Source organism: Hylobates moloch, unplaced genomic scaffold (genome assembly GCF_009828535.3).
Source record: "Hylobates moloch isolate HMO894 unplaced genomic scaffold, HMol_V3 SCAFFOLD_1, whole genome shotgun sequence".
Taxonomy (NCBI): domain Eukaryota; kingdom Metazoa; phylum Chordata; class Mammalia; order Primates; family Hylobatidae; genus Hylobates; species Hylobates moloch.
Genome location: NW_026652276.1, coordinates 142,473,599 through 142,545,687, shown reverse-complemented (window position 1 = coordinate 142,545,687; position 72,089 = coordinate 142,473,599). Strand labels below are relative to the sequence as shown.

The window sequence follows — 72,089 nt, the reverse complement described above, 5'->3', positions numbered from 1 at the left end:
CGAATGGCGTGAACCCGGGAGACGGAGCTTGCAGTGAGCCGAGATTGAGCCACTGCACTCCAGCCTGGGCAACAGAGCAAGACTCCGTCTCAAAAAAAAAATAAAATAAAATAAAAAATAAAGCAGGTTGGACTTTATATCAGTCAAAGCAGAATATTCTGATGTCACCTTTCCCAATGTTTAGGATGTTAATGAGAATTGCTAATCCAAGAGAAGAAAATAATCTCATCTGATTTGGGTAAGTCAATTATTTGAAAGTAGAAGAACCACCCTTCCACCTCTCTTGTCCTAAGGAACCTCTAGGGGAAGTACTGGAAAAATAATGCTTTCTAATAAGCCCAATAGGGCTTTTGATTTGTAATAACTATTTTAATAAATATCAGTTCAATTTCTATAATTTTTAAGAAGTTCATTGAATGAATTAAAGAACAAATGAATGAGCAATGCTTTAGGCTGTAGGCTTTCAGAGGACATAATTCTATGAAACAAACTCAGTGGTATGCTGGCACCAGCTCCTACTTGCGTCTCTTTTCAACTTTGTGTTCAGTGACTTTGCCTTGGTAGCTTGACATCAGCCATGGTGGGAATAGTTAAACTAAATAACTCAGAAAATGATTCATATTAGAGAGCTTTTTTTTTTTTTCCTGGAACTACATGTTAAACATTTACCAGCACACCACTGCCTAGACTTGTTAGGAAATTCACAAGTGAGAAGAAATTCTGTGTTTCAGGAGATGAAAGAGGGAAGTGCAATGAGGATATCAACTTGAATCTTTTTATCCGTTGCTTTCTTTAATTGGGTCATTTCAGAGGGTGGGTAGATTTTGTTAAGACAGTTGAGCTATTTAGGTAGGCAGAAGGGTGAGTGCAGTTGAAGAGTAAAGGCTGTTTGGGGCAGACAAAAGAATGATAGCACTCTCTCAAGTGCTCTGCCACCAGCAGTAAAAGTCGGGAGAAGGACCTAGCACCAGGACACCTGATCTGTCCGGTGTAAGCGAGTGCTGAGTCAAAGGCCTGCAATTCAGGCCAGTGCTCAGGGGCACGGTCAGTTTCAGCCAGGCCCGACTCTCTTTCCCAGGTCCATGGCGTGGATGGCACCAAGAATCCAGGAGGGGAGTGCTGCTGGATACACCTGGGAGGGTCTGGTGGAGGACCATTTGCATGCAGAAATAAGGAAATAGACATGTTTGAGCTGGAAGAAAATCTTACATGTCTAATCCAATTCTCTCATTTCACAGATAAGGAAAAGGGGCCCCAAAGAGTGAAGAGGGGATGTCCTGAGGTCATGAGGCTGGTTTACAGCAAGGATCTGGACCGGACAGCAGGGTGTGACACTCAGCTCTCCCCATACTTGCTGCTTGACATTGAATAGGTTATTTAGGCTCTGTGTGTTTTCTTGTAAACACATAGAGGTTAGGTGAAAATGGTGGTGTGAGAATGAACTAATACATGTAAAGAGCTTGCATGTAGTAAGCTCTCAATAAATATTAATAATACTGGGCACAGTGGCTCACGCCTGTAATCCCAGCACTTTGAGAGGCCGTGGCAGGTGGATCCTTTGAGGTCAGGAGTTTGAGAACACCCAGACTAACATGGTGAAACCCCATCTCCACTAAAAATACAAAAAATTAGCCAGGCATGGTGGTGGGTGCCTGTAATCCCAGCTACTCGGGATGCTGAGGCCAGAGAATCACTTGAACCTGAGAGGCAGAGGTTGCAGTGAGCCCAGATCATGCCACTGCACTCCAGCCTGGGTGACAGAACCAGACTTCATCTCAAAAAAAAAAAAAAAAATTAATAATATAGAGCCCTTGTGTTGGTAGTGTTCTCTTTTATAGCCAGAAAGAGAGCAAGATTACAGAAAATAAAAAAATATTACTATATTAAAGGCATGATACTGTGAATTAATACTGATTAATTCAATAGACTATTATATCAAAAACCAGGACACTATTAATAAATAATATATGGAAAATCACCATACACATTGGTAACACATTAACATTTTCAAATCTCCAATTCAAGAATTTTCCCCAAATCCAGATTGTGCAGGTATTTTAGTGAATGATTCACCCTACAGAATTACTTACTACATTTTTCTTTAAACTTCAATGGATTTGTAGCTGAATGAGGGGTCAGGTAATCACCAGACATCTTGGAAGGGCACATGATCCCTCAGGCCTTTTCTTGGAGAATGTTTAAAGAAACCTCTTCCCTCCCGTTAGGGAGGCCGACCCTGAGTCCCTTTATGTTGACAGTGAAGGTGTCTGGGGCTACACCTCTTTCACATGCTCTGCCGCCAGCAGTAAAAGTCAGAAGGCCCTGGCACAGGGCACACCTGATCTGTTCGGCATGAGTGCTGAGTCAAAAGCCTGCAGTTAAGGCCAGTAGCTGGGAGGAGGCCTGGTCCCGGCCTCTCCTTGATTTGCCTCACCCCACCCAAACACAGGTCATGTTCATCATCTGCTAGCCAGCAAGGAAGATGTGTGGGGTACAGGGTTATGGGGACTGAGCCCGGAGCCTGACTCTCTGGGCTCTACCACTTGCTGTCTTCATTTCCAAAGGCAAAACACTTGACATCTCTGAGCCTCCATTTCTCATCCATAAAATGGGGATGATGATAAAAGTGACTGCTTCATAGGGTTGTTGAGAGGATCAACTCAAGTAATCTGTGAAAAGTGGCACATAATAAGTACTCTGTTTCATGTTTCTAATTTTATTTTAATTTTTTTTTAGTTTTTTTACTGTGGTAAAATATATGTACCATAAAATTTACTATTTTACTATTTTTAAGTGTAAGTGGCATTGAATACATTCACACTGTCATGCAACCATCAACACTATCCACCTCTAGGCTTATCCATCATCCCAAACTGAAACTCTACTCATTAAACAATAACTCCTCATTCCCGCTTCCCCTTAGCCTCTGGGAACCATTGTTCTTTGCCCATTTTTAAATGGAGGTTGTTGCTGGGTTGTGGGAATTCTTTATTCTGGATATTAATCCTTTACCAAATAGGTAATTTGAATTTTTTTTCTTATTCTGTGGGTTGCCTTGACTATGTCCTTTGATGCACAACATATTTTAATTTTGATGAAGTCTAATTCACCTACTTTTTATTGTATTGCCTGTGTTTTGGTGTTAATTCAAAGAAATCATTGCAAAATTCAATGTCATGAAATTTTGCCCCTGTTTTCTTCTAAGAGTTTTATAGTTTTAGCTCTTATATTTAGGTCTTTGATCCACTTTGAGTTAATTTTTGTTTATGATGTAAGGTAATGGTACAACTTCATCCTTTTGCATGTGGATATCCAGTTTTCCCAGAACTATTTATTGATAAAAAGACTGTCTTTTCTCCATTGAGTGGTCTTGGCATCTTTGTTGAAAACCATTTGACCCTATATATTAAGGTTTATTTCTGATTTCATTGGTCTATGAGTCTATCTTTATGCCAGGACCACTCTGTTTTGATTACTGTAGCTTTATAGCAAGTTTTGAAATCAGAAAGTGTGAGACCTTCAACTTTGTTCTTCATTTTTCTGGATTGTTTTGGCTATTCTGGGCCCCTTGAGATTCCATATGAATTCTAGGATGGGTTTATCTATTTCTATAAAAAACGTGGTTGGGATTTTGATAGGGGTTGCATTGAATCTATAGATCACTTTGGGTATTATTGACATCTTAACAATATTAAGTCTTCCAGTCCACAAACACAAGATGTCTTTTCATATATTTATGTCTTTAATTTTTTTAGCAACATTTTGTGTTTTCTGTATACAAGTTTTTTGCCTCCTTGGTTAAATTTATTCCTATTTAATTTATTTTCAACACTAAAATAATGCTCAATTTGTGTGTGGTTTTATACCAAAACTTTACAAATGTTAACTTTTCAATCCTTATAACACAACATTCTACAGATAGGAGTAACTGAGGCAAAAATATAAAAATAAAGGTGTAGCAATAAGGTAAATAAAATACTGTGATGAATAATACAATAGGAGAAATATGTTTGTCAACACATACAAATATTTATGTATATATACAATCTATGTTGACAAGATAAAGCAAGGTAAACAGATGTGTGTGTGTGTATGTATGTGTGTAATTTTTATGTCCTTGTTTTGGGAGTGGTTAAAGGTGTGGCACATACCAGGATAATGTGAATTGATTTATGCCTTTTCCTGTAATGTAAATGAATAACTTCCACACTTTGACATTTTCTTACCCTATTATTATTTCCTTTTTGTAACCTTCCCACTCCTATTTCACACCTCCTAAAAGTGCCACCAAGCATATATTTAATTTTTAATATAAAGTAAATTAAGACTCTCCATTGTGATCTTTTTGAGAGTTTTGAAAACCTTTGGAGGTACCCGGAAACACTCAAGTGTATGGGAAATCAGAGTTTGGGAATTTTTAGACCAAATACCTACCTGGTTGATATTCAAATTGATTATTTAAAGATATTTTCTTAATAAGACCTTCAGAGCAAGTCAAAGATAAATGTTTTGAGGGCATTTTCCTTTGGTTCCCATCTTTGTGCTATGATGTTAGGCTATAAAAGCCAGCTTGGGGTGTGGGGCCCTGAGTTTCACTATATTTCTGAAGCAGGCAGGGTGACAGGCTACAGCTGTCTGTGTGGGGAGGTAGCCATGGTTGCCGAGGCCTGGCATGGGTTGATGGTAAGACTCAGCCTGAACAGCAGACCCCTAGAGAGCCAAGCTCTAGAGGTCTCTAAGACACCAAATCCAGGGTCTCCCAACCATGGCCTTTCGGGGATTCTGGTCATTAATCAACTAAAAGGTGAGTTTCATTTGCCAGCCTGCCTCCTAATTAACTTCAAAGCAGTAGTAGAATTCATTCATTCCTGCATTTATGCCTGAGTAAATACCCTCAATACATATTTACTGAGCTTTAGCCAGGCTAAGTACAGCAATGATGCCTAAGTCCAGTCTCATGGAATAAGTAGCAGTGTGTCAGGTAGACAAGGGAGGTTTATCAAACTGGGTCCAATCAGGAGAGCAAAACTATACCATAGTTTGAACAGGAGAAGTTTAATATGAAGAATTGTCAACTATATCAGGAATTGGAGTAACAGGTTATTGGCTAGCAATAAGTAAAGAGAATTTTAAACAATACAGGCATATCGGACCCCAGGAGAAGCCACTGCCCCCAGGGGACATGGCTGTGGCTCGCTGATTGGCAGAGAAGATGCTATGTTGCTGTGCTGGTAGAACTTGCTGGAACCTGGAACTTGCCAGAAATCCCGCAGGGTATTGGGGAAAGCTGTTCATGAGAAGGTGTCTCACAGGAGGCACTCTGGTACAAAACTGCCCCAAGCTGAGGGATGCTAGGGGAAGCTACTGGTCACTGGGATGCAGGAGCTGGGCCCTGGCACTGGGAAGTGCTACAGAAGCCTGCTGAGCAAGCTCATGGGAAGCAGGAAGCAAACCACTTTTCCTCCTGCAGTGTCTATCCAGCACCCTCTACTGACAAAGCTGAATATCGTGTCAGCTGACAACGAAAAAAAATCATCAAAGGGCCCAGATCTATTTTCACAGAGAATGCAAAAAGGGTGAATTTGGAGCAGAGAGGCAATACATTGATAACCAGCACAAGAGGGCAGGGGATTCCAGGTGGAGGAAATACCATGTGCAAATGCAGGAAGGCATGAGAGGATGTGTCAGATTCTGGCAGTGGCAGGTTTTTATTTTGAACCTAGGTATAGTCAGAACAAGGTCACCCACATCTATCTACTCTGATCTCTTTAACCACAGTGTATGTTTTTAGAAGGGTCATAAATGGTGGTTTTATACCCCTGTATATAAAACCTTGACACAATCAGGCTCAATAACTATTGATTGATTAATTGTTGCAACACTTTGGATTATTCAGTTTGACAAGTTTAAAATGAGCTATCAAGGCATGCTGCTTGCACTTTTAGAAGTATAGGGTGCAGCTGCGGGAGCCGTTTCCTCTCTACTACATGTGGAATATTGTGTCCATTCAGTACGCCCTACCTAATAAAGGTTACTGAAAAACAAAAACAGCAACAAAAAAAGCACAAAGGATGAAGTGCCTAGGATGGTCAAGGGTTTGGAAACTTTATTTGCTACAGGTGCATCCTGTTTGTTCTCATGCCTCCTGGCCACACCCTATTTTTCCTGTTCTGTGCCCATCCCAAAAATGTTATTTACCAGGGTTTGGTTCTCAGTCCCCTTCTCTTATCAGCATCTGCTGGCTAACTTCACCCACATCCATGTCTTTTTTTTTTTCTTTTTTTGAGATGGAGTCTTGCTCTGTCACCAGGCTGGCGTGCAGTGGTGTGATCTCTGTTCACTGCAACCTCTGCCTCCCGGGTTCAAGTGATTCTCCTGCCTCAGCCTCCTAAGTAGCTGGGACTACAGGCATGCGCCACCACACCCAGCTAATTGTGTATTTTTAGTAGAGATGGGGTTTCACCATGTTGACCAGGAGGGTCTCGATCTCCTGACCTCGTGATCCACCCACCTCGGTCTCCTAAAGTGCTGGGATTACAGGCGTGAGACGCTGCAACTGGCCCACACCCATATCTTTAATGGCACTCACGGGCCTGTGACTCACACACCCATGTCTCCTGCCCAGATCTCTCCTCCGAGCCCTGATACCACCCACTCAATATCACCTGTGTCCCACAGACACTGCACACTTGACACATGCAAAGTGGCACTCCCCAGCTCCCTGTTCCACAACTGGTTTTCCTTGTCTGTCTTAGTCAGGATGTCACCATCCACTCAAGCCAGAAAAATGGGGTTGAATTTCCCTCTCCTGCGCGCCCACATTCAAGTTTTACTGATTCAATATTTTCAGCACATTTCCAGTGCATCCACTTCTTGCCATTCCTCCCAGCTGCTACTTTAGCTGAGGCCAGGGGCATCTCTCCCCCTGCTCTCAGGATGACCTCCTCACGGACAACCCTGTCATCAACTTGTCCCTCTCGAGTTGCTTCTGTTCCCAGCAGTCAAGAAAATCTTTCTCAAGCTGAGATATTATTATGTAATTTCCCTGCTTATAATTCTTTGGCATGACTTCCAAATGCCCTTGGCAATCTGGTTCTGGCTTTCCTCTCCAGCATTGTCTTTTATTATGCTACCACCCTGTGCCCCCTGTCCCCCCTCCACCAAACCTCTCCAGCAGTGCCACTGGGCTTTGCACATACTGTTCCCAGTGCTTGGAATAGCCTCTCACTCTCTCCTTCCCTATCCACTGCTGCTATCTCCTTTGAGTGTCCATCCCAGATCCATTAACTCTTCCCTTCCATCCTATAAGCTCTTTGAAGGCAGGAACCATGACTTACTCATCTTTGCATCCCAAGCATCCAGGATGCTGCCTAGAACGGTGGGAACTGAATTGAATTGAATTGAATTGACTTTTTCCTGGCCAGGAGAATAATGTGAGAAGGAGAGAGAGGACCATGTGGTTGCTGACTCTGAACAATGAGAGTGCTGTTATGTAAAAGAGAAAATTCTGTGTTCCTCACAGAAACACGGAAACCAAAATAGCAGATGGGTTTCCAAGGAGATAAAATTGAAGTCCATATAAAGGAGATTTTGGCAATCCCATCTGCCTAATAGTGGCAGTGTTGAAAATTAGTGAGTGTCCTCTACTGGAAATGTTCATGAGTAGGCACTCCGTGTCCACTCAGGAATTTCTGCTATGGCAGGGTGCTTTGAGCAGATGGGCTCTGAAACCCTTCTGGATCTAGAGTTCCATGATTCTAGATGCAACATAGAGAGAATTAATTTACAGTGACCTAGAATTTGCCCCCTAAGAACTTAATAATGGTGTCTCACCGAGACGTTTTCTGGTGAACAATGACTTGAAGAAATGTCTGTGAGAACCAGAGTATAGTTGATAATCAGACGGCATCCTTCAGGACGGATCTGGCATTCATGAATCTGAGAAAGCTTCAGGAGTTGGTGATAGGACTCAGGATGGACAGGTAGCATGCTGGGAATGTGGCAGAGCAGAGGTGGGCAAGGCCTGATTCCAGGAGTTCCTGCAGGAGGGCGTCCCAGGTGTGGTCCTGTAGGTGGGAAGAGTTCCATATGATGGGAACCTGGTGGCAGATGAATGGCAGTCCAGGCAGGCTAGGGTAGTACGGGGCCTCCGGGTTAGAACAACTGGCAAAAACAAGTCAGGACCCCACTCTCAGGCATCTGAGGCGGCAGTACCAGGACTATGGTAGAGATCCTGCTGTGGCTGGGCGATAGGAGGAAGCAATGTTTACAAGCGTCCTGAATAACGAACCGCCTCATCAGTAAGATCACGGTGGAACCACAGCTGGAAGCTTGGATACTGAAGCTCTGACAAGCTGGTCTGAAATCTTTCTTCTTCCCATCACTCAGAGGGAATAGAGCTGGTTTCTCAACTGGGATACTCTGAGCTCCTTCTACTTGGAGCTAAGTAGCTGCTCGTTTGGAGAGGGCACAGATGTGGACGCATTAGGAGTTCCATCTTCACAGCTTCGAGGTTAACCTAGGAGGTCATCGAGATGATGGAGCCTGAATTTGAGAAAGAGTTCCCTCTACTGGCAGATCTAAGACAGTCCGTTGACTCAGGTATCTGATAATTTTTGAAGATGCATTTAAGAAGTTAAGCTATTGAGAATAAAAAAATCTTAGCTAGGCTTTATTTTATTTTTCTGATTGGTTAGAGACTCTTGGAGCCTTCTCTTCTTTTTCAATCAACTTTACTGAGGTATAATTAAAAAAATAAAACACACTGATGTGGGTTGGCTGTGTCCCCACCCAAAATCTCATCTTGAATTATAATCCCCATAATCATCATAATCCTCAGGTGTCAAGAGAGACACTAGGTGGAAGTAATTGAATCATGGGGGCAGTTTCCCCGATGCTGTTCTCGTGATAGTGAGTGAGTTCTCACAAGATCTGATGGTTTATGTGTTTGCTAGTTCCTCCTGCGTTAATTCTCCTTCCTGCCACCGTGTGAAGAAGGGGTCTTGCTTCCCCTTCGCTTTCTTACACGATTGAAAGTTTCCTGAGGCCTCCCCAGTCCTGCGGAACTGTGAGTCAATTAAACCTCTTTCCTTTATAAATTACCCAGTCTCAGACAGTTCTTTACAGCAGTATGAAAACAGACTAATACATATACAGACACATACACCTAAGTAACCATCACTATTGCAATCAGGATATCAAATATTTCTATCAACCCAAAAAGTTCCTTTGTGGTTTTTGTAGTCAGTCCCTACTCTTGATTCCCCATGCCCTAGGCAACCACAGATCTACTTCCCGTCATAGAGACAAGTATTGTCTGTGTTCAAATTTCAAATACATGGAATTGCACAATATATGCTCTTATGTCTAAATTTTTTTCACTTAGCATAATGTTTTTGAAATTCATTCATGTTGTATTTATCAGTAGTTTTCAGCACTGTATCTCACTGCAGTATTTCACTGTATATATCATCATTTGTTTATCCATTGACCAGTTGAACATTTTTGGGCTATTTCCAGTTTGGGGCTATTTTGAATAAAGGTGCTAAGTTCAAGTCTTATTTGCAGACATATGTTTTCATTTCTCCTAAGTAAATACCTGCAAGTGGAATTTCTGGATCATATTGTAAGTGTATGTATAATTTTATAAGATATTGCCAAGCTGTTTTCCACAGTGGTTGTATATCTCACCAGCAGCATATGGGAGTTCCACTTCCTTCAAATCCTTGCCAACATTTGGTGTGGTCAGTCTTTTAAATTGTAGCCATTTTAGTGGTTGTGTTGAGTATATGAGAAATCATTGTTAGGTTTAGTTGTTCTTCTCACAGCAAGATCTTGAAGCCTTAAAAATATATTTTTAAAAATTTTAACTGTAATAAAAAACACAAGCATAAAATTGATCATCTCAGCCGTTTCTGAGTGTAGTTCAGCAGTGTTAAGTATATTCACATTATTGTACAACAGCTCTCCAGAATGTTTTCATCTTGCCAAATAGAAGTTCTGTACCCATTGAGAACAACAACACTTCATTTCACCTTCGCCAGGAGACTTTAAAATTACACTTTTTATTTTGAGGTACTTATAAATGTATATAGAGTTGTAAGAAATAATACAGAGATATCCTGTGTACTTTTTACCCATGTTCCTCCAGTGGTAACATCTCACAAACCTATAGTACAATATCACAACCTATTGGAGCCTTTTAAAAATACACACCTCTCAAAGTTGAGGAAGAAGTCACAGAAAACAGGCACCATTAGATCATGTCCTGTGCTCCATTGTCAATGAGACAGGCAGAATCTGAAGCATCAGAGGCTGTCCTAACCATAATGCCAATGAATACTCTGAGAATCACATTTCAGGGACCGCAAGAACCACTGATCCGTTAATATTGGCAACACCAATGCTTAGTGCTTCCAACCTGAAAATGCTGCATCTGGAATTTCAAATTAGGCATCCCTGATGAGAAAGCAAGATGCAGAGTGAGGGGCAAGGAGATGGTCAAAAGCAAGAGGTATATTCATTTAGACCTCTGCCAGTGGGACCAGCACTCGGCATGTCTTCTTTTCTCACCTAGACATTTCTATCTTTCTGACTTTAGGAGTAATCATGGGTGGTGGTTCCGTTCAGGGAGAATGAAATAACTGTGGACCTCCAATCTCATTTGAGCTAAAGCTTCAAAATACTTGGCTAGATGCCCAAATAAGTAATGAAATGGACTAGTTTTAGTTTTAGCTTTTTGTGTTTCCACTGCGCATCTCTGGTGGAGGGAAGGCTGAGCAGTGGAATGGCTAAGGTGCAGGGAGTCAGGGATAGGAAGAGAAAGACCCCGGTGATCTTCAGACTGGATAACCAGCCCCAGCGGGCTCTGGAGCTGATGGTAATGATAGGAAGCAAATCCTGAAGGTAAAGGTTATAAGACAGTCCTAAGGGCAGGAAGGGTGAGGAATGAAATCAACTGCAACGACAAATGTAATTTTTAAGATAACCAATGACAAAGAAAAAGACAAAAATTAGCTTGATGAAAAATGGATGTAGTGAATCTCTCCACATTTCCTTTAGCATCTTTCAGAAGACGATCATTTTAGGGCAGTCCCCACACGATGGTGACCGGACAATCACTCTTTTGGAGATCATTTTTGATACTATGGCAAAGTCAAGGGCACCCACTGTGAGTTCCTTCGCATCCTCTTCTCCATCTCCGGCTCTTTGCCTATTCTGAGCTCCTGTCTCTGAAGAATCTTTCCACTTCCATTGTGAGTTCATCCCCCTGTGCCCTTGGTCCCTCCTGCTGCCCTAGAGTCTCACTCTATCAGGAACGCATGCTCCCCTTGGATCTTCCAGCTCTCCTTTCCGGGACCTGCAAGCATGCTTGGATCGTCCCTTCCTTCAAAACACATGCCTTAGGCCTGCTCCCCAGTCACCTTACCGACCTCAACCCCTCCTTCCTTTCATTAGTAAACATTTTAAAAGAGTACTATCACCAGCTACCTGTCTCCTTGACCTTGGGCCGACTGCTGGTCGCCTTTTCCCAGCACTGTTGCCTGAGGGCTGTCAGCGCCCTCCCAGTGGCTGCGTCCCCGGCCTTTTCTCCTGGATCATCGTCTCTGTTGCTCTGGACACTATGGACATGTTTCTCTCCTGTGTCACCCTGTACTTCCTGGGATTTTGTGCTGTCACCCTTTTCCCTTTCTCCTTTTCTAGGACATCTTTGCCACTTCCTCTGCCCCACAGATTTAGGCCATTGCAGAAGTTCACTTCTGGGCGTTTTTCTCTTATTTCCTATTTTGTATAGTCTTTCTTCCAATAGCCTTGTCTGCTTCCTTTGTTTCAATTAAAGCCTCTAAGCAGATGTCTTTGAGTTTCATTGGTTAGACCTTTCTCAGGTGCCTAAATTGTGGGGTCGTGTCAGGATAAGGTTGTGCTTTTGATTGACCTTTGTACCCCCAGCATAATGTCCTAAATATAGTAGAAGCTCAGATGATATTTGCTGAATAGCGTTTGTATCCCCAACCTATTGGATGGTGGGATGGTGGGATCCCTCATTTTTTTTTGGTAGAGATAGTGATATAGAAGTTAAAAAGAAATTATTTAGGCAGATAGCAAGGGTAAGGAAGTCCTCAGTAAAGTTTTCCTTTTAATGACTAGCAGCCCTCAAATCATTTCTTTTCTAACAAAGAGCAGCCTGTAACCTCAAGCTGCAGACATAGATAAGCAAGCTGGAAGCTTGCACCAGTAAATGCTGGCAGCTGTGCCAATAGCAAAAGGCTACCTGGGGGCCAGGAATGTTCAACATGGTGGCTCTAGCTTCCCTTTTCTTTGTCAACCAAGTGTACAGTAAGGAGCAGGCAACATGGCACCAGCCAGGTAGAGACCCCCTCTGTATAATAAAAGATTAGGGTGGGTTGGCTGGCCTCTTCGTGCACTACGCAAACGTCACACGTGGTCTGACCAATCTCTTGAGCCCTGTGTAAATCAGACACTGCCTCCTCAAGCTCATCTATAAAACCCTGTGCATTTTACCACAAAACCGGAAGACCCACTCAGGTGCCCCCTCTCTCTGCAGGAGAGAGAGCTTTTCTCTTTTCTCTTTCTTTCGCCTATTAAACCTCCACTCTTAAACTCACTTCTTATGTGTCTGCATCCTCGATTCCCTTGGCGTGAGACAACAAACCTTGGGTATTTAACCTAGACAACCACGCTGCTTCAATAGGATCTTGCTATGTTGCCCAGGCTGGTCTTGAACTCCTGGCCTCAAATGATCTTCCTGCCTAGGCCTCCCAAAGTGTTGAGATTATAGGTATGAACTACTGTGCCCAGCCAGGATCCCTTGTTTTGATGGCCTCTTGGCATTGTGGTGAAGGGAAGCCAAGTAAATCTATAACCCTTCCCCTCCAAGACACTGTCCCAAGAAACAGCCCTGATTCAGGACAGTTGGTAGTCTGCCCTGTGCCAGTTCTCATAAATGACAGAGAAGCCTTCAGGATAGAAATCCTGGGAGTAATTGAGTTATGATTGGCACCCCCTGCAGTGTTCCAAACTGACAACAAGTGGGCATGGCAGCATACGCCTCTACCAAGTGGCATCTAATTTCTCGAAGGTGACTTTACATTGCTTTACAGAGGCTGGCACACTGATTCAGGAGAGCCTACTGGGAGTCGCACCTGAGCCTGGTGCCTGTCTGCAGCAGACAGCTGCCTAGTTAAGGCAAATTTTACAGTTAAATTGTGTTCTGCTTGGGAATTGGAAACTACTGCAGAAGGACAAATGCAAATGCAATTCCAGTGCAGGGCAGGAGCTTGTTAAGAGACAGCCCTGCTGCAAAACCTGAAATCTCCCTAGTTTCTGTTCAACTATTGCTTTGGGGAAACTCATGGGCCATTTTCCGAGGGGCTTTAGGGGAGGGAGGACAGAAGTAGCTTCAGTGCAATATGAATAACATGGGCTTTGGGGTGTGACCATGCCCGTGTTATTACAAGCACAAGCATCAACCTGCCTGGTTTTAAATGCTGGCTCTACCGCTTACAGGCTGGATAACCTTGGGCAAGTTACTTTAAATCTCTGAGCCTCAGTTTCCTCATCTGTAAGCTCTAAATAATAATACTTACCTTGTTAGAAGTTAAAATACATAGATATAACAGCCTTAGCCCAGTGCTTGACATATGATAAGCCTTCAATCAATGCTAGCAATTTCACCATTATTATTACTGAATAATAGTGAGACCTTGAGCAAGTCACTTAACCTCATGGGGTCCTTTTCTCCATTTCTCGGGGGTGGTTTTGTGAGCATTAAGTGAAAAAAAAAATCTATGAAGCATTTGGCACAGGATGGGCCCTTCATAGGTGCTAGCTATTACTGTTATTATTATAAATAGCTGGATATAAACAAACTTGCTTCACGTACATTAGGGCGGTGGGTACCTACTGGTTAGGGCTCCCTGGAGAGCCAAGTATGTCCAAAAGAGCAAGAAAAGACAAAGTCATCATAAAGTTTAAGAGAAAAGGCCAAATAAGGCAGACCTGGTTTTCCAGTAAATGATTTGACCTCCCTCCAACATGGCTTCCTTCTCTGTGAAATGGGGATCGCAATGACAACAGCCCTTCTGCAGAGTTGTGGTGAGGACCACTGCGCTAGTCAAGTGCCCAGACAGGGACTCTGACACACTGTCAGTGCCCACAAAATGTAGCTGTTGGTATTGAGAATGGTGGGCGGGGGGCAGGGTTAGTGCAGGATTCTTGGGAGAGGGCTGAAGAGAGTCGGGAGGGGGGAAGGGGTGGGAAGAACAGGAGGGGGCGAGAGTTTTGCTCAACACCACCTAATGGAGATCCTAACTTGGAGGAGACAACCCTGGGTTTTGGCTGAGACTGGCTTTACTCTTCATGTGTCCCCTGAGTGTATCTCTCACGGTGCCAAACATAATGTCTTTTACAGAGGAGGTCATCAACAGATATTGATGAAATTAGAGGTTACCTCAGAGTGAGTATATGTGTTTGATCACTTCTTCAAGGTTCTGGAACTCAAGACCGTGGTGTTCCAAAAAATGTTCATGTCTGGGATGGGTGTATGAGGTGGGGGGAGTCTTGGCAATGCCAGCCATTCTTTCTCACCCATTACTGTGAACCAGAAGGATCTAATACATCTCCATGGATAATGGTTTGAAACCCAGAAATGAGTCTTGCGAGAGCAACAGTTGAACTCATTCAAAGTTCATTTGCAGCATATGCAGGGTGTCCCCACGACCTGGCAAGTCACAATTTAAAAGGAGACAGCAACACAGAAAGAAAGGAGTGAGTCTTACTCAGCGTGGTGCTGGGCGAGCCTGCACACTCGCAGGCCTGCTGCAAGAAGAGCTCTGTGAGTCTGGGATAGAGCTGAGTTCTACATCATCTGCTCATTGGCCAAATTGCAATGGGAAGGAAGGGCTGTTTATTTTCCTCCCAGAACAGAAATTCTTAGGAAATCGATTCTCCCTCATTGACAATGCATACTAAGTGATTGAAAGGCCATTAAACCCATTAATGGGGTGCTCTTTAAATAAAATAAGTCCCTAAAAGGGATCTTAGACTTGGCAAAGTCAGTAGAGCTGACAGTGTGCTGTGCCTGCCCAGGGACTGTAAATATACCAGAACAAATATAGGAGAGCAGGAGGGGGACGTGCAGACAGAGGATAAGGGAGGCAGCGACAATGAATAGCGTGGTGCATAAAGGACAAATGTTGCCAGACAAGCTTAATGGCTTTTATTTTATTTTTGACAGGATGTACAAAATGAGTAGATGAAGGGAGGTTTGCATCTTGATTTCAGTTAAACATTTGGCATTGCATCCCACCAAATTTCATGCACAAAATTAATTCAAATTGTTTTGGATGGAAGTGTGGTCACATGGGTAAAACTTGGCTGGCACTTCTGCCCTGAGCAGCAGGGGGAAGCAGACGGCCCCTGCTGTGGTCAGCATGGTGGCAGAGCCTTGTTCTAATTCTCATCACAAACTGGGCTCCTCATTCTCTGGCTTCCTCTGTAATAATAATAATGATAATAATAATAATAACTTACATTAATTGATCACATACAAGTTCACGACATTTTATCTTATTAAGATAAAGTTAATCTTTCTCCTTAGTTCTTTTGGCCCCAGATATTTCTCTTTACTCTGTCTTCGTTTTTAAGCAGCTGTGTCGATCGCCTCTGGGGACAAATGGGATAGAGTGCAGAGGATGTGGGGTCATGCGCAAATGTTTGGGAGAAACAAGAAGAGGCTTCGCTCCTCAGATGAGAAAGAATTTTCGTGAGAGGCGATGTGAGCGGACAGGACGGAGGGCGAGGGTGGGGCTGTGCACCTGCTTTCCTAGGCGGAGGGACTGCCTGCACGTCCCACAGCCCACACAGGGAGTGGCCTGGGAAATCCCCACAGAGACTCCTGCCACCTGCATGGCTCAGAGCCAGAGCAGCCAGGTCCAGATGGACCATTTGGGCAAGAATGTAGACCCTCGGGCAGCGACATTGCAGACTGAGTGGGGTGAGCTGGCTGCCTGCTGTGCCGTCTTTTCACAGAAAGTGAGTTATGAGAATTTTTTTCTGGCACACCTAAGATTGTGGAGGCATTATTAGCTCAGTGAGTCTGCACCGAAATGCTGTAACGAACAGTCCGGAAAATGGAGGCAAAGGCAGGTAAAGCAGTGGAGCCAGACAGGAACTAACGCAGGAACGCAGGAGCCCCTCTGCTGAGATTCTGCCCACCCCCAAGGGCAGTGAGAGCTTCCTGGTTCTATCCAAGTTACTCTTTCATCAAAGGGAAGGACCACTTGGTAACTATGGTGAGTGCAAATATCTTTTTGGAAATAAACAGCCCCTCTGAAGAAGGCACTGATATTCCTGAAGCTCTGTTTCTTTTTCTGGTGCTGCCCCATAAAAAGCTGATCTCATTCCTTCATTCATTGATTCTTTTGTTTATTCAGTGACCTGTATTGAGAACCTATTATATATCAGGCGCTGGGCAGACAAGCCTAAGTCAGGCACAGCCTCAGCTCTCCGAGAGCTTGGGTCCTGGTAAGGGTGTACACACACATAGGCAGTTTTTTTTCGGGGTTATTTTTACTTTTTTAAATGTCCTGAACATACTCCCTTCGTTGATCCATCTCAAATAGCATTTAACTAAATTTTTTTTTTTTTAGACGGAGTCTCACTCTGTCGCCCAGGCCGGAGTGCAGTGGCGAGATCTCGACTCACTGCAAGCTCCGCCTACCAGGCTCACACCATTCTCCTGCCTCAGCCTCCCGAGTAGCTGGGACTACAGGCGCCCGCCACCACCCCCGGCTAATTATTTGTATTTTTAGTAGAGACGGGGTTTCACTGTGTTAGCTAGAATGGTCTCGATCTCCTGACCTCTTGATGCACCCGCCTCGGCCTCCCAAAGTGCTGGGATTACAGGCATGAGCCACCAGCCCTGGCCTAACTTAATTTTTAAAATGTATCAGATTCAAAGTTTAATATTTGATTTTTTAAAAACCAGTAAACTCAACATATATTTGGTCAATTGAGATTTGACAAAGGTTTCAAGGAAAACCAATTGGAAAAGGACAGTTTTATTAAATAAATGGTGCAGAAACAACTGGATATCTATTTTTTTAAAAAGAATCTTGACTCTTACCCCACACCATCACTTAAATGTAAAAGTTGGAATTACAAACTTATAGAAGAAAAGATAGGAGAAAATCTCCATGATCTTGTCTTACGTGAAGTTTTCTTAGGACACAAAAAGCTAATCATTTTTGTAAAAAGATAAATTTAACCTGATAAAATTAAAAATGTTGATTACTTGAAAGACTTTATAAGAAAATGAATAGGCGAATAAGATATTCACAAAACATATATATGACAAAAAACATGTATCCAGAATATATGAAGAACTCTTACAATTCAATAACAAGAAAAATAACTCAGTTTTTAAAATAGACAAAAATATGAACAGTAGCTGATATGGTTTGGATTTATGTTCCTGCCGAAATCTCATGTCGAATTATAATCCCCATGTTGGAGGAGGGTCCTGGTAGGAGGTGATTGGATCATGGGGGCGGATTTTGCCCTTGATGTTCTTGTGATGTGAGTGAGTTCTCGTGAGATCTGGTTATTTAAAAGTGTGTAGCACTCCCCCTTCTCTCTTTCTTCCTCCTCTGAAGTAGTAAAATGTGTCTACTTCCCCTTTGGCTTCGGCCATGATTGTAAGTTCCATGAGACCTCCCCAGCCATGCTTCCTGTACAGCCTGTGGAACTGTGAGTCACTTAAACCTCTTTTCTTTATAAATTACCCAGTCTCAGGTAGTTCTTTATAGCAATGCAAGAATGGACTAATGCAGTAACTTCACAAAAGAAAATATATAAATGGCCAAAAGCACATGAAAAGATGTTTAACATCACTAGTCATCAAGGAAATAGAAATTAAAACCACAACAAGGTATTGCTACATACCCTGAGAATGGTTAAATTTAAAAAGACTCACAATCCAAGGTGTTGGTGAGGATGTGGAACAATGAGAATGCTCATACATTGTTGGTGGAGATACAAAAATGGTCCAACTGCTTTGGAAAACAGTTTAGTAATTTCTTATAAAGTTAAATATACTGTTACTATATTACTCAGCAATTCCACTATAGTTCTTGTTAGTTAACTGCAAGAAACCAAAACATGTGTCCACACAAAAATTTATGCATGAATTTATTGATAATCATTACAAGCTGGATGTTTCCAGTTTGCCCAAATATGTATCAACCATTGAGTAGAGAAGCAAATTGTAGGATATCCATACAATGGATGTCCTTTTCCTACTCAGCAGTGAAAAGAAAAGGACTGCTGATGCCTGAAGCAAAACAGATGAATCTCAAATACATGATTCAGAGTGAAAGAAGCCAGATACCAAAGACCACATAATATTAATATGAGTTCATTTATATTAACTTATAGAAAAGGTAAAACTAATCTACGGTAGCAGAAAACAGAGCAGTGGTCGCTTGGGGTTAGGGATGGGGGAGACTGACTACAAAAGTACACAGGAAAGCTTTTTGGTGATAGTAGTCGGCTGTTTCTTGACTGGGATGATGGTTACATGACGGGTGTACACAGCTGTCAAGACTCATTGAACTGTCTACTTAAAGTGGAGGCATTTGTGTAGAGCTAGACCTCAAAAAATGGATTTAAAAATAAACAAGTAAAAAGTAATAAAAAACATTTGAATAAATAATCACATTTTATTTTTATCAAGGGTTCAAAATACATACACTAATTCCTTAACCAAATTTTCTCATAAAATAGAAAAGTGTTACATGTAAGAAAAGCTCCACATCTTGGCCATGTTCTCACTGCTATGTAAGGCTCTCAAAACAATGATACATTCACCATCAAAATCAGAAACAGCAGGGGAGGAAGAGCTCCCTTAAAATCCTTGAGGGAATCATTCAATTCCTATTTATTGCCTTTTTTTTTTCCTTCTGAAATGCCCAGGAGAGGTAGGACACTGGCCATTTATCTACATAGTACCATGAAACTCATAAATACTCAATCTGCTGCCTCTCCTCTCCTTCCAGATTTCCACAGTGGTATAGAGTGTGAGACTGACTGGCTTCCCATTAGAGCTAGGAGAAGGGAAAAGGAATTTCCACACTGGCTTAAGAAAAGTACTATCTGATGAAGAGTCAGCTTATTTTATTAACTGATGAAATGGCAAAAAGTTTATAAGTAAACATACTATGTTTTGCTTTGAACAGTATATTTCATTGACAAAAGTGTGCATTTTATAACGGGCTGCTGACATCTGTTATAAACAAGGTTCTAGAATGGCATCTGGGTGCATTCCCCCTTCCATAAAACGAGATTAAAGTGCCTTTGTGCTGTTGGAGGGATGCCTACGGTGTTCCATGGAACACGCCTAGAAAACAGAAGCTCTGTGGACACCAAGTGCTTCCTGGGAGGAGTCCTAAAGGTACTGAAGGAAGAAGGAAATAACTGCAAAACTAAGCTCTGTCCCTCTTTGGGAATTTGTTAAGTTGGCAGTTAAGTTGATTTTTTGTTCTGGTTTTCAAAGCTAAAGGCCTCTTGCATGACCCATGTTTTAGAGAACACAGAGGCAAATACCAAATTGTGTGTCCTTGTGTTATCTTAGATCATGAAACAATAGATTTGATTCCTTTGTAAGTTCCACAAAGAATCCCCCTTCACCTGGGCTCCTGTCTGGACCCTGGGGGGTTCTCATTGGCAATTTGCATGTAGTTCTGGGTGAGGTCCCCTATGGATCAATATTTGCCTTCACCCCTGCCATTTTGGGAGGTAGGAAATAGGCCCAGATGGTGCACAGACAGTGGAAATAAAAACACTGCCCTGTCTAACTGTTGTGAATATGTTGGGGGAGGTGTTGGGTGTGGTGGGGAGCAGGGACCTGTGCAGTTGAAGATCTGCTCCTGACCAAGTATCCCTGTGACAACAGAGGAGCTATTTTTCTCTGATGGAACAAGGAGTAAGAGAAGCCCCAGAGACATTCAAGGTCACCCTCTATGTCCACTGCGTAGGCAAGCAGGGCTTCTCCCTGGGATTGTTTTTCTTTGTACTATCTTCAAAATCTAGACAGTTTTCAAAGATCTGTTCTTGGGCCTTATCTCTTCTCTTGATACCTGGCAATCTCATTTTCCTCCATCCAGCGTCTGCTCTGCCCTGATACTGAGTCTGTGAAAGTGACTGTAACCCAGGCAGAGCCCTCTGTGTGCTCACAGTCAATACCGGAGGCCACACATGGCCCCTGATGTAGTGGCCAGTGTACTACAGAGGTGAGCTCAGTGTACCCACCACAGGGATGGCATGACGGAGGGCAAGATGCAGGGGTCAGGGGAATGTTTGTAGAGATGTGATGATCTGAAGTTGGGGAGGGGAAGGGCATTCCAGCAGAAGGACCATTATGAGGAAAGGCATCATATTGCTTGGGTAATTACAAGTATATTAGCTTGAATTATAATATTACTAACAGCCCCCATATAATTTACTATATTTACTATGTGCACAGGGTCTTGTCCAAGCTTTTTTTCTTTTTCTTTTTTTTGAGACAGAGTCTCGCTCTGTCACCCAGGCTGGAGTGCAGTGGTGCAATCTTGGCTCACTGCAACCTCTGCCTCCCGGGTTCAAGTGATTCTCCTGCCTCAGCCTCCCAAGTAGCTGGGACTACAGGCGCCCGCCACCATACCCGGCTAATTTTTGTATTTTTAGTAGAGATAGGGTTTCACCATGTTGGCCAGGATGGTCTTGATCTCTTGACCTCGTGATCCACCCACCTCGGCCTCTCAACGTGCTGGGATTACAGGTGTGAGCCACTGTGCCTGGCCCAAGCTTTTTAAAATGCTTTTACTATCCATCAAAATCCAGTACCAATGATACTCCCCCCAGTGGTATCACTGGGGTCATTCCTGACCTCTCTTTGTGGAAACAACCTCACCTTCCTCTGGACTTTCATAGCATATGGCCTAGGACATTGATTTTCTTACCTTGTAGCCTAGTTAATAAAGCATTCTTGATAACCTGTGTTTAGCTATAAGGTCTGAGGGTCTGGATACTGAAGAGTCATGTTTCAGCCCTCACAGCACTCAATAGAATATCTTGCACATATTTGCTACTAAAAAAAAAATTTGTTCTATGAATGAATGAATGAATGAATGAGTGAGTGAATGGTCTCTTCAGGTGCTATTGTGGGAACTCACTATCGCTTTTTGCTTCTCAAAGCCACTAGTTGAGATTTAGAATTCAAACCCCCTTTCTGCTGAGTATAAGTTTTGTAGAGGACAAGGCATCCCCACCGCTGTCCAAGGCCATTGCACATCTTCTAGCTCGGCCCAGGTTAACCCTGTGCAGCAGGCTGTTTTAATCTTCCTTCACTTCCCTCACTTCTTTTTTCTATAGCCTCATTCCTGGAAAAGTTCTTTCTCAGAGCTCCCTGTCCTTCTATCTAATGGCTAAAATCTAGGTGCCCTCTTGATTTCAGGGTGACAATGCCTTTCTTGAAATCACCTCACCCCAGATAATGAACTCCCTGAGTTTTGCCCAGAGAATGTTCTAGATATTCATACCTGGTACACAGTGTTTCTCTCCTCCCGCTTCATGTCTTGGAACTGAATTCCTTTAAATGCTTCAAGCTTCTCACACCTGCCCCTGCCTTCCCTCTTCCCTGGATCTTACCTCTCCCATGGCCTCTGAAAATAAACTTTTATAAAAACCTTACATTTTGAGTAATCTTGGTTTTTTTTTACATTCCATATATCATGAAAAGCACTTGGCTAATGTCTTATATGATAAGAAAGAGTTGCTTTTGCTTCATTCAGCTCCACGTTGCTCATATTCTCTCCTATTCCCTTATAGAAATGACTTTCCCCTTGAGCTCCTTCAGATAAACTAAAGCCCAGACTTTCATTTCATGGGCACTGATATTAATGAGTGCACATTATATGCCAAGCATTGTGATAGTTTGGTGGCAAAAGCAGACGTGTGGAGAAGAATTTATGTGTTAAGTGCCCAGGGAGCAGGAAAGAGTGTGTGCCGGGGGAGGTCAGATTTCAGGGAGGTTTCGTGCAGCAACTGACTCGGGAGCTCAGTCTTGCTGAAGAAGATGGAAGTCGCTAGGCAAGGTGGATGGGACAGGGGTGGGACGAGATGGAGAGCATTTCAGGCAGAGTGGGAAGATACAGGACTGGCCTTATTTATGAAGCCCTTTCTCTCTCTCTCAGGATTCCTGCTCTGCTGCCTTGGGAATTTCACTTATCAGACATCTGGTCTCCCCAACTCTAGTTTAAGTGTCTTAAGAATAAAGATGCTTGTCATTTCCTTGGGATTCCTTGGGAAATTACTAGAAAGTAGCAGGCACTATTAAGTATACACGTATTGAAAGATCACCTTATATCCTATAAATATGTCAATTATTATTTGTCAACTAAAATTAAAACTTTAAGAAAGAGAAAAAGGAGAGCAGATGCTGGGTAGGTGTTTGATGAGGGAGTGATGAGGGAGTCTGTAAGGGAGGGTTCCTTTAAATGGAGTGTTTCTCCTCCTGCATAAAGATAGCTCAACTCCTGCCTCGAAATGAAGAGTGAACAGACGATCAATAGCTTCTTGCATCTGGCCTGGGTGTGGTAATGTCTAGGCCATTAATATGCTGTTGGGCCCTTCTCACCGACATTTGTTTCCCGAAGCTGTGCTGCAGCATTTCTGAGTTGCTTGGCTTCGCTTCCTACCGTTGCACACCCTCCGGGAGGAAGGGCTCTCTCTCTCATTCTCTCCCTCTGTTTATGAACAAGGTAATGTGTGTCAAATTGCCTTGGCTTAACCAGGCAATTGTGCACCTTTAAAAGGTACCAGGAAATGTTTCTCTGCGGTCAGATTGGCCCGTAATGCACATCTGTTCTCTTGACCAAACTCCAGCAATCTGCCCTGGCTTAGCTGCAGGCTGCACAGCCTGCTCCTGGCTGGAGTCCTAGGCCCAGCAGGGGAGTCTCTGCGAGGTCAGCCACCTGGGTTTCTGGCTGTCTCAAGGCACCGACGGTGCCGGTCAAAGGACTCAAGATTTGTGGTTCCCACAGCTTCAGGTCGTTCCCGGAAAATCTATAAAAACTCTGTTGGGACTGGAGGAAACGGAGGGGAGAAGTGAAGAGGATTTGCCTGCAGAGAAAGGATGTTCACTGCTTTGGGGAAGTTTTGAGTGAAACTGAAACCAGTATCTGCGTGGGTTTTCCTTTTAGAATATGACCTACAAGAGGGATGAATTCAATTTATGTGTGAAAGTCCAGACACATTTTATATTTCCCCAAACTCTGGCTTCTGCACTTAAGTAAATCCCTGAGAATGAGGTGCAACGATGACCTGGATGGAACCGTGTGGAATTGTGCCCAGTTGTCTCCATGGAGAGTCTCATTTCCAAACACCTCCAAAGGATACCCAGCACCCCACAACCTCTCCCCAGCTCACACCACCAGCCCGTCGCTGTTCCTGGGATAGTCCCGGTGCCCCCTGCCTGGTGTCCTTGCATCTGCCCTTCCCCCTCCACAGTCTGTTCTCAACACCAGCACCAGGTTGCCTGTTAAAGTAGGCCAGATCATGTCGCGCCTTTGCTCAAGACTCCCCAAGGGCTGCCCACCTAAGGCAGAACGAGTCAAGATCCCCCTATGGGTATCAAAGCCCCCGACTCCTGCTCTTGTTACCTCTCCGACCTCGATGCATCCCCTCCCATCGCTCACTCTGCTCCAGCCACACTGACCTTCTTAGTGTTCCTCTAGTTGGAGCACTCTTCCCCCAGGCGTCTGGACTGCTGGTGTTCTCTGCGCAACTGCCACTTTAGGTGGCTCCAGCACTGTCTTCAGGTCTTTGCTCACACATTGCCTCATTCACGAGGCCTTCGTGTCAGCCCCGTGTGAGATGGCTCTGGTGGCCACCCAGCACTTCCAATTCCTCCTCCCTGTAGGAGCTTTTCCACAGGACTTGCCACCCTCTGACATATCATAGATTAACCTCTTTTTAAAAATTTTTATTTTTTGAGATAGAGTCTCACTCTGTTGCCCAGGTTGTAGTGCATTGGTGCCATCTCAGCTCACTGTAGCCTCAACCTCCTGGGCTCAAGTGATCCTCCCACCTCAGCTTGTAGCTGGGACTACAAGCGTGTGCCACCACGTCCAGATAATTTTTGTATTTTTTTGGTAGAGATGGGGTTTCGCCATGTTGCCCAGGCTGGTCTTGAACTCCCGGGCTCAAGTGATTCACCTGTCTTGGCCTCCCGAAGTGCTGGGATTACGAGTGTGAGCTATCATGCCTGGACAGATTTTACTTTTTTTTGTTTTTTGAGATGGAGTCTTGCTTTGTCACCCAGGCTAGAGTGCAGTGGTGTGAATCTCGGCTCACTGCACCCTCCGCCTCCCGGATTCAAGCGATTCTCCTGCCTCAGCCTCCCGAATAGCTGGGACTGCAGGTGCGTGCCACCACACCCAGCTAATTTTTTGTATTTTTAGTAGAGATGGGGTTTCACATTGTTAGCCAGGATGGTCTTGATCTCCTGACCTCGTGGTCCACCCGCCTCGGCCTCCCACAGGGCTGGGATTACAGGTGTGAGCCACTGCGCCCAGCCCATATTTTACTTTTTGTTCTTCTGTTTATCTCCCTGCAACTGGAGCTTATCTGTGGTTCCCTGTTGGATCCCCAATGCCAGGACCACAGCTGGCACTCAGTAAAAATGGGTGGAGCAAACGAAGAAGTTACAGAAAGTTGAATCTGCCTGAGAAGGAGGTATAAGACAAAAATCCTAAAAAGCTGAAAAGATACAAACAGTGACATCATCTGAAAACAGAAGGGTACCCTGGACTTGATCTCAGGTTGTGAACCATGACTAGCACAGGAAAGAACAGGAGAGAGGATGGGATGGAGGTGTCCCAGAACAAACTCAACATTCCGGGGAAGAGGTAATCCACTGCCCTTTGCTTCATTTAGAAAGCGGAACTGCTGTAAGATGCAGGCATTAGTTAGGAAAAGTAGAAAGAGAGAGTTAAACATGAATATTCATCCACTTTTCACTTAATACATACCTATTGATTGTCTGCTCTGTGCAAGCCACTCAGAAGAGGCTATGGAAGACCCCATTGCATTTTACTTCATTATTTTCTTTCATAACTTACATTATATGCATTATGTGTGTTCTTATGAATATAGCAACGTGGCATAATACTTTGAGTCTGGGTTTTGAAACAGACAGGCATGGGTGTGAATCCCATTCTCTGCACAACCTTGGGTGTGTTCTTTCACTTCTGAAACCTTCTGAAATGGTTATGGCTATTATTTTTCGAGAGTTCACTGGGTTCTACGCACTGTACTAAGTACTTTTCATCTATTATCTCATTTAATCCTTGCTAAAGCTCACAGATGTGGGTAGTGTCACCTCTGTTCTACAGGTGATGGAACTGAGGCAGAGTGGGGCCAGGCAAACTCACCTGGGGCCCCTCAGCTAGTGGGTGGTAGGGTCCAAGGCAGGTCTGCCTCTAAATTCCTGCCTTTAGCCAATTCATCATCAGTCTTCCTCGTCTGTGCAATGGGGATCATTTAACACGGTTCCACAGGGCTGGGCTGTCCTAAGTGCCAGTGTCTCTGTGAAGCATGTTATAAACCTGAAGGTCTGTAGGGCACTGGCTGCTGTCAGAAGCCCTCAGCCTGTCCCTCTTTCACAGCAGGTGCTGCCTGTGAACCAGTGTGGGTGACACTCCTGCAATGCCATCCCACTTCTTGTAGGCTCAGAGGGGCTGGAAGAGGGGCCTGCATGGGAGCTGATGGAGGGTACAGTGCTTGTGGCTGTTCACCTGGGCAGCTTCCCTGTAGGAGCTTTGGCTTCTGCAAGCCTCAGGCACAGAGGGGTAAGCAAATGAGGAATCTTCACTCCAGGTTGGATCCTGACCCCTCCCCACCCCACAAAGCTGGGAGCAGTGGCAGCGGTTCTGGAGGATGTGCCGGTCTTTGCTCCTCCACACTTGGGAGAAAGCTGTGCTTTTCTGCCTCTTCTTGCCACTGTGGCCTGGGTGGAATCAATGCCACGTGTGAAAACAGCTGTGTGCATCGGCGGGGGGGGGCACTGTGTGGGCCAGTAAGAGAACAGGCAAGTGGCCCGAGGACTGGCTACTGCAGGCACTTCGATCACCTTTAATTATAGCCGCTTAACTGGCTTCTCATTAGAAATGCCTCCACGGACCTCTTGTCTGATTGATAAAATCTTCCCATCTATCTCCAGCAACAGATCCCTCCAACTTCTTCTTAAAAGCTCAATCAGAGACTTTGCCTTAACTGGGGGAGGGCCGCAGTGCAGGTGGGTTAAATGCAGAAATTTCTGCTGGCTTCAGAGTGGTTGTTTCTGGAACTCAACGGCTTTGGGTTTTTAGTTAGTTTGTTTGTTTTTAAACAAACTGTCTCTGAGGTTAGTTTCTAGGGTATTAATCTCCTATGCTTGGCAATTACGTGCATTTAGAAAGTGAGTAGGATTTGGTTCTCCTGGACTAGAACTAATTTACCATTTGCGGTTAACAGCAAAGCTCAAGAGACTGTGGGGTGCAGAGCAAATGTGTTTCTCCTTTCTTGGATGTAGACCCTTGGCCCGTGATACTCACACCAATGGTAGCTAAATTAGAGCAACTGGCTTGTTTACTTTTGATACTTTATAGCCATTCTGTGTTTTTTCTTTCCTGTTGCCTTAGGGAAGAGAAACTCATGTGCTGTGCTGCGCTGCTTATGTGTGTCATTTAGTTTAATTCTTGTGACAGCTCATGAGGAAGGCGTCATAATCTCTACATTTCTCAGATGGGAAACTTGACTGAGAAAGTGTCTTGCTCAAGGTTACTGTTAGTGGAGGAGACGGGATTTGAACTTAGGTTGGGCTGGCCCCAAAGCCTTCCTCTATGCCCTGTGTTTCCCAGGCCTCCCTTGGACTAAACACGTCATCAACGGAGGGCTGGAGCAATTGCTCTCAAGCTCAGCATGGCGACAGCATGGCCCTGTATGCTGGGAGGTCGCATACAATTTTTTTTGTTACTACTTCATGTTGTGAATAATATGTTTTTTTACCATAGAGTGAATTTGTCTCTCTCTCACCCAGTTGTATTTTGATGTTTCTTTGGAAGGTGGTAATTACAAATAGACTGGATTGGATGGCCTGAGTTCCCATCCTAGCTCTGCCACGAACTCTCCCACATCACAAGCTCCTCGTTGATAAAACTGGGGTCCTAAAAAGAAAAAGAAAAAAAATTGGGGTCCTAATAGTATTTATTCTTCGTTGTTAATGGTGAAGTGAGGTATCCCCCACAAGGCGTGTAGGTACAGAGGGAGGCTCTGTGTGAACTGATATTACTGAATGGAAAGGAAAAGGGTGTCATCACAGCTGGCACCCATGGCCGTGCTGCTCTTGTGAAAATCACCTGTCACCTGTGTCAAAGCAGGATGAAACTCTGAGTCAGAGCCGAGGTCTGATGAGGCCTGGGGTAGATTCTGCTGGTGGTGGTCTCTCTCGGTCCTCAGCACTCACCCTCTGACAGCAGATAGAAACAGCTTATCAGAGTTTACGTACTTTGAAATGAATAAGAGGGTGTACATTTCTGAGTCAGTGCTGTAATGTATTAGTAATAAAACATGGCCAACAGAAACCCTTCCTATTTGGAAAATGATTACTGGCATTGAAGTTTGACTTTGTTTGTTGTGCTTTACACAGTATATTACTTGGGGAAAGTATAAGCTCTTTTTTCTTTGCAACACCTCTTACCTTCTCTTGCCTGCTGCCAAATATCTGTGGATATGTTAACTCATTTATTTGACAAATACTGAAGCTTATCTTCCTAGGAACCTACACCTGCATCCTATAGGTGCAAAAGGAGGCCAAGTTCTAGTGCAGGGAGACATCCACTTACATCATAGGCATATCACTTCAAATCAGACATGGGAACTATGTTTGAGCCAGGAGAGGAAGCAGATAGTGTCTGGAAGACAGAAGGAAAGCAAGGGAGGCTCTGAGATGGTGGAAATGCAAGGAGGAGAATGGGAGGCTAGTACATCTCCCAGCCTCCTAGAGGAACAAAATTTAAAATGTTGGAAATATTTTAAGAGAATTATCAAATAGATGAAGCCAACTCTGTAAATTGTGAAGAATTAAAATCATGGTTCATTGGCTGGGCTCGGTGGCTCACGCCTGTAATCCCAGCACTTAAGGAGGCCAAGGCTGGCAGATCACGAGGTCAGGAGATCGAGACCATCTTGGCTAACACGGCGAAACCCTGTCTGTACTAAAAATACAAAAAATTAGCTGGGTGTGATGGCCGGCGCCGTAGACCCAGCTACTGGGAAGGCTGAGGCAGGAGAATGGCGTGAACCCGGGAGGTGGAGCTTGCAGTGGGCCGAGATCGCGCCACTGTACTCCAGCCTGGGCGACAGAGTGAGACTCCGTCTCAAAAAAAAAAAAAAAAAAAAAATCGTGGTTCATTTTTTTTTCACAGAAGTTTAAAAGATCTCAGGATTTTTGTTGATAGAAAATAAAACAAGGAAAACTATGTCCAGTGGGTGAGATGGACCTGAGTTCCCAGTGTGCAGGGTAAGGAGACACAGAGTGCCAGCACTCCATGGTGTTAGGGCCACACACACCCCTCCCACCCCCAGACAGAAAATGGTACATGTGGTAGATTTGATTCTTTTCCAAATTTTCCACCTCCTTCATCGATTCATGATGTAATCCAATCGTACATCCACAGCCTTCCCACATGACTCCTGGAAGAGCTGGTGGCACATACATCCTCTCACCATTGACGTTAGGTTTAGCCATGCAGCTTGAGTGGTTGATAGGAGGTTAGTGGTTGTGATACAGGTAGAAGTTTTAAATATGCTTGGGTTTTGCTTGCACTTAAACGTGCTTGGGTTTAATTTACACTTCTGTCATCTACTGTGAGAAGAACACACCCTTGAATGAAATGCTCACGTATGAAAATACAAAGATGTGAAGGTATCAGTCTGGAAGAGCTATAACCCCAAATTATCTCAGTGATCCTTTTTTTTTTTTTTGGTAGCAGCTTTATTCAGATATAATTCAATATCATAGAAATCAACCATTTAAAGTATACAATTGGCTGGGTGCAGTGGCTCACACCTGTAATCCCAGCACTTTGGGAGGCTGAGGCAGGTGGATCATGAGGTCAGGAGATCGAGACCATCCTGGCTAACATGGTGAAATCCTGTCTCCACTAAAAATACAAAAAATTAGCTGGGCGTGGTGGCATGCACCTGTAGTCCCAGCTACTTGGGAGGCTGAGGCAGGAGAATCCCTTGAACTGGGGAGGCGGAGGTTGCAGTGAGCCGAGATCGCACCATTGCACTCCAGCCTGGGCAATAGGGAGAGACTCCATCTCAAAAAAAAAAAAAAGTATACAATTAGCTAGTTCTTTATATAGTCACAGTTTTGTGCAGCCATCACCATAATCAATTTTAGAACATGTTCATAACCTCCAAAAAAACCCCATACCTTTAATGATTACCTCCCACTCCCCCAACTCCTAGACCCTCTCTCCAGTCTTAGGCAATCACTCATCTACTTTCTGTCTCTATGGATTTGCCTGTTTTGGACAGTTCATATAAATGGAATCATGCAATAGGCAATATTTTGTGACAAGCTTCATTCGCTTAGCATGTTTTCAGGATTTATCTATGTTGTATTATGTATCAGTACCTTATTCCTTTTCGTTGCCAAATAATATTCCATTGTATGGATATACCAGCTTTTATTCATTCATTCATTTGCTGATGAACTTAGTGGTACTTTTGACATAACTGTTAAAATACATAGAAGGAATAAGAGAGGTTCAATGTGCCTATGACTTTATAGGACAAATGACATTATTGCAATGTACTGTTCCATCCATGCATTAGTTCCATTTCTCATAGTAAATAAGTTGGCATGTGATTTACTATAAGTCTCTCTGAGGCTTACTTGCATAAACCAGTGTCCCCAGGTATAACCAGCTTGCAATCATAGACAAAGTGATGTTTCTGTAGAGCTGACGCCAGAGTCTGGGTGGGTAAATTTTCGAAGGCAAATGCTCCTTCAGATACGGGGGGTCCAGCCAATCTTTCTGGGCCAGTGCCTGTGATGTTTATTATGGGCTTAAACAATTCTACATAGTTTATGAAGTCGGAAAGCTTCTTTCCGTGAAACATAGGTAATTAAATCATTTCTTTTATCTGTTCCCTTGTGTTTGATGATGCTATCAGAAATCTCAGTGTTACTTCTTCCTTCCTGGCCTGAATTCTTGGACATCTCTATTTTATTGAGCTTGTAAGTTTACCAATGCCCAGATTCAAACACATCTGTGTATATCACTCACATTCCACCAAGGAGCTCTGTCATCTGGATTATAATGAAGACACCACAGTGAGTAAGGGGACTGTGGAGTCCTGCCAGGCCCAAAATGTGACATGTCAGACTAGAGCAATTTTCTGTGGCGTGGCGACAGTTACCCACAGGGATGGGGTAAATATCTCAAGAGTGTGCACTATAGAAAAAACCCCAATATTTTGTCTCATTGCTTTGATTTATTTTTGTCCCAATATTTAATTTAGATTGAATGTCAGTTATTATTAAAGGAGGGCAAAAGGACTTTATCTTATCAAAAGTGTTCAGGGGAAGCAGGAACATGGGTTTTGAAAGGCTAAAAAATACTATATTAAAATAAACTCTACAAAGTAAACCCAAGTGCCTACAAGACCAGACAGGAAGAGCCAGTCAGGAAGAAGAAATGGAATGGACTTGGGCCATGATCTCTTATCATAAGCTGATAAAATTAGACATAAATAATCAAATAGTGGGTAAAAATATACTTAGATGTTATGAAATTTACTCTTGAACAACCCTTTGATAAAAGAGAAAATTGAAAGGTAAATTAAAAAGTATCTAGGAAGCAAGGGAAAGTAGAATAGTTTGTGTGAATCTGGGACAGAGTGAAAGCTGTACTCAGAGGAAGAAGTGTAGCCTGAAATGCCTGTATCAAGGGTCAGCAAACTTTTTCTGTAAAGGGCAAGAGCTTTGTGGACCCTATTGTCTCTGTTGAAGATTCCATTTTGTTTTGTTTACAACTCTTTAAAATGTAAAAAAAATTCTTAGTCCCCAAGCTGTACAAAAACAGGTTGTGGGTCTGATTTGGCCCACGCATAATAGTGTGCTGACCCTTGCCTCTGTTATTATAATGGACAAAAAGATAAAAAATGATCTAAATAATAAATAACCTTAAGAAATCAGAAAAATGATGACAACAATGACACAAAACATAGGAAATTATAAAGTGAAATTAATAAAGACAAAAGCTGAAACAAATGATATAGGAAATAAAAAATTGTAGAAAGAGCGAATAAATCCAAAAGATGGTTGTCAAGACAAGTAAAATAGAGGATCCCTTTGAAGTTAGACTAAGAAAACGGAGAGAACAAAAATATACAAGATTAGCAATGAGAAAGGGAGATATGGATACGGGAGAGATCAAAACAAAATCTAAGAGAATATTGCACACAGCTCTTTGACAATAAATTTGAGCATCTAAAATAAAAGATTTCCTAGCAAACACTAACAAAATTGATCCCAGAAGAAATGAAAACTTGAGTGGGCCAATTACTATAGAAGAACATTGATTAAAGATTTACCATTGAAAAAGGCACCAGAATTAGATGGGTTCACAAAAACAAATAATTTAGTTTTTAAAATACCATTCAAGCAATAGAAAAAGGAAAAAAGTTCAGTAAGTTTCTTTGCTTAGAAAATAAAGAGCTGAAAGTTCGAGCACAGGAGTGGCAAATTACCTTGAGTGCCAGCTTGCAGCATGGATAGTGAAAGAGATTATGAGGCCCAGTTGAGATCCAGTGGGAAAAAACTGGGGATTAGTTTGCCATTCCTGACTCAGCTTGGAAAATAAAGTTAAATGGATCTTATGTGATATTTTCTGCAGAGATAGCCAGGAATTACTCTATGATGTCATATGGATTTCTGATCAATTTACTTGAGAAAACTTCTACATTCAGTAATTTATATCCTTCTAATGACCATTCAGTAGCCACATGAAAATCATCTAGATTAGGCTCCCAAACCCAAATCTAACTTTGCATTAATCATCAGTGCTGTGGGTGTAGCACATGGATCAGAGAAGCCCAAGGTTACAGAGCCAAAGAACTCATGGGATATTTCCCAGTGATGGGACCATCATAAGAAGGGTTGTCTTCCTTGTCTCTGATGCCTTTGCTGATTTGTAGCTGAACAGAAATCCTCCCGTTTCATTCATTGGTCTAACCGTGATCTCAGGGCTTTATTTTCCTAATTCGCTAAATACAAACGCAACTGGACAACATCTCTTCCACTCTTAAAGGGCAGCTTATTCAAGTGGCTGTGCTGGCCAACCCTGCATGGGCTTCCCCAAGTCCATCACAGCTACCCCTGTAGGTGGAAAGAGCAAAAAAGAGCCAGACACAGCAGTAAGGAAGGAAGGAAGAAAGAAAGAGGAACTGCCACTGCAATGAGTAAATCTTCATTATTATAAAAAGGGGAATCATCACTTTACTATCCTCATTTTTATGATGAAGTAAAATAAAATGGAAAGGAAGAGCGAGAGAAATGATTGCTTGGTAAACGGCCTCAAACCTAGCACTTGTTTATTTAAGCGTCTCTGCAAACATAACCCGGGGTGTCCGTTAAATCAGCAGGCATGTCAGTTGGCACTTCTGGTTACAGACCATTTTACGGTCATACATCATTCATAGCCGTAAAAGCCATTTGCCCTCTGTCACCCAACCAATCAGGATCCAGCCAAGGGGAAGCTGAGCAGGAGCCTGGCAGTTTTCTTTGGGCTCCTCTGCGTTTCCGCAACCTGGTTCAGCAGAATGTCACAGAAAATTAACACCCCTGGGTTATCAAGGACCCCTCCCCACTAAGGAGCAATATAGGATTTCAGGCTAATATTTACCCCTCCCCAAGCAACACCTTGCGATGTGCCAGAAGAGGCAGAAGCGCAGCAGGCCTCACACACAAGCCCTGGGTAGCACCTGCTGCTTTGAACCGTTGGAATGAAAGGCCGAGGAGGGGACACTGCCAGTCCACGCCTCGGCGATTCACTCCCGCTGCCCGCTTGGAGCAGACTTGAAATTGATGTCAGCGTCTAAGCCACCCAGTGAGTGACCTTGGCCTGCCCTTGCTTCACTCTTGCAAGTTCCCATTTTTTCATTCTTGCTTCCTCACTATCATTCCATTACTGAAACTGAGATGCCTGCCAAGGCCTGCCAACTACCTGGGCCCTGCTAACCACGTGTCTTTGGGTCCTCCCCACACACCTTTGCCTCCGGGATGGTATTTCACTTGAAATGCCTCTCCAAATCTGTGTTCTCTTTACATCTATTATTTGTTAACTCTTTCCTATGCACTTCCTCACTTATGAATAAAGCCCAGCAGCAGTTGTCATAAGCCCAGTGGGTGCTGGGACAGCCCCATCTGGTCCCCCACTCTATCTCTGTTTGGACATTTCACATGTCTTCCCGCCTCTCCAGTCGTAACAGGCTAGGATCAATTTTCCAGTGGCAGCTTGGAAATAATAGTACAAAATGTATATTAATACAGAAATATATTGTGGAACTGTCCTTAAACAAACAAATGAGCCACTTTAAAATATTACTGCTATAAATGACCATGACAGTAGCACAGCACATATAATAAAAAATAACTGCTGAAGAGAAGCTGCTGAATTACTATAGTAATAAACCAGATGTGATTATTATCATTTAACACGGTCATTGAATACCATGAATCCCTGAAGCCATTAAAATATTTATGATTAAACATTTGCTATTCCTTATAACAGAACATATAGTTGGGTACTAAAAAACTGTTAAAGTATTATTTCAGCTAATATATGCCAGTTCTATAATAGAGGTCAACCAAGATTGCCTGAATCCTTCAAAAGAGGGACAAACAGCTGCCTCTCCGTATCTTGACATATTGCAGGATGTTTATGCTAGTATTATATACTTTCATGGTACCGGTTAGCGTGTATCAACTATACACTACTAAGCTGGAAATATGTCTCTCTTCTATATGTTCATGGACAGATGTGGGCTTGGGGACTGTTCTAGTCATTCTCCTAGAGAAAAAGCAGATGGAGCAGATGCTTTCAAAGCCCTGTTCATAGCCTCTTGACACTCATCTCGAGCATCCTACAGCAAGTGTCTCCCCCAGCAGGCCTGCGCCCACACCTGAAGTACCAGGGGATTAATGCCCCTGTGAGTAGCCCTCGGCTATGGCAGGTGGAAGGTGGAGAATAAATATCTTGGCCACATTTATAGACACGCCTCTTGCTTGAAATCAGTCCCTTGGCTGTGCTCTGGATACCCTGGTTGCTTCCCGGATGATTGTTTTCAGTTAAAATTTTAGGTGGGAAGATGGCTTTAGCCCGGAGTTTGAGACCAGCCTGGGAAATGTAGGGAGACCCCCATCTCTCCAAAAAAGGGAAGAAAAGAAAAATATTAGGTGTGGTGGCAAACATCTGTAGTCCCAGCTACTCAGGAGGCTGAGCTGGGAGAATCACTTGAGCATGGGAGGTCGAGGCTGCAGTGAGCCATGACCCTGCCCACTGTACTCCAGCCTGGGTGACAGAGTAAAACCCTGTCTTACCAAAAAAAAAAAAAAAAAACAAAAACTTCAGTTAAATGTAAGGTGGGGTTTCTTGTGCTGAAGAAAAATATTACAATCAGTGTCTTAAGTTTAATGAGATACTTCCGCACGCAAGGCCAATCTTCCAGGGTGTTTGCTTCTTGTCTCTTGCTCCATTTCCAGGTCCAGCTTCATCAGTGGGCAGGGGTTGATGCCAGGAAGGAAACTCATCCACTGGACGTCCTGTGGTGGACTCTGTGTTAGAAAGAAGAACTGAGTGAGAATTCATCACCATCACTTGGGGCTTATCTGGATATTTCAATTATTCACGTTATCTTTGCCATAAAATCCAGAATTGGCTATTTATTTTCAGATGAATGCTGACAGTAAGGGCCTTTCCTTATATCTTTAGGGACAAATGTTATCCAAAAAATAAAATGCTTGAATTGTTGAACTCTAATAGGGAACAACATGGTGAAAAGAAAAAAGGCAGGAATTTTGGGGAGAGACCTGGATTTCAGTTCTATATAAAGCATATGTTATATAACTCTTTCAATATTCCTAACTTCCCAGAACCCAACATTTCTCACATGTGAATGACCACAGCAATTGTATACATTGATATAATGTACATAAGTTTTTATGTATACTACCATATGGGTAATAGGTATTTAATAAACATTGATTTATTAAATAATGAATGAATGGTGAATTTACCCACTCTGAAGCTATTTCCATGCTATCATGGTGACAACTCAATTCTTGGCATAAGTTGTTACCTATTGGGAAGGCATTTGGTTCCCAGCATGTCTCTCTGGAGCTTCCCATAATATAATTTTGGCAGTGTGACATGTCTCTGTCATGTGGGTTCCATATTTGCCTTTATACTTCCAAATTATATTTGTATAGGTCCGCCCCATTCTTGTTGTGGTTTTACATTTGTAGGTTTCATAAACTGGGCAGTGGTCTGATGTGTGCAGGAAAACTCATAAAGCCTCAGAGTGGAATAAAAAACATTTTCAAAGACCCCTGCTGGCTCAGTCAACCCTAATGAGCTATTAGGTCATTAGAGACTCTTTGCCATCAATTAGTCATTAGATCAGCAACCATTCATTGATGACAGGGTTCTACTCCTTAAAGGGACAGTACTATTAGAATGCAAATGAGCTGTTGTTGGTATCTCTGAAACTGAAAAAGTAGCTCCAGTTTGCCTTTTCAGCTTGTCAATTACTCCAAAATCTGAAGTGAGGGCTGAGCCAGAATAGCTGCTTACATTTTCAGATTACTTTGATTTAGTAAGAATTTCCAGCTAGGCGTAGTGGCTCACACCTGTAATCCCAGCAATTTGGGAGGCCGAGGTGGGTGGATCCCTTGAGCCCAGGAGTTTGAGATCACCTTGGAAAACACATCAAGACCTTGTCTCTGCATAAAAAAAAAAAAAATTAAAATTAGCTGGGCATGGTGGTTCGCACCTGTGATTCTAGATATTTGGGAGACTGCGGTGAGAGAATGGCTTGAGCCTGGGAGGTCGAGGCTGCAGTGAGTCAAGATCGTGCCACTGCACTCCAGCCTGGGTAACACAATGAGACCTTGTCTCAAAAAAAAAAAAAAAAAAAAAATTCCAATGAAAGAGGATTAGATCTTAATATGTTTTACATATAGATATATAGCTCAGGTTGGGTAAGACTGGCTCAAATTCTTTTGTCCGTGTGCTGTATGAATCTCTCATTACCTTGCACATGATTTTTGTGACTTTCCAGGGGCTCATGTTCTCGTGGTCCCTTCCTTCAACCTCTTGTTCTGGCTAACCTCTTATTTCTCTTAGACCCCAAGGTTGTTCTCGTTTCTCTGCCCCATGGCCACCAAGATACTGCCAGTTTCCTTGAGGGCCTCCAATCACTACTCAATGCAATGTATATAGACCTATAGTAACAATTCCATGGGTGTGTAGGAGATGGTACCTAGTAATCCAGCTTTACAAATTTGTAATAATTTACAAATCCAGCTTTACAAGAATTGAATGTTGGACATCATCTTTTATAATAGTTCCTCTAACATGCCCATGCTTATGTAAACCTCTCTGTCAGCTTTCTTCCTAAATGTCTCCCAACCACTGACTAGCGGCTCATCTGTCTGTCAAAACGCTCCTCTCCTTTATCTGCTTTTCAGGCTGATACCAGAACCTCAAAATTCCTCCAACATTATCATGCAGAGCAATTTACCTCTGTCTTGGACTACATCTAAACGCCATCAAAATGGTCTAAGTATTTGCTAAAATGAAGACAGTTCTCTCCCCTAAGAGGAATTCTGCCACAGCTCAGCTACTTTCTCCCCAATATTTGTGATATTTGTGCAAGTTATTCAAAGATTATGAGCATTAACACTTGATTATCTCATTATTTTCAGGAGTTATGTTGGAGAATTCCATTATCCACTCTTTATCCACCAAGGCATTGCACTTCCTGGAATGAACCTTGGTTTCCCTTGTTTGATTATAGGTGGAGCCAAGGTTTGTTTCTGTGGGAATGCATTTCTGAAGTTACAATGAGCAAATATGGTTCCAAATATATAACTATTCATTTGAAAATGCTTCTTGGCTATGTTTAAATGAAAGTAAGTTTTATTACCTTTAATACACTGGTAAGAGTGCTTTGGGGAAGGATTCTTCTGCTGGGGATGTCCAGAACTTAGTGGGAAAATGAGTCCTCTTTTGAAGTGGATAGAGTTGAGTTGTTTGATCCATTTCTGCCTTACAGTAGTAGTTACTCCAAGACTCCATTGCTAGCAATTTTTACTTGAGAGTGCCTATTAACTTTAGCTTGTTTATCTTCAATTTTACTTTAATGTTCTGCAGACAGTATTATTATTTAGTTCTCTCTATAAAAAAAGAATTAGAACTACAGGGTAAAGCTTGCATATTCTTGCAGGTAAAATGTGATGATTCTTTAATATTAATTTCTTTAGGAATCCTGGGATGATACTTAGCAATAATGACAATAATTGCTTCACTAATTTTTTTCCTGAGTTTTCTACTTTATGAGGGTAGCAATGCAAAGCCCTAGTTGTGCATTATCTTCCTTATTCTCATATGGACTCTATGAGGCAGGCATTGTATTAACCTCTATTCTATACTCGAGGAAACTGATCTCATGTCACTTATATATCACTTTTTTGGGGGAGGGCTTCCCTGGCTTCCCCTGTTCTCATGCCTATCATGCTTTTTTGTAGATGCTTGTCTGTTTACCCCACCAGGTCAGTAGGGACAGGAATCATGTCTATGTCAATACCTGCTACCCACTCAGCGCCTGATATACAGTAGGTACCTAATAACTATTTGCTGACAGAATGAGTGGATGGATGAATCCATGTAAGGAGCAGGAGTAACTCACTCAAAGTCGCTAATGAGGTAGCAGAACCAAGACTCTACCCATGGCTGCTGGACTCCCAAGCCCAAGCTCTTACATGTCATGCAGAGATTTCCTCCACCTCCTTTCCCCCAGCTCCCAAACAAAAACAATACCTTAATGTGTACAGGAAAACAGATCCTGTCTGTTGCCAAACACACACCTTTAATCATCTCTTTGTGGGAATTTAAACTCCACGGCATAGCCTCTTTCATCTTTGGGAAAAGGCTGAATTCCTCCGAGGCTCTGTACTGAGCAGGGTGTGAAGTGATAAAGAAAGACAAAGATAAAGGCACTGCCCTCAAGACGATTTGAATCTAAAGCACCGGGTTGATACCACTCAGAGTGGTGTAAGAATCCCAGACCAAGCCTCATCCAGTCTGTGGTCAAAGCTCTCAAGACTTGAGTTTAAAACTCTGAAGTCTGGCTTGAGAGTCTTAATGGTCCAAATACAGAAGTGGGGGCAGGGGTGGAGTGAGATGAGGGAGAATGGAGGGTGGTGGGGGTTGTGCAGAATTTCTTTTCTTAAATGAAAAGCCCAAATAAAATAAATAAATGAAAACATAAATCACAGTGTCTTCTGCAGGCTCCTGGCTGGAGGAAAACAAATTAGAAAGGGCTTGAATGAAAGGAGTATTGAAGAAGCTTGACTTGAATTAAGTGGTTATATATTTTAAAAGCACTTTGTTGGGTCCTGTAAAAATAGCAGATAAAAAGGTAGTAATATCCCCTGGCTCTGCAAGGCAAACGCCAGTAATAAAGTAAGCTTGGAGGGAAAATATAAGAGGAGTAAACTTCAGTAGAAGGAAAAAAGAAAGCATTTGGTTTAGAAACACTTTCACTTCTCCCTTAATAATTAATGATGAGATGCTATGTTTTCAAATAGGTATCATGTGTCTTTCTAACACCACTCACTTTCCTCTTAAAAGGTGCCCCTCCAAAAAATTTAAAGACATAACCTGAAAATTTTTTCTTTTGAAAGGCAACCTAAATGAACTATTTCAGGGCTATCAAATTGTTGTAATTTGGGATCCATTTTACAATCCCTTTTTTCATAGTTTGAAAAAAAAAATTCACAATGAAAATTGTAGCCAGCACTCACCACAGGAGTCAAAAAGGGGTTTGCAACCCCTTTTTGACCTGCTGGGCTATTAAACGTTAACTGGAGAGCTTAGATATTTTTATAAATACGTAGGGGCTTGGGCAATGAGTCTTAAAGATATAGCTACGAAAGAAAATAACATAAGAAAAGTTACCAAGAAAGAGCTAAATGAACTTTCTTCTTGTTAAGAAATGTTTAGGTCCTTTTGTTTGTAAATGGCAGGTGGGTCACACAATTCCAATGTAATTTCAGAAAGCCATCTTCTGAATGTAATAAACATGTCTGCAATAATAGGATTCAGAAAATAGCAAAACGCATTCCAGACGCCCTTTGATTGTGCATACAGAACAGAGAATTTAGCTATAATTGGCTATAACACAGTTATGGACACCAAATGGCACACTGTGGAGCTGGGTGATGTAGCAGCTCTGATTAGGGATGGTACATTTCAGCCCAACACCAGAAATCAAACAGCAGCATATAGTGACACAGCACCTTCCCTTCCCTTCCCCTCCCTCCCTCCATTACTCCCTCCCTTCCTTCCTATCTTCCTCACTTTCTCCCTTTCTGTGCAATTAAAGTATCATAAATGAGACTAGAAAACTTGTTTTATTATTATTTAACTAATCAGTTGTCAGTCAAGACTCCATTCTCTTCGGAAGCTAACAATTGTTTGGAAAGGGTAAGTAAGAGTCCATGGAGAATTGACTTTTGGAGAACTAGACATAATTTGAATCAAGAATTATAATAGGAAATATACCATTACAATAAACAAGGAAACATGCACACAGTTACTTTCATCGTGTAATTTTATTCACTCTAGTTGAGAAAATAAAGAGATAATACTGACCGAAGCACCTGGGTATTTAATGCAAACTGTAAAATCTATTATATTAAACAAAGTCAAAAGCAATGTAAAAGATCTTGAATATTCAAGGCATGCACCTCATTACAGACTTAGCAAATTAAAACACAAATAGGATTAGAAAAGAATAATGTAACAATCTCCCACTACGGTCCCTAGAGCATTAAGTCATAAATTGGGTTTGCATTAAATTGTGCCTGCAATATTGAATTCAGGGAAAGAGCTGTGGGCTGGAGATAAACCATGCTGGGCTACTCACCAACTTTGGCAAAGCTATGTGTTTTCTGAGACGTGTAGTAAATTTGTTAGAATACAGCAGATCCACAAAAAAAAAAAAAAAATGAGCACTTCATATCTTAATTAAAAAAATGTCTGGTGTCACGGCATGCGAGGCCTGCAGAGATGAAAATGCAGACAAAATCCACATGTGAATTGGAGCTGTATTTCCTACTTAAGTTTAAAGTAATTTCACTAAACATACTGCTTAATACCAGACACATTTAAAACAAAACGAAGTCCTCAACACAGGGGTTTTCATTGATTTTGTTTTGTTTTGGTTTTTATTCTTGTTTGTTTGATTTTGCAAAGGAAGGAAGAAAAGGAGAAAGCAAACCAAACTCTGTAAAGAACATGTGTGGACTTCCAGAATGTCCAAAGAATATCCCCTTTCATTCCATATGAAGATCAGACCTTAACTATTCTGGCTGATCAGTAGAAACATACATATGACTTATTTTAGAAAGCAAACGAATATCCTTAAATCAGTTTTTAAAATGATGCAGGCTTTGAAAAACACTCGACTACAATGCACGTTCCTTCCATTTCAAGTTTATTCTCTTGGGTTTGTTTTCTAATCCCCTGTACAAGAGAGGCTGACTTGGGGAAAAAAGAAATTGCTGTGATAGTTCTATGTCATCCACGTGATATGCCTTATGTTAATTCCTACTTGTTGTCTGTTTGCATATGGGCAGGCCCACTCTGCTCCAGCTGTTGGTCCTTGTTTCTTTCAGGCCATTTTCAGGCACAGAACACAATTTATTTTCTCTTCCTTTTCCTTGGCATCCTAAGTCTGTTATGAGAATTAAAATGGAAGTAAAATGCCAAGGAGATAGTGGCTACTCAAAAATGCTAGTCTAGGCTGGGCGCGGTGGCTCATGCCTGTAATCCCAGCACTTTGGGAGGCCGAGGCGGGTGGATCACAAGGTCAGGAGTTCAAGACCAGCCTGGCCAAGATGGTGAAACCCCGTCTCTACTAAAAATACAGAAATCAGCCGGACGTGGTGGCAGGCACCTGTAATCCCAGCTACTCAGGAGGCTGAGGCAGGAGAATCGCTTGAACATGGGTGGCAGAGGTTGCAGTGAACCGAGATCACGCCACTGCACTCCACCCTGGGCGACAGAATGAGACTCCATTAAAAAAAAAAAAAGAAAAGCTAGTCTACCTGCTCCCACTTCATCGCTGAGTACAGGTCACGAAAGCAAAATCTGCAAGGCGTCCCAGCCTCACACGTTCCCTGGCGGAAGTCTAAGCTGCTGTGCTCAATGGTGTGCAGACTCTTAGGCTTTGCAGTGAAATGTCTAGACCTTGCTGTTGTGGAGAGTCCAGGCCTCCTTTTCCTCTCCTGTTTATCTTCCCTTCCTCACCCCTGGGCTCCCAGGGCTCTCCCTCCCAGCCCATCCAGCTGTCGTGGCCTCCAGGTGACAGGTTTCTGCATCACACTTAGCAGCAGACAGTCTGTTTAAGCCTACATTCTCTATCTTTAAAAGCTTGTTCGAAAGTCTAAATGGCTCCCATTTTGGCTTTAGTAAGACAAATATGGGCTAAAATACGCGGTGCCTTTTAAGTATGATGGATACTCAGGACCTGCTGAAGTTTCCCATCCCCAAAGTCTGGCTTCTCACTGTGGCAATTTTTCTACCATGTTATTTATGTGGTGGTTTTACTTCTAATTATGGCTTATCATGGCTGTTAGTGCTGAGCAGTAAGAGAGCAAACTGCATTGTACTGCCATTTAACTCCAGCCCATAAAATGGGCAATAAAACCGAGGGCTTAAAAACCAAACCAAACAAAATAAAACAAAAACTTTCTGTGACAAGCTCACATCCGCTTCTACCATTCTCAGGCTGGAAACTCTCACTGAGGAAACACATAGAGGCAGGTGACTTCTGGGGCCTGGGCGCCTCAAATTTCAGCTTTCAGCAATCCTTTATTGTAGACAAAACAATCCCAGACCTTGGATATAATTAACACATGCCAGCTTTAATCAGAACCAGTGTACTTCGTTGTTTAGAAACTAATGAAGGCAAATAGATGTTACTTAACACTGTAAATAATGAAAGGTCTTTTGTTGTTCTCAATTTTGATTACTATTTTTTGATGCTAAGAAGAATGCCACTTGGTGTGTGTGTAAACAAAGAAGATAAATGGCTGGGATGAGAATGAGTTGTCCATAATCTGATTAAAGCGATAGAGCTGGCTCCTAGGAAAACCTCACAGGGCTTAATGATTGGGTTGTTGTTCTTAATATGTCTAATGTTCACTCTTAAAGAAATCAAGAAAAATGTTAGGAGGCTCCTGATATTTCACCGTGGCAGTGGCTGTCAGAGCTTCCAACAGGAAAAGAACATTCTCTGTGGCTGGAGCACAATGTCCAGCCATGTAAGCTAATTTGCTCAGATGATATTAGGAGGCATTTTAAAACCTAAATCTGCTCCAATTCATTCACTCTGCTGGCAGAGCCATCAGGGACAAGGCAAGGACAGGCTTGGTTTTTTTGAAGTTGTGATGTGGTAAAATAGCTGGGAAACTCTCTACTTTTCTTTTTCTTTGGTTAGTTCTTTTGCTTCTTGACAAAATGCTCCTGGATTCCAGTTAAATCTCTGCTAGTGTTTGGATAACAAGTACATTACTTAAAAGCCTATGTATACTCTAGCCTGTTAAGATATTAGGGAGGAAACTTAGACTCGTGGTTGAGCTCTGCAGGAGCTCATTTTTGTCAAATGTCATTATTTACCCCTCCTGTCTTACAGTGTGAGTTCTGTGGGTGTGTGTTTGTGTGTGTGTGTGTGTGTTCATGCAACGATTACTCATAATTAAGTAGTGCTGCAAATTCACATCAGTCTTTTACTCTTAGGAAGGTCTGTGTGCATTGTGCATTTCCTCCAGTATACAATCATCATGGAACTTGCAGATCTCCTAATAAATTTTAGGATTGCCCCAATAATATTAGGTCATTAAGATCTTTGTTGCATTTGAAACTCCAAATTGGACAATTAGATTCCAGATGGACAGGAATTGAATTATTCTGCTTATTTTAAGCCAGCAACCCAAATAATTTTGAATATTCCTATTTCAATTCAATAAATATATATAGATAGCCCACTGTGTGCTAGTGTCCTATTTTGTGGATGAGAAGCTGAGGTTCAGAGAGGTTAAATAACTTCCCCAAGACAATTAGCAGGGTGGACAGTCAGTAGCCTAGTCCTAACTTTAAATGAAATCCACCAGATTCTCAAGTTCATACTCTTCCTATCACCCTATGTACCTCAATCATCAGTTAAAGCTCTGTGTTTCAGCAAATATTAAATGTCTCAGACTGGCCTCTTTTCTTGGTGGTGTCCATGAATCTGATAGAAACAAGCAACTGACCCTTTCCCAGTCCAAGAGAAGCAGCAGTTGGCAGGGATGTGGCCAAATTCCTCCCCATACCATGGTGAGCGGGGTGCTTCAAAGTACTTCTCAGTCCCCTGATGTGTCTGCCTCCCCTTTCTCTCACAGACCAGCATTTGACTTTGGTCACTTTGTAAGCCCAACAGACTGAGATTAGATTCCCAGAGACCCTGGGAGCACCACGGGGTGGAAAGGAAGAGAAAGAGAGAGTGAGAGTGAGAAAGAGAGAGTGAGAGTGAGCAAGAGAGAGAGCTTGTTCTCCTTCTGTCTTTTCCAACACTCCCCTCCTGCTGGCCCATTTTAGAGCCATGTTGTCACACATTGGCACCCCATCTGAGGGCAGAGAGAGGGAATGACAGGAGATGAAACAAAATCACAGCTGTATTAGAGACTTCTGATTTTTAAAAAGGATGTGGAAAGAGGTTGAAACTAAGCTGCTTTCTCTTGAAAAATGGTTGCAGTAAGTTTAGGGGCAGGTTTTTAGCATCTGAATATATTAGCTAAAGTATTTGAATATAACGAGCTATGCTGCATGGTGGAGTGGAAAGGGGCCAAGGATAGGTGGGATATTTGGAGTGGTCTTGGGCAAGTGACTTCACCTCTCTAGGCCTCAGTTTTCTCATCTTCCCCAGGTACACATTGAGCCAGACAATCCCTGAGGTTTCAGAGGAAAGCAGTGAGGAGCAGGGTGGCACACAGTACTGGAGTCAGCTGAGTGGCCTGAACCTTACCTCTGTCACTTAGCTGGAGCTGTGTGACCTGGGTTGAGTTACTCACCTTCTACGAGGCTTAGTTTCCACCTCTGTGAAGTGGGGATTAAGGTGTCTGCCTCAAAGGGCCATTAAGGGGGCTAGATTGGCGAATGCACAGGCAGCTTCTGGAGAAGGAATTTTCCCAGGACTAGGAAGAAGAACTGGTGAGTGGGATGCTTTGAAGGTGAATGAGGGAGGATAACTGGTCTATGAAGAAGTTCAGGCTGGGAGAGGCCTGGCCTTAGAGTGGGTTGGGGGTGCTCTGGGCAACCCTTTTCAAGGGCAGAGAAAATGGAGTAACCACCAGGACAGAAAACAGGGTGCCTTGATGCTAAGTTCCATGGGGACATTGCCTTGGGGGAAGAAAAAGAAATCTTGGAACCCCTATCTGTTTACTACTCTTCATTTCTTAATTATTTATAATGAAGATGGGAAGGTTTACAACCTTGACAGTTCCATTTATTTCTACCATTTTCACCTAAAACAATACAAGGAACATCAATTATTTCCACCCTGGTTTCAACTGCAACTGGATAAAGTCGGTTTAATTAAACATGTTCTGTGTAAGGGTCTGTTTTGTTTCTCTGTCTGCCTGTCTGTATCTTTCTTTCTCTACCACCAACCACCACACCATCCCTGTCCCCTTCCTCCTTCTCATCTCCGTTTTCTAGCCTCACAGCTGGGCACAGGAAAGCACGGAATAAGGACCCAGTGAACTAAAGGGGCTGAAGCCATGACTAGGAATCATGTGCATGAAGAAGCCCAGAAGAGCCAATCCTCCCCAGAAGGGCACACGGAGACCATTAAGGAAGGAGGGAGGATATCTTCTGTTCCTGTGTTCAGGCTCCAATGTATCCAGGTCACAGGAGGCTGCCTCTCCAGGCAGAGAAACTGATCCGTCCCTATCAGTGCTAGGCAGAGGGTAGGGGATTTCGCACCTGAGCAAGGGATGGGATGACTCCCAAGCTTCCATTCTCCCTGGAGTTCCTCCTGAGGGTCTCTGTGACACAGAGGAGGAAGCAGGAGCTTTCTTTGCATAATCATGGTCAAATATTTATATTTGTTTAGGATTTGCTTCTATAGGATGTTTTTGTCATTCAAATCTATTTCCAAAATAAATCTGGATCTCTTTTTATAAGAAAATGCAATGAAAACACCAGAATGATAGAGTAAGAAAATAGAACTGAAATTACTGAAAAGGAGCCGAGGAATTAGATGTTGCCAGGCATCTGAGATGAGATGATTAAAACAGCCAGGTGGCTCTGAGCTAAGGCAAAAGGCAGAATCTGGGGCAACACAGTTTATATCATCTGACAACATAAAGCATGCACATCCTTTGTGTCAAGCCACACTGCTTCCTGGAACAAACTCAAGGCAGAATTTATTACCTGGTTTCCTGTTTAAGTGCATGTTGAATGACCAGTTGACGAAAGCCTTCAAATAGAGTCTTGCAAAAGAACAAAGAATGAGACATGGAGTACTGACCCTCTCTGAAAAGGTACCAGAATTAAGATTACAGAAGCCGACCCAACATTTGCTCACTACCTTTTAAATTGGACTTAATGCCATCTTTTAAAAAATAACCACTTTTAAAATAATTTTTGTTTATATCAAAAGTAATACATGTTAATTGCAGGAAATTTGTAAAATACAGCTTAAAAGAGAGAGGGGGAGAGAGACAGAAATCTATGATCTATCACTCACCACTATTAACATTTTAGTGTCATCTTCCCATGTTTTTGTTTATGCATAGGTATACATATCTATTTTGCAAAGATAAGAAATTACTATACTGTATCTTTTGAACTTTTTATTTGATAATGTACTATGAATATTTCCCATTCAATTAAATACCTCTACAATGACACTGAATGCTTATGATACTGTATTCATATTAATACTATAAAATACATCAGGAAGATATTATTATAATATGTTTAACCAATCCCCTGGGTGCTAGATATTTGGGTTTCTAACATTTCATCTTTTTAAATAATTCTGTGATGAACATCTGGTGCTGTTCCCAGGGTACCCTCCATGACCTGTTGTGTTTCAGAGAAGGCTGGTCTAGACCATTCAAGGCCAGGATCCCCCGGAGGTCAATACATTATTTGCCCAGTGAATTGTGGGCATATCTATCCTTTTTGCACTTTTCCAGACAGGAAGGAGGAAGTAGTACTGAGAACCCACCGTCTTGGGTTAAGGAGCATTATCTGGGCTGCTTAGGGGAGAAGATTTCTATCCCAAGGTCCTGCATCCTTGGGGTAAGATGGGAGCAGAGAAGACAGAGTGTGGCGCCACTGTGGAGGCAGCAGGGAGGGGTTCCTCGTGGCCACTGATCGGAGCCCTCATATTCCTTGTGGGGAGGCTTTAATTTCTCTGGAGATGCTTCTCTACCTGGAGGTCTGCCCTGTGTCGGGAGCATTAGTGGCCCTGCAGAGAGGTGGGACGTATTTGGATACTCTTGCTTGTAGGGAGTTTGTTGCCTCCCAAAAGGTGTGTGGCATTTGTAAGTTGTTCTCCTTTTCCATGGTTCTTCAGAAGACTTGAATATGGTTTGTAACCTAGGCACCAAAATTGAAATTCCCTCCAAAGAGCCACACAAATAAATGACCTCCCATACCATCAAGTTCTCTCTACGCATGGCAATCCCTAGTTAACCTCAGACAGGTAAGAAGAGAGAGTGTTTTTCATCAATGACAAGGAAAGTGTTTTCTGGCTAATGTGGTATAGTAGCAGCAAATGCAACTAAAAAACACCCTCGAGCGTGTCTTTATTCGTTTGTACACATCCAACAACATCACTTTTAAGTACGCAGAGGTAGGAGAAATATTTAGTCATTAAATATCTGAAGTTATTGTAATCCTATTCCAGCACTATTCTTCTTCCCTACATTAAAAACAAAATTTCTAGACTGTGCTTCAACCTCAAAGGACATACCTTGGAAAGAATATTCCATTAAAGACATTGTTGGAGCAACTTTTATTATTCATTAGTGTGTTTTGCAGTGGACCTGAACAGAAATGCTTTTTGCTAAAGTAAAAATACATCCGATTCTATGATCTAATTGTGCAATTGGTTAGAATTTCTATCTATCAGTTCAAAGGGAAACTTGGTTTCAGTGAATTTGTTTTTAATAAAAATGTGCTATCTATGATAAATATATTTCGCTTTGTTCAAATGGATTTGATTGGGAAAACATATTGAGCAGAAGTACTGGTACAGCTTAATTTCATTGCTTTGAGAAAACGTATTGAATGCTGGTTTGAATTAAATTCTATTTGTTTTAATAAAAGTGTATTGGCCTGAGTGTACATATATTTGTTTTAGTGGCAGTGCATTGGATCCAATAAAACTATATTGGCTTCACTGCTTATGTCTCCTTTTCAGTGAAAACAGATTGAATGGGAAAACGAAATAGGCATGAAGCAGCCAGCCCCAAGGTCTCTGTTTGGTAAGAGTATCCAAATAAACCGGGAGAGAGGGGGGTTTCCATAGACTTTATATCAAAATGTGCTTTTAAATTTAAATACCTTTTACTGTCAAGGACTCAGATGTGAAACTGAATTGCCACCATAAAGAATGCAGTTTTCTGAAGCAGCCCTTTCCATGGACAAGTTATGGGACTGTCCAGGACACCAGAGGAAGAAATCCTCCGACAGCCCAGAGCAGGTTTGTCAGCATCCCTTAAACTTTACACAGGACTCACTGGTTCCAAAAAGAGGCCGTCTACCAAGCATTCCTAAATCCCTTAAATGAACAGAAAAGGGATCATGAGCACTCCCCAAGGATGGTGCTGGCCCATCAGCATTCAAACGGGTCTGACTTTGAACTGATTAAAAAGAGGGGAAAAGGGAAACAAGTGTCACCCTGAGACATATTTCAGAATCACCAGACTTCCCAAAGATTATAGACCCTCAGAGAAGAATCGGCTTCACACAGGGAGTTGATGCTGGTACTGCCACCTAGAAAATGGCAGCCTCTGCCAAGTGCCATGACTGCATTGTGTAGCTGTAAATGGCTCCAAGATGCCAGGCCACAGATACTCCTTTGCATAGGTGCCCTGACCCAAAAGCCAGTGTTAAAATAATGGGGAGTAATGACAATATTGGCTGCTATTCCTACGTGACTGTCTCTCGATTAAAGAAAGTATGTGCTCTGAATTGTTTTTCCACCAGAAGATGAACTTGATCTGATTCCTCTACCCAGTTTCATTTAGCCTTGATGAGAAATAAATGCAAACACTATTTTCATTAACACCTTTCTTCCAACTAAATGTGCTAACAAGCTCCAGACTTCAACCTTCCCACTAATAACTGCTAATTCTGAAGTAGTATCATTACCAAGGAAATCTAAGCCCTTGGTGTGTAGTTGCTCATTTTTGAATGCCTGAATCCTTGTAAGACCCTACAAGGATAAGAGAGAAAAATTTATTCACAGATTCTTTTTTTCCTAGAAATAGTCCCCGTTATATACTAGAAGTCAAGAAAAAAATGGAGTTTGTGATAAAGAAGTTTTCTGTGCTGTCCTTGGAGGAGTGAGGTTGTGACCCTGGGGGACAGCAAGTGGTTCACTTTGTCAGAGTGTAACACTGATCAGCTACATTACATAAATATGATATGGGGTGAGAAGATTTCAGGAACTCCCAGAAGGTGAGTGGAGAAATGAGACAAAGAGGGGAGGCAGCTAACACAGGGTTTGTTGTTAAGCACGTTACCACTGTGGCCAACCGGAGCCTGAGCCTGCTGTGGGAAATCTAGGAATTGGCAGAAAACCTATGTCTTAGAATTAAGGGGCAAGGAGCAAGGGAGCTGAGGTACGTATAGATCATGAACATTTATACATTCGTTCCCATCCTCATTAGTTGAGAGCTGTTCTTGGGAGCATTAATTCTCTAGTGGACCCAGCCTGCCAGGTGAGCAGGCACCATGGGCTCTGAACCCCCGAAAAAGCCTTAAGGCAAAGAATGCAGTTGGCAGTGGTAAGGCTGAAGGGCAGGGCAGGGCACTGGTAAGGCCTGCTACCCTATGAAGCCCACTTTATAGATGAGCAGTAAACTGGGAAGTAGAGATTTAGTAGTTCTCCCAGTGACACAGACAATAGTCAGCACAGGCAGAATGTAGACCCAGCTTCTGCCTCACTTGAAAGTCAGTGACCTTTAGCCACATGGCTCTGATCATGCTGTCCAGCTGAGGAAGCTGGTATGCCTCCCAAGTTTTTTTTTTTTTTTTTTTTTTTTTTTTTTTTTGAGGTGGAGTCTCACTCTGTCGCCCAGGCTGGAGTGCAGTGGCGCCATCTCGGCTCACTGCACGCTCTGCCTCCTGGGTTCACGCCATTCTCCTGCCTCAGCCTCCTGAGTAGCTGGGACTACAGGTGCCCGCCACCACGCCCAGCTAATTTTTTGTATTTTTAGTAGAGACGGGGTTTCACCGTGTTAGGATGGTCTCGATCTCCTGACCTCGTGATGTGCCCACCTCAGCCTCCCAAAGTGCTGGGATTACAGGCATGAGACACCACACCCGGCCCTGCCTCCCAAGTTTTAAAAATCATGTTTTGAGGGTTTTTTTTCACTGAGTCAGGGCTGGGCGCTATATTGCAGATAGGAGAAAGGGAACTGGAAGTGTTACACTGCCATAGCTTCTGCACCTAGAAGTGGCCAGATAGTGATCTCTCTTAGGCTGAACTGAATCTTAGCGTCTAGGTGCATGTTCATGGGATGCTAAACTCAACTTGTCCTATGATACATCTTTGATTAATAGGCAATTGCAAGTGACTGCATGACCGTGTGCTCCTGGGTTATTTTCAGCGAGCCAGGGGCTCCCAGCTATCACCCAGCTCCACCAGCAGTTTGTCCCTCTTTCATGTTCATCCTTTTGCAATCAGCTTTTCCATTTCAGCCGCGCTTGCTAGCTGCAAGCTGCTTTGTGAAGTAAGTTATGATGACTTTGTGCTATAAAATAAAACAGCAATCCTCACAGCTGTTTTGATTCTATTTAATGAAATGGTGGTGACATCTGAATGTCACAATTGCAGAGAGGCGGATGGGATGTTGCAGTTGCTGATAGGAGAAAGACCAGTATTATTCCCTGGGCTAATATCTCATATGACAATTCTGCAGTTACCATTGCTCTGTGTCAGGCGATGGTGGCTGCTAGGCTCCAACGGACCTCTAGTTTTTTTTCACTTCCTATAAAGACAATAGGGCAGTGGGGTGGAGAGGATGCAGACGGCATTGTGAAGATTGGGAAAAATATTTCAGGGGAAAGAAGCACACACCTAACAGCTGCTGCCATTCAAAAACTTGAAAAGTACACCGTTTCGGGAAAACCAATAGCATGCATGTATCCCATTGAAAAGTGCTGGAAAAAATCATTGGTTTCTCCTTCCTCACCACGCGTAAAGCAGAGAGCAATGCTGGGAAGACATCAGACAGAAAACATGGAGGCAAGTCAAGAAGCCAGTCTCTCCTCAATCAATTATGCGAGAGTATTACCAAATCAATGAATTCACAGTGTGAACGCTTGCAGCAGATGGACGAACACTTGTCGGCTATCTGGAGCCGCAAGAGAGTCAGATTTATTTTCAAAGCTTGTTTGTCTCATTTCTCCTGCCTGGTGCTGGAAGGCAGAGCATGCAGCTGTGATTTTTCAAATGTAAGAGATCTCCAGCCATTTTATAGTGTGTGAGATTGGGCTCTGCAAGCTAAACTCTGTAGGACTTCTGGCTTTTTTTCCCCTCAGAATGAGGACAAAGGAGTCCAGGCTTAGCCAGCAGTCTCTCTCTCCATGCTTACAGTTCTCAGCAATGGAAGGATGAGGTTGGATGGATCCATGACTGGCATTCTGGTCTTGGCTGTGATGCTGAGGTTTCTCCTACTGTGATACATAGGAGGTGGGGCATACAGGAAGGAAGAGGAAGCTTCTGCCTAAGGCACAGCCTGTGTTAGGACGATGGGCCCGTAGCACAGGAAGGTGTTACCAGTGGTTCTCAGGCAGTGGTAGCACTCCTTCCTGCCACCAAGGGTTCTGGTATTCTTGGCTGGCAGACATCTTGATTCTGAGCTGATCAAGGAGAAAAGGGAGATCATTTTGAGTCAGAACTGGTAATTTCACAGCATCTGCCATCCAATTGCAGAAAGCATTTTTCAAGTTTCTCCTTGTGGTAGGAATCATCATTCCGGTTTTGTGTATTGGGCCAAGTGGAAGTTCATTCTCAGTCTTAAAGTCAACAAGGAGTTCATGAACATTCTGGGTCTGGAATTGCAGCCTCCTGACCCAGTGAATGACCAAGAAGCCTTGTTAAACAAATTCTAAGTACTTTAGGGCAGAGCGAGTGGTGGAGGCTGGCCAGGGTCTCAAGGCTGTGTGCCTCAGTATGTTCATTCATTCTTTCATTCATTCAATCAGTTGGTCAGCAAGCCTGGATTAGGCCAGAGGTTCTCAACCCTATTCTACCTCTGACTAAGTCAGACTTTCTGGGTGATTCTATCATGCAGTCAACATTGGGTTGCTGTGCCAGGCACTGAGGATACCATGGTGCACAGAACATTGTCCCTGTCCTCATGGTCCAGGTGACAAAATGGAACACGGCTGTGATAGAAGTAGGCTCAGGCTTCTGATAGAGGCAGCCTCCAACACAGATAGGGCAAGGAGAATGAATCCACAGTGACTCGCTGGAGGGGCAGACACTGCACTGATTTCAAAAAAGAAGCAGGGATTCTGAATTATCTAGTCAAAGAATGGGGAAGGCGCATTGCACAAAGTCCTGGAGAATCTACAAGGAGCCTCTTGTAGCCATTGTGTACAATGCAAGCTAGAGGGAAAAGGGGGCGGATGGGGAGAGAGGTAAGCTGGACTGGACGGTGGAGGGTTTAGTGGGTCATGCTGGAAAAGTGAGCCCCTATTTTATGAGAAAACTCTTTGAAGGGATTGCCAAGATCAGATTTCAGTTTCAGAGAAAACATCCTGGCTGCTGAGTGAAACAATAGATAGGAGGAGGCTATGGACAGTTACAAACTGAACAACTGAAAATCACTCATATTTGCCACTGTTTACAATTAGGGTTTGGCTCTTGGGGGAGAAAAGATAGATGGTAAAATTTTATTGAAAAAAAATTCTATAAAATTCCCATTGGGTTATTTTAAGGCAAGCACTTTTTAAAAAACTGAACTGAATTTGAAATAAAAAAATTAAAAGCTTTGCTCTGAATATATGTTTTTGGGGATACACACACACACACATATTTGTTTGATTCTCTAAACAAATCACTTCTGGCTTGGGATTTAAAAACCATTTTTTGGGGGGACAGGATCTTGCTTTGTCGCCCAGGTTGGAGTGCAGTGGTGTGACCACAGCTCACTGCAGCCTTGAACTCCTGGGCTCAAGCGATCCTCCTGCCTCAGTATCCCATGGCTTGGGCCTTTTTTTGGGGGGGGGGGGGCGGTGGTGTTTGATGAGCTCAGCTCACCTCTCACCCCATCTGGCTACTTTTTCCTCTGGTTTGCATTGTACACAATGGCTACAGTAGGCTTCTTGTAGATTCTCCAGGACTTGGCACAATCTGTCCTACCTTCCGTCTTCTGGCTGAAAGGATCATGCTTTGTAGAGTTAATTAAGAAGCCAGCTTCTGGAGGCAGAAAAACCTGAGTTTAAATCTCATTCCTGCCCCTCCATACCTCAGACTCTTTGTCTGCAAATTAGGCTGGGAATAGCACCTTCTTCCCGGTAAAACAATGAAATACATGTAAATACATATACATTCTTGTGAAGAGCTTAGCACAGAGACTGGGACACTGGAAACAGTCAAAAATGGTAGAAGGAACCAAAGGGCAAAAGACAGAAAACAAACGACTCAGAAAAGTGATGTGCTGATCCGTCGAGTGACCCGATTTCTATTTTATTCCACTTTGGCATGCTCTGGCAACTTTTTTTTTTTTTTTTTTTTTTTTTTTTAAAACAAAAAGGAAAAGAGACTTGTAGGTCAGAGTCTTAACAACCAGTCTCTATAAACTTTGTGCAGAAGAGCTGTATGAACTCAGTGATTTCTGCTCTAAGCTGCTGAACTAAAACTGACCTGCAAAATGACCTGCCTCTGCTCTGGTGACTGTCGCTTGTTCTGAAGGCAGGAGAGAATTTGGCTCCTTCGCTTATGATATCTACAGTAACCCATCAGCTGCTGCGCTGAAGGATGTGTTCAGCGTTCCCCTTTCCCCTTTAATGTGCCATTAAATCAAATACTCTATTAGCAGAATTAGTTCATTCAGTGTCTGCACTGAAACGTCCTGTGAATTGCGTGTGTCTTCGTAAATGGCCCTGCACTCTGGGGTCTACTTCAGCAGTTTATATCCTGCGGAGGAGGGCCGAGCTGCCCAAGGATCTGACGGCCTTCCTCTAAGTGAAATATTATGGCTTCCACAAAGGATAATTATTTGGATCATTTTGCCATGTGCAGGCCTGGTTAATTCCAAGCACCGTTGATCAGGCTCTGGCCCAAAGCCTGCTGTCTTCACACCTGCAGCCGGAACCTGTCTTGGCCACGGGCTTCCCACCTTCTCAGCCTCTCAGCTATGCATAGGTCCACTCTAGAGACTTGTTCCAAAATGCATGCTTTTCCTGGGAGTGAAAACATGGAAAAATTCCTTTCCCCAAAAGAATTTAGGGCAGGAACTTAGCGTGTCTCCATTTTTGTTTTCTGAGGCAAGAGCTGGGATTGAAACTCAGCATCGATATTTCCATTCTCTCTTACTTAACACTTGTCACCCAATACATGTGAAAGCAGGCAATGACAACTGCTGTGCCTCTATCATAATAATCTCATGCTCTGAAAATTAGCAAGGATCTCAAGCACGCAATATCACATTCAGCCTGGGCACGTTGAGCACCAGCATGATTCTTCATCTGCCAGGGCTCTGGGCTGCTGCTGTGGGCACTCCGGCTGCTTTTCCTTTATGTCAAGTTGCATTTAGCCAAGGTGCATTTCATCTGTTATGCTCTCTTTTACTAAAGCAGAAAGTCAGTATGTTAGGGGAGTATTTGCTCCATACCAGGTAAACCGTAGAATGGTGTACTGGTAAATGTTTGGCCTTTTTTCAGGGGACGGAGAGGAAAAGCCTGGTTTATAATGTCTGGCAACGTCCATGGTGTAAATACTGCCACTGTGGCTGATTTCAAGCTACCAACATGACATTATTGAATACAGAGTTGGGAAGAAATGTTTGCAACACTCCCATTCCATAGTATTTCCATGAAAATAACCTCAAGAGCCATATGTAATAGTTAACTATATAAAATGATTAGGATGGGATGAGTTTTGAATACATTATATCTTAAAATGTAACCCATTTAAGTTTATACAATTTAACTTTGATAATGACTGTGTTTAACAATGGACTTGCAAAATTCCTCAGAATTTAACAACTGGCTCTCACAAGCTAATATAAGCCAGCTCCACACACCACTGAGTTTAAGGATAGAAAATATTTCTCATTTACAACTCAGTCCAGCATGGATATTTGACAGTGGCTCTCCACATGGTGACTCAGGGACCCAGGCTGTCTCCATTTTGAATCTCCATTCTTCTTAGGAGCCTCAGAACCCTTTGTTTCCAGCTTGGGGTTGGGGAAAGCACAGAAGTTTTCACATGGGTAGTTCTCATGGCCCAGACTTGGAAATGGTTTGTCACTTTTGTCCATATTCCATTGGTTGGAATTCTGTCACATGGCCACACCTGACAGCCATGGAGTCTGGGAAATATAGTCTAGCTGTGTGCCCAGGAAAGACAGGAAATGGGGTGGGTGAGCTTATAGCCCAATTCTGCCACAGCACTGGGATTGACTCCTTCACTGGCTGATGTCAGGAAGCAGGTAGACTACGGAGGAAGAACAGCTGCCCGCCTGTCCTTATTGAACATTCGAGAGTTTAACAGGCATGAGCAATGAAATTAATTGTTATGAATTTGGCAATTAATAAATAGAACTATGCCTGTGTAGGAACCAGGATAAATGTTGTTTACTATTACTGATGGGGCAGGATGCTGTGGCAGTTGCATGAGCTGGTCGAAGCTCAATGGTCCCTTCATCCACTCATCCACATATCCAATAAACCTTTAGTCAGGCTCCGTGTTAGCTTCTAGGGATGCAGATGTGCTTAGGACATGCTTATAGTCCAGCGAGGAAGAGAGAATCAGACAAGCCAAGGTCAAGATGAGTGTTCTAACCAATGAGAGAGCAGCTAAAATTCTGGAAAGTTATTCTCCTCCTTCTAAGGAGTAGACAGTTGATGTGGTTCTAGTTGGATGCTTGGGTAGAATTTTCTAGGTATAGAAGGGGAAAGATATTCCAGGCAAGGGGAACAGCTTGTGCAAAAGTCAAGGGGAATGGCAGAGCATGACTTATTCCAGAAATGGCAAGAAACTCTGTGGCCAGAGATGGGGCTGAATAGATTGGCTATGTCAAATTGTAAAGAGCTTTCCATGGAGTGAACAGGGGTTTGGAATTTACCTGTAGGCCCATGCTTCTCAAATAGGGGACATCTACCTCCAGGGATACTCAGGGGTAAGCCAGAAAGGATGTAAATACAGTGAAAACCTTCCTTATTTCTTCCCTTGATAGTAAGCAATTCAAAATGAGTTTTGAGAAGTCCTAGAAAAGAGTTCTTTCCGTCTCAGTAGAGTGGATATCATCTCAGTGGACTTCCATCTCAATGAACTGATACCAGCTCTGTGGTCAATGCAACGCAATGCTCAGATGGGCTTGAGCTGAGTCACATGCTGCACCCCTGAGCCCTGGGGTGGGTGCCCACCCAAAGCCCAAGAGTTAAGAGAGGGGGAAGGGTGCTCTAGAGGAAAATCCAGACATGGGAACCAAGAAGGGGGAATGGCTGCCAGGTAGCCCGGCCAGCAGCTGACCCCTGCAGGTGAAAAACAGCAGGTGGACAGCTGTCCCTAGAACTGCCATTTGCAATAGAGAGCAGGCCAGGCATGAGAGAGAAAAAAATCATTTTCTTTCAGTTTTTGGTTCTTGAAATAATGAGAGGTCCAACAGAATAATGAAAGGGCTGTTTTTACAAGATAAAATCAGGTGGGAAGCTGGGGTGGGGCTGGTCCCGTCATCTCCAGCCCTTGAAATATAAACCAGCTCTCATCCTGTTTCCTCTCAGGCTCCTGGCCTGAGTAGCTTCTGGGCAAAGCCAGTGGCTTCATTGTGGTCACTGTAATTGTGCCAAGTCACGAACCTGTAGGCTGAGCCAGGAAGGCCCCAAAGCAGATAAGCCAGGTTGGCAACATGAGCGCCCCTCACCTCACATCCTGCTGCACAAATGGCTTGAGCGGGAACCACAAAGCCTGGAGCAGACTTGGCTGTGCTGCGTGCTCTTGGGAAAAGACCCAGAGCCAAGCCAAGACCACAGTCTGAAGACCCTGAGCCCCACGGAAAGGAATTATTTGTGAGGCCTCCACGTTGGGGGTGTGGTAGGGAGAGCAAGACTTTGAAATCAGAGAGCTAAAGTGGAATCCCAGTTGTACCCTCTGGGATTGTCTGGGGACAAGTGGCTTTAGCTCCGGAAATCAGCTCCCTTGCACGTAGATTGGGATGACAATGCCTGCCCTTCAAGGTTGTGAAGATTCATCAAGACCACATGAGTGAAGCACCTGGCATCGGGTGTGGCACAAAGCAGGTGCTCTGGAAATGCCAATCTGCTTAATAATAAGAAGAGAGGCCGGGAGTGGCAGCTCATGCCTGTAATCCCAGCACTTTGGGAGGCTGAGGTGGGCAGACCTCCCAAAGTACTGGGATTACAGGAGTTCGAGACCAGCTTGGCCAACATGGTAAAACTCTGTCTCTACAAAAAACACTAAAAGTTAGCCAGTGGTGGCATGTGCCTGTAATCCCAGCTACTTGGGAGGCTGAGGCAGGAGAATCGCTTGAACCGGGAGGTGGAGGTTGCAGTGAGCTGAGATCACGCCACTACACCCCAGCCTGGGCAACAGAGCCAGGCTCTGTCAAAAAAGAAGAAGAAGAAGAAAAATGAGGAGGAAGAGGGAGGAGGAGGAAGAAGGAGGAAGGAGGAAGGAGGAAGGAGATGACACCTAGGAGTAGTTACTATATACACTCAGCGCCTTCCCATTCCTTATCTCATTTAATCCCAATGACTGATGCAAGTCCCATTGTTATTCTCACCTGACAGCTGCAGACGTGGAAGCTCACAGAGGTGGAGTCATCGCCCAGGGTTACTCACCTGATGAGCAGAGAGCTGGGATTCGAACCCAGGCAGCTGGGGGCTGAGGAGGCCGAGGGAGAAGCAGCTGGTGATGAAGCCTAGAAAGGAATCAGGTCTGCTTCCTTGCTTGGCATTTGTTGCCACTGACAGCAGCCTCCCCTCAGCAAGCAAAACGTGCTCCAAACTGAGCTGCGAGTTTCTTGCAGGGTGCAGCTGCCCTCGGCTCAGTGGAGCCGGGAGGGTGAAACAGGAGTGTGAATGGTGTGAAGGACCCATTACAAATTTCCGGCTGCCATCCTAATTTTAGAGGCTTCACGTTTCAGTATGAAATGTTGTTGTTTGTGCCGCAAAACTAGGAAACAAACAGAATCGTGCCAGGAGAAACCCCCTCCCCCACCAAGTTTGATGCTATAAAAATGTCTAATGGGGAAATCTTCTCAGTGGTAAATTACCCCACTGCCTTCTTTTCCTCTCATTTTGCATCGGAAGCTGTCCTCAGTTCCTACTGGAAGATGTTCAAGGCTGGGCCAGGAGAATTCTAGAGACTTTTTCCCCGAATAGGCACCGTGTTTGTGGAGAAGTCCACTAAGAATCCCAGACTTGACATAGCCCTGGCATTAGCGGCCGCCTCACTCCCACGTGGAGTGAAAACCAGGAAGACAGCAGAAGGTGGCAAACCCACTGTCAAGAACCAGAGTGGCAATTTCTTGCCATTGTAGTGATAAATTGCTACATTGGCTGAGCTAAAAATTGTAATAATAATAACAATTAACATTTATGCAGCATGTACAATGCTCCAGTAAAATATTCTTTTAAGGTCACAATGTACCTTTATCATGATTTTGTCATAGTGTATCTACAATAATAGCAGCACTAGCTAACATTTATTGAATAATTACTGTGGTTACTTTATCCGCATCATCACATTAATCTTTAAAACTTCACAACAACGCTTTGAGCCTGGTGCTTTTATTATTCCCATTGTACAGTTAATAAAACAGGTTTATGTAGTTAGGGGCTGAGCTGGGTTGCAAACTCAGGCACGTCTGAATCCGGAGCTGGGGTTCTTACCCACTCCAGTGACTGCCTCTCAGAAAAGAACAGGGCAATGTCCATTCTCCTTTTATTTTCTTTAAGGACCTGATCATTCTAAAAGCATGTGTTCCTCTGTGTGTGTGAGTTATGTACACGTGTGTGTGTTTCCCTTTCTTTTCTCGAACTCCAGGCTCGTGACTGCTTATTTGCATGGTGTGTTACTGTCAAAGGTGGGTGAAATGTCTTCTCCACATACCCAGCTTCATTCCACTCTAGGAGTTTAACTTCTCCAACATAGTTGTGGGGTCCCTGGTGACCTCAGTTTCTCCTCTCCGCGTCATCCAGGACTTCACCTGAAGCTTGAGCTACATGTGAGGCTTCCTCTACCTTGGACAGGGCAATGGAGAGAGGTAAGTTTCTGGGACCAGAGGGGTGTTGTCTTATCCTCGGTAAAGGGAGTGCAGAGGAGGGATGGAAAGGACAGGAGAGGACTGACTTCGGAAGGGGTCAACTGGGATTGTTCCAGGCAAACCAGATTTGTGTCACTCTGCTTTGCTCCCTTCTTACAAACGGATGTGAGAATACATCTTCACCATCCCTTGGCCTGTGAGGCTGGCCCCGTTACTGAATGTGTGGAACTGAGAGGTGCACTGAGTAGAAGCAGTAACAGGCAGCAGGTGCTTAACTGTTGGCTGGCTTTTTCTTGGCTTTTTCCTCTCACTCATTGAAGGTGCAATGCCTTTTCTTGATACTGGATCATTTCTTCTGTAACTACCAAGTTTTGTAGATTTGCCTCCTGGAATCTATGATGTTTCTGTGAGATTCCTCCTTCAATGAAATGAGGGATAATTAAGTAGCCTGCTGCATCCAACCTTGGCCTGCCTTCCTGTGAGATGTCTACATGTGCCTGTGCACACACACACCCGCACACACACAGGCACGCACACACACGTGCATCCACACATCCATGCATGCACACACACACATATATAGGTGTAAAGTTTAGTTACATTGGAATTATTTACTTGTTTTCAGAACACTAATTGTAAATATGTGTTTATATCACTGGGTCACTAGGACTTTCTTATTTCTGCCTAAGTACCTGAAGTTTCTGTTTCTCTATTTTTCAAAATTATTTTTAAATTAGAAAAATAATACTCAAATATAATATCATTTAAAAAACTCAAACCATACAGAAGGCACATATGGGAAAATGTGAAAAAATCCCCTTTATATAACAGATACTTCAAAACACTCATTCCCACCTACCAACCCTCTAATAATAGAATAACTTCATATTTATGCTGATGGTCCTTTTCCTATGTAGTGTAAGTTTAGTGTGCAAAAAATATCTCAAAATGTTTTTGAAAGCGCCTCTTTTCATACAAGTTTATATTCTATGAAGAGAAAATCTGCTAAATGTTTCTTCTCTATAGTACTGCCAAGTTGCTTCTCTGAGCCCTTAGACAACATTTACCCCACTTCCCCTTTGCCTTTTTGGTTGAATGTGGTTTTTGAATTGCTAATGGGTCAGGTGTGCCATAAAGGAAAGAGCCTGGGTTTTGGAGTATAACTTGGTTTGAATCCCAGTGAGATCCCTGTTTAGTCTCACAGACTGGGTAAATTGTGTTCATTCCTTCCCAGGAATCAAGGGCCAGGACTCTGCAGCCACTCTCCTGCGTGGGTTCAAATGCTACTTCCCCCTTGACTCAGTGGAAAGCTTTCATAAACCACTTGACCTCTCAGTGCCTTAGTTCCCTCACCTGTGAAATGGGGATAACAATAATGTCTCCCTCTTAGGATTGTTATGAAAGCTAAAAAGTTACTTCAATGCCTGGCACACACACAGTGAGTGTTAAATAAGCCTCAGTTGCTTTTTATTACCCTCCTATGTGTACAGAATTCACAGTGATGTAAGTCGACATGCAGGTGATAAAGATCCTGCCCCAGGGAACACAGATGGGTGCAATCAAACCGTTATTAAGCTAACAAGACAGCATGACCCTAAAGCTCCTTGCAGAAATTTTCACCACCAGGGCCCACACAAACACAGAAATAATTCTGCTCAGACTCAAAACAGAGAAGTGACCCCCAGCCCCACCTTTGTCTCATCTTCCACTCCATCCATGCATTCTTTAGATTTCAGCTGTTCTCTTCCCTCCCAGCTCTTCTATTCTCTTCATCCTCACCAGGCCAAGACCACATATTTCACACCCCTCCCACAAAACCACAGAACTACTCCCACCTCTGCCGTCTTCCCTCCTATCCACAGGGTCTATGCCTGGCCATCCGTTTGGGTCCTAAACTGATGCTTGGAGCATGTAACATCCACTAAGGAAGCTTTGTCTTAATTGCCTCCCTTGTTGATCACAATGACATTCAAAATCCTTCATCAAGGTTATCTTCAAACCCTCCCTTCAAACTCGCCTCTCCCTGTGCTCTAAACATGTCTCCCAGAATCCCTGCTCTGAGCCAACCAATTCAAGTTTCCCATGGAATGTAATTGATACGCTAGAGGGAGTTGGATGAGAACATCTTTAAAGCCTTCTGAGCCCTGTAGATCATTTGCAGACATTCTACAAAACTACAAATAGTCACCACACTTACTATGTGCTAAACATTAAGTTAATTGCCTTTGTTTTATGCACACTAGCTCCTTTAATTCTCATAATAGTTTGATGAAGGAGGTGGTATTACTATCCTGTTTTACAGACAGAAAAACTGAGTCTTGGGGAAGATAAATTGTGGATCCAAGGTTACCCAGCCAAGATGAGCAGGACTGAAACACAGACCCATATGACACTGCAGTCCCGCTCTGGGTGTCAGAAGAGTGCTGCTTCCCCCACTTCTGTTAGCCGGTGTTAAATGTTTCCAGGTTGATCCTCCGGCCTACCCTCACCCCTGTGTTTTCTTTCTAAAACACAAACAGATGAAAAATAAAGCATGAGTGCTTCTTCCCTAGGATGGCATACCAGAATCACCAGACGACAGACATTGGGGTCCCGTCGGACCCAGGAATCAGAATCTCTGCAGATAGGTATTTTGGAAGGTGCTCTGTAGATTGGCACCTCTGGTTAGAAACCTGCCCAGGGACTGGGCAAGTTGAGCCAATGGATCATATCTGGCCAGTGTTCACTGCTTTGTTGAATCACACTTAATCCTTTGGTTTTAGTAGAATCCTGCAAGTAGACTGACAGCTGCATGTTTGCAGGAAAGTTAAATATTTTGACAGTGCAGAAAAGTGCTGCATCTGGAGGGTTCTGGGTCCAGCTATAACCAGACTTGCCTGTCCTAAACAAATGGATTGACTGCTTCCGGCATCCTCACTTGACTTCTGCATGGTGACCAACATCCGGAGCTTAATTACCTGACAGCCAGGAGGTAGGGGGCAAAGGAAACCTTTTAATTTATAGTAAGAAGTGATCAGTTTCTTTTTTGGGTCTTAGTTAGAATCCAGGTGCACTTGAAACAATAAAACCTTGTATAGTTTTCTCCTATAAGAAACTTCTCAGATATTTACCAAAATCCTGGAAAAACATATATTGGTCAATATACCACAATTCCCACAAGAGGTAAATATTTACAAAATTTACTTTGGGCAGTGATGCTGCAAGAATATTAAAAGGCGTTGACTTTATCATCAAGTGAATTATTTCTTAATTTTTAAAAATTTTAATCACAATATGTTTGACAAGCTACAGCAGTAGGAAAACACCTTTGCTTTAAACAAAACTACCTTTTCTCAGCAAGAACAGTTACTAGAGTGGGAAATAAGGTTAATTCCAGTTTTATTAATAATATCTGAAATGAAATAATGTTACAACTCTCCCCTCTAACCTTGTAGCTAGACAACTTAGAATATTTATTTATTTCTCCTTCAGAGAAAATAAGAGTGGATGTTACCTTGAAGCAACATACACATTTAATTAATGAACACAAGGAAAATGATTCTGGCTGTAGTTAAATTGGGCACAAGCATGTAGGATTTAAGAGATCTGACCTTAAAAATGAAGAAAATATTATTGTAATTACTCCATTTGCTAAAAACAAATGATGTGGCATTTGAATTTAAGACTTCTATCAAAAGCAGTTGAGTGTCTCTAATCAGTTCGCACCTTTACATTTTAATGGAGTTGAGGTTGAGCCGTTGCATTTACAATTATCTAGGCTGACTTCATGCCTTTGAAATGACTTAAAAAGATTAGCATTCATGGATTATTTATTAGCTCCTCGTGAACGTATTTCCAAGAATGGAAACAACATATTGCATCAAAGTCTAGTTTCCAAGTTTAACTCTTTTAATTAACAGCATGACTGTACAATGCTGCAAAAGGCATCTCTGAAGTCACAGGACATTTTGTCATGCTTTTCCCTTCAAGTGCGTCTTTAGTAGCAGTTTTTGTTCCTTGCAAGCTCAGGGAGAATGTTGATTCCAGCCCTGGCGGCTGCCCGAGATGCCCTGTAAACACTATGGCTAGCAGAAAGCAGGCTGCTCAGGGGGGCAAGGCAGCTGATCCCAGCCTGCTGTAGCTATCACTGATAGGGAATGCCTGTCTGGGGCTCAGCAGAGAACTCAGTGACATGATGGCCCTGGCAGTTTAACCCAAACACACTTTCTGCCTAGATAACAAAAATGTCACGCCTGAGCCCCTGACAGCAACCCCAGAGGAGCTCCAGGTTTGAGGCAGCGCTGGCAGGACGTGGTCTATCTGCCATCTGAAGCCCTTCATTGCCCGCCTGGCTGTGAATCTCACCTCCTCTATAGTGGAAAACAGGCCGAACAGACCTGGCAGGCAGGTAAACAGGCCTGGCAAACCTTGCAGGGAGGGCCTAGTGCTGAAGCTAAGCCAGCCCTTTGAGTTCAAGCTCAAAGGCATGTGACGCCAGCTTTGCAGGGGAGCTAAGATTCTTCCGAGAAAAAGAATGAGAGAGAGATACGCAGCTGCAGTGGAGGACTTGGAAGAGAACAACGCCAGGGCCTGGATCCTGCAAGAATCTCCTCTGGAAAAGCAGGGGAGAGAAAAGCAAGGAAGGAAGCAGGGTCACCGCAAGTGTGGGATTTGTCTTATTAAAATCTGATACTGTGTGGCAGTTTGCTTCACTCTTGGTATAAAATGTCTGAGCTCCATGTTAAAGTAAATGTAGTAATGTAAATCTGCCTTTCCCGAGGTGAAAATAGATCCATATTATTTAAAATATGAACTGAGATAGATGACAGTTACAAACATTATACTTGTTCTTATTATAATTCTTACTAAGCTCAAGGAATAAAAACTGGGATGATGAAAAAGAAGTTCTGAACATAAGGATTGATGTTTTGGATAAAGTACAAACCAACCCAGAAATGATGAAAAGAATCTGCCCTGCCTGACTTGCTTTGTTGCTTTGCTCATGGAGAGAGCACCAATCATGCCATTTATTCATTCACTCACTCACTCGCTGGCTCATTCATTCAGCAGCTATCCAACTAGAGCTCGCTGTGAGGCAGACACTGTGCTGGGGACACACAAATCCATCAGATGTGGAGTCTGCCCTCAATGAGCTTATAATCTAATAAGAAAGAGAAGGCAAGTCCACATGTAACTATAGTACGAGGCAGGATGTAATAACTGTAAAAATGGACATGAAAGAAAATGCCACGAGGGATTGCACCTCACTAGGGGGAGGTTTTATTTGAGCTATCTTCTAATGGATGGGCAGAATTTGGACAGTGGAAGTAGTGGGGGAGGTGGTAAGGAAAATCCCAAGAATGCTTTGGTGTAGAAGGTCCAGCAATCCCTGCCTGGTTTGTTGTCTGTGTCCATGAAGGTGAAGCAGAAGAGGAGCACTTGAGTGCCTGTCTGCAAGAGCAACTGATCTGGCACCCCTGGTTTTTCTAACTGCTTCTTTCTGTGTTCTCTGGCAAGACACTTATGGGCTTTAGGCTATTTATTTTTTATTTTTTATTTTTGAGACAGAGTCTTGCTCTGTTACCCAGGCTGGAGTGCAGTGGCGTGATCTCGGCTCACTGCAACCTCTGCCTCCCGGATTCAAGCAATTCTCCTGCCTCAGCCTCCCTAGTAGCTGGGATTAAGGCACGCACCACCATGCCCAGCTAATTTTTTGTATTTTTAGTAGAGACAAGGTTTCACCATGTTGGCCAGGCTGGCCTTGAACTCCTGGCCTCAAGTGATCCGCCCAACTCGGCCTCCCGAAGTGCTGGGATTACAGGCGTGAGCCACCATGCCCAGCCGCTTTAGGCTATTTTAAAAAATGTTGTTACTATGACAAACTAACTTCTAAACAGAATTTTAATATATACAATTAGAGCAAAAAAAGTACAAATATAGGTGCATGAAGAAAAAATTAAGAAAATATCACCCATAATTCTACCATTCACTGAACATTGTGTGAGATAATCCATTAGACTTTTCTATTTATCAATCTATTTTTTAAATTAAAATTATATATTACACATGTGGTTTTATAATACGCTTTTACCATTTATATTCCAAATATCTTTCTATACTGATGGGTATATATTCTGATATGTGCTTCTTAGCCAGGCTTCTGCTGGCATCTGGTAGGTCCTCTGCAGGAGGTGGCCCCTGTGGTGTGGTCTGTGGACTGCGCAGCCCTTTCAGCTGTGCTCCTCTGTGTGTAGAGCTGAAGTAGGCCCACAGTGTGGGGAGAAGGCCCTGTAGAAGCCACAGGTGAGATACCATGAGCTGGGAGTGGGGTCACCTGGGTGGACAGTGACCTGACCTGAGGATACTGGATCTCTGAGTCCTGGGAAAAGCACAGACCAGCATTATCAGGCACAGAGTGCTTCCTTTGCTTTTAGATTGACAGACAGGATGGTAATCTCACTCACTGGGCAAAGTAGGGGAGGTGGTGACATTACTCTGTTTGTCAGGGTGACCAGCAGCCAAGGGAGGCTGTAGACACACTCAGGGGAGATGAGCACAGCCACCTCCTAGAATGAGGATTTTTGATGTTTGCTTGAATGTTTTAATTGTGATAAAATAAACATAACATAAAATGTTCTATCATGACCATTTTTGAGTATACAGTTCAGTAGCATTGTATATTCACATTCTGGTGCAACCAATCTCCAAAACATATCAACTTGCAAAACTAAAACTCTGAATAGTACCCATTAAACAACTCCCTATTCCCATTCCCCTAGTTCCTGGCAACCACCACTCTGCTTTCTGTTTTTAATGAGTTCGATTACTCTAGATACCTCATATAAGTGGAATCATACTGTATTTGTCTTTCTTGTCTAGCTTATTTTACTTAGCATAATGTCCTCAAGGTTCATTCATGGTGAAGCATGTCTCAGAATTTCTTTCCTTTTTAAGGCTGAATATATTCCATTGAATGGCATATTAGTCCATTCTCATGCTGTTAATAAAGACATACCCAAGACTGGGTAATTTATAAAGGAAAGAGGTTAAATGGACTCACAGTTCCAGAAGCCTCACAATCGTGGCAGAAGGCAAACGAGGAGCAAAGTCACGTCTTACATGGCGGTAGGCAAGAGGGCGTGTGCAGGGGATTTCCCCTTTATAAAACCATCAGATCTTGTGAGACTTATTTACTATTATGAGGCCAGTATGGGAAAGACCTGCTCCCATGATTCAATTACTTCCCGCCAGGTCCCTCCCATGACACCTGAGAATTATGGTAGCTACAATTCAAGATGAGATTTGAGTGGGGACACAGCCAAACCATATTAAATGGAGATACGACATTTTGTTTATTCATGCATCCATCGATGGATTTGGGTTGGGCTTCCACCTTTTGGCTACAGTGAAGAGTGCTGGTATGAACATGTGTGTGTACAAATATCTCCTTGAGACCTTGCCTTCAATTCTTTTTGATGCATACTCAGAAGTGAAATTGCTCAATCATATGGTAATAGAAGCATAGAATCTATAGAATCATTTGGTAAATGAATTTAAAGTAATTTTAATTTATAATTTTTGAGCAACCACCCACTGTTTTCCATAATAGCTACACCATTTTACATTCCCACCAACAGTGCTCAAGGGCTCCAATTTCCCCATATCCTTGCTGACACTAGTAATTTTTTGGTTTTTGGGTCATAGTCATCCTAATGGGTGTGAGGTGATATCTCACTGTGGTTTTGATATGAATTTTCCTAACCTAGAACCAGTCCTATAGAGGAAGTGGAAGTAGCTCTGCAAGGTAGAGCCAGGCCCAGAGGCCAAGATGAAGGAATTGAGTTCAAGCCATAGCTTTGAGGTTGACTCCTAACCTGACACAACTCCATCAACGTCTCACTTTTCTCAACCATGCAATCAAGGATGCTAACGCCATCCTACCTCTGTTTTCTGTATCACTACTAAGCAGCATTGCACTAATTTCCAAGGAAAACAAAGCTAATAACTTTGTTCCCAAGAGCCAGAGCCATATGTAAACAGGAGGCACTCTGGGCAACTTGTCAAGGATCTACCTAAACACCCACAGAACAAGGCAGGACCCTGAAGTCACATCCCAGCTAATATTATCAGCAGCTCACTCTAAATCTTTCAGTGACATCTATATTAAAATATAATCCACTCTGAACCCAGTACTTATCAGTTTATCTGCACCATGAGCCCAACCATATGTCTCCACTTTTTGCCTCTTCAATGGCTTCAAACAAATTCAGAATTTTGAGTTTCCACTGTTTCATTCTTGTAGCTACTAAGACAATAACAGATTAAATAGGATGAACCAAGCAGCCATACTTCTTGTAAAGTTATCCCCAGAGATAAATGTACAATGTTGTTTCAGAGGCTGTGGTGGTGTCTGCAGTGTAACTAAGGTTGACAGACTGCCTGCATGTGGGTGGCTGTCTCCTTTCCAGCTGTGACCAGCTGAATTATATCACCTGTCCCATTTGATGTATTAGGATATGCCCAAGCTCAAGATGCATGTTGCTGCAATAGGGAAATTAATGTCCACCACTGGAGGCAATTAATAATGATTAGGAGCAAAACAGCAGGGTTAAATCTGTGCATTTAAGAGACTGTTCATACACTTTTATACTATATTTCAGTCTAGTTGCTCAAAGGAAAACAGAAAATCCTTTTGGGGGACTAGAACAATCTTATCTTAATTAACATGTAAACTTAGATGAAATGTCAAAATCGCTTCAATGAGACATGCTTATTCATTATTTACTTAATCCTCCCTTCCCAGGGTTAGAGAAAAACCTTGCACAAAAGTAGCATAGTGTGGGGAGAAATGTTAAGACTGAGTCGAGACGCTTTTAGAACTCTTGCACTCATTGAATTGCTGCATTCAGTCCATGGATTGAGGTGAGTGAGAAATTCTTGTGTCTTTTATTTTACAATTCTGCAGTTACTATATTATAAAAAAGCAGGAAATTGGCAAACCATAGATTTGCAATGCTCAGTTTAGTGCAACTCCATAAAATCTGCCTGTAAAATGCTTAGTGGTAGGTAACTAAGTTACATTTGGCGACTAAAATCTGGATATAAATTTGAATAGCAGAAACCTAAGCTGAACAAGGGATTTTTCTTCAAAGGTTCAGAAAATATTGAAAACTGATAGGTTATAAATCTGTCAGTTTGATGTACCTAAACATACACGCACCTCTGACTAGGCATTTATGTCACCACGTGTTAGTGCAGAGCATATACAATACAAATATTCATTGATCAGTTGTTTTATTAGGAATTTCATTGAACAGATTCAAACATAACTGGCTGCCAGCTGGACTTTATAGCTCAGAGAAGATTATATACTTAACCTAAGAGATAATGCAACTCTCATTAATTAAAAACTATGAGATAAAGGTCTTGGAAAACTTCAAATCCTACTTTATTATGATGGAATCAAAAAGTAATTCCTTCTCTGTGAATCTGCAATGGCTACTGTGACTTTGAAGTTCTGTTGGCAACCTGGGCTCATGAGTCCAAGGCCACCTAAGGGCGTGGCTTCCCTTGCATTTCCCCTCCATTGTGCTTTCAAGAGTGGCTCAGTCTGCATGACCCTCCAACAGACTCAGTTAAAAGCGAAAAATGCAGTCAATTATCAGTTATTTGGCTTACTTAACCCAGATATCCAGATTTGCATTTGAACATAACTAAAATACTTGAATTTTTAATAGCACATATCAAATACTTGGCACCATTTTTCATGTGGATATTTAGTATCTTGTGCTCAAATAGCCACGGGCTAGTTTAGTCCCAATTATTCATTCATGTATTTATTCATTCATTTGTTCATTAAATAGTCTTTATACCCTCATCACCCTACTTTTCCATTTGCTTTGAAAATCTCACCATGGCTAAGCATGGCTAAGTTTCAGACAGGGTAAGCCTTCTGGTTTATCTATCAATGGATCACATCACTTGGACTACATTGTTTTTATTATTTTTAGGAATCTGTTCATTCGACAGATATTTTTTGAGTACTCACCATGTGTAAAGCACTCTGCTGTATGGATCACAAAGATAAAAAAAATAAAAGCAGGAAGGGGAACATCACACACCCGGGACTGTTGTGGGGTGGGGGAGGGGGGAGGGATAGCATTAGGAGATATACCTGATGCTAAATGACGAATTAATGGGTGCAGCACACCAACATGGCACATGTATACATATGTAAAAAACCTGCATGTTGTGCACATGTATCCTAAAACTTAAAGTATAATAATAATAATAAAGAAATAACATAAAATAAAATAAAAGCACAACAACTCTATTCTCAAGCTTAACGACACTGACCAAATGCCAACGTTGTGTTAGTTATTTTCCTCATTCTCACAACAAACCTGTGAAGTAGGCACTATTCCCATCTATACTTGAGGAAATGGCATCTCGAGAAGACTACTTTTTCCAGATGACTTGGATCTGTCCAAGTCACATAGTGGTGACGGCAGAGTCAGGATTCCAACCTTGGTCTTCTGTTTTCTGGCTCTGAGGTCTCGCCACCACACGGCACTTGTCTCTTTAGGAGCTGGCCAGCCTAACGGCACATCTAGTGGTTATGTTTACAGAGCCAGGTGTGGATATTAGACCTTGTCTAATATGCCAAAGACCTGTCTCTCAGTCAAACGTTCCTGGAATATCACTGGCAAAACTGCAGATTCATTCTATCTGTTCCAATTGTTAGACAATGCTGGTGCTTAAGGTGCAACTTTCCCGCCCGTGCTCCAACCTCCATCTGCAAGTAAAGACAATGCTGATCTTCCCAATGGCCCCGGCCCTTCCTCTGCATTTGCTTCTCAGCTTCCTGTTGGGTTCCTGGCTTTCCAGTCATGGGCTCTTTGGTGTTGACAATATGTTGGGCAGTTTCTTTTCAGTTTGATGAACTTGAGCTGCAGACTCAACTTGCTGTTCTGCCCCCTCCTCTAGTATAGCGCCCCCTGTAGGCATGGATGATCATCACCCACCCACTTAGCCCTGGAGAGCCCACCTGGTGTGCTAGCCCCAGGTCCTCCTGCCCTTCCTTACCTCACTGAGGAGGAAGGCATGGGTAATTTGAGAAGACGATGCCCTGGTTCTTAAATGGGGTGCATTATAATCTTCTGGGGATTTGATTAAAAAATAGATACCCGAACCCTTCTCTAAACCTCCTGGATCTATAGAAGTGTGTTTCAGTCTGTTCCCCAGCTGAAGAGAAAGCACACCAAAACCCAAGAAGCACCGGTGCAATAAGAGGGTGCTATTGGCAAGCACACGCCTTCCTACACTGGAATGAGAAACTTCATCAGGTTGAACCTTTTTTTAACCTCAAGAGAAAGACAAAAGGAAATAGCTAATTTGCTAATTATTTCAGAAGATTATTAAACTTGCAAGGTGTCAACACACAGAGTTCAAACATGAGCAAAGTCATAGGGATTGTACCCTTTGCTTTTAGCATTCAGTAAAAGAAAATTATATTTCCCTACTTATAAAAGAAAAAAAATCTGTATGAATTAGGGAACTGTTGGAGACCAGCCCTAAAGTTTTGAGGAGCTGTCCAAGAAACTGAGGATGAAAGATTTCACAGACTCAGTGCTTCTCCATTACCCAGCTCTGAGTCCAATTCAGCTCAAATGTTAGTGGGACATATATTGGACCTATATAGCTAATTTTAAAAGCCAAAATGTCAGTGTAAGATGTACCTGAAAAAGAATTTAATAGGAAGCCAAGGAAACACATTTTAAAACTCTTTATGTAATGGATTACGTTTATTGATTTGCGTATGTTGAACCAGCCTTGCATCCCAGGGATGAAGCCAACTTGATTGAGGTGGATAAGTTTTTTGATGTGCTGCTGGATTCAGTTTGCCAGTATTTTATTGAGGATGTTCACATCAATGTTCTTCAGTGATACTGACCTGAAGTTTTCTTTTTTTTTGTTGCATATCTTCCCAGTTTTGGTAACAGGATGATGCTGGCATCATAAAATGAGTTAGGGAGGAATTTTTTGCAATCTACTCATCTGAAAAAGTCTAATATCCAGAGTATGTGAGGAAGTTAAACAAATTTACAAGAAAAAAAAACCATCAAAAAGTGGGCAAAGAATATGAACAGACACTTCTCAAAAGAAGACATTTATGCAGCCAAAAAACATATGAAAAAAAGCTCAACATCCTGATCATTAGAGAAATGCAAATCAAAAGCACAATGAGATACCATTTCACGTCAGTCAGAGTGGCAATTATTAAAAAGTCAGGAAACAATAGATGCTGGTGAGGCTTTGGAGAAATAGGGAGGCTTTGGAGAAACAGGAATGCTTTGGTAGGAATGTAAATTAGTTCCTGTTGGTAGCAATGTAAATTAGTTCAAGCATTGTGGAAGACAGTATGGCGATTCCTCAAGGATCTAGAACCAGAAATACCATTTAGCCCAGCAATCCCATTACTGGGTATATACCCAAAGGAATATAAATCTTTCTACTATAAAGGCACATGGACACTTGTATTTATTGCAGCACTGTTTGCAACAGCAAAGTCATGGAACTAACCCAAATGCCCATCAACGATAGACTGGATAAAGAAAATGTGTCACATATACACCATGGAATACTGCACAGCCATAAAAAGGAATGAGATCATGTCCTTTGCAGGGACATGGATGAAGCTGGAAGCTATCATCCTCAGCAAACTAACACAGGAACGGAAAACCAAACACTGCATTTTCTCACTCATAAGTGGGAGTTGAGCAATGAGAACACATGAACACAAGAAGGGGAACATCACACACCAGGGCCTGCTGGGGGATGGGGGGTGGGGGGTGTGGGGAGGAAACCTAGAGGATGGATCAATAGGTACAGCAAACCACCATGGCATGTGTATACCTATGTAACAAACCTGCATGTTCTGCACATGTATCCTGGAACTTAAAGT

At 42.9% G+C, this 72,089-nt stretch overlaps 1 protein-coding gene and 1 long non-coding RNA gene across 3 annotated transcripts; one reads left to right on the top strand and one right to left on the bottom strand.

The window, feature by feature from the left end:
- Positions 1 to 43,637: 43,637 nt before the first annotated feature.
- On the bottom strand, positions 43,638 to 54,624 carry LOC116810730 (uncharacterized). The gene is made up of 6 exons (XM_032755552.2): positions 54,530 to 54,624; positions 51,422 to 51,548; positions 50,981 to 51,040; positions 48,831 to 48,894; positions 45,314 to 45,540; positions 43,638 to 43,907 (listed from the first exon to the last, which is right to left on the bottom strand). The coding sequence occupies exons 1-6, from the start codon at positions 54,622 to 54,624 to the stop codon at positions 43,638 to 43,640; spliced, it is 843 nt and encodes a 280-aa protein (XP_032611443.2).
- Positions 54,625 to 58,774: 4,150 nt separating this feature from the next.
- On the top strand, positions 58,775 to 65,760 carry LOC116809593 (uncharacterized). Of its 2 annotated transcripts, XR_009211867.1 has the most exons (4): positions 58,775 to 59,146; positions 61,699 to 61,809; positions 61,912 to 62,117; positions 63,361 to 64,029. It is a non-coding gene; the product is annotated as an uncharacterized LOC116809593 (long non-coding RNA). The 2 variants fall into 2 exon arrangements; XR_009211862.1 differs by lacking the exon at positions 63,361 to 64,029 and adding an exon at positions 65,278 to 65,760 and having other exon boundaries at positions 61,699 to 62,117.
- The last annotated feature ends 6,329 nt before the right edge of the window (positions 65,761 to 72,089 follow it).

Coding starts and splice junctions, on each gene's coding strand:
- LOC116810730 (XM_032755552.2), bottom strand. CDS start 54,624: ATGGACGTTGCCAGACATTATAAACCAGGCTTTTCCTCTCCGTCCCCT. Junction 51,041..51,421: donor CCATCGTCCTAACACAGGCT/GTGCCTTAGGCA, acceptor TTGCGGCTCCAG/ATAGCCGACAAGTGTTCGTC. Junction 43,908..45,313: donor AGCCTGAACACAGGAACAGA/AGATATCCTCCC, acceptor CGTGGTGCTCCC/AGGGTCTCTGGGAATCTAAT.